Raw genomic sequence first — 69,656 nt, forward strand, 5'->3', positions numbered from 1 at the left:
CGTTCCTCCCCGCGCATCAGGACATTCTTGCTTCCCCGCCCTACTTCCTTGCTCTTCTTTTCCATTGTTACGGTTCTTGATGGTCTCTGGTTCTCCCTTTCAAAGCAGTCACTACGTTTCCAACCGGAGTCGGGAAGGCTGAGCACCCAGGCAGGGTCTAGCCTACCTGTGCTTCAAGCCCGGACCGTGGTGATGCTCATGGCGACCACTAGATGGCGGCCGACTCACAGCTACCGGTGCCCATTAAACAAAGCTTGAGGCCAAAGCGGCCTCTGATGAGTCACAGGTGTTCTCTTCCCTCACTCTGACACCTTTGTGGCTCCCTCGGACCCAGGATGTCTGTTTCCCAGGAGATGGACGCAGACTGGTGCCCTGGAGGGAAGCCATCAAACAATCAAAAACAATGATGAAAACTAAGCCCCTTTCCCTCGGATTCCAGGCCTCCCTGTCCTCAGGGGCAAAGTCTCTAACAAAAGTCCGACTTTGCCAGAGTTCCTTTAACCAAGAGCAGGGAGGCGCAGGCAGAGACTTGAGGACAGGACACTTTAGAAACCCGCTGCCTCTGAGAAAGCGTCAGATAGATTTCCAAAGTGGCTGTACTAGTTTGCATTCCCACCAGCAATGAAGGAGTGTTCCTCTCTCTCCACATCCTCGCCAGCATGTGGTGTCACTTGAATTTTTGATCTTAGCCATTCTGGTGGATGTAAGATGGAATCTCAGAGTCATTTTGATTTGCATTTCTCTGATGACTAGAGACGTTGAGCATTTCTTTAAGTGTTTCTCAGCCATTCGATATTCCTCTGTTGAGAATTCTCTGTTTAGTTCTGAGCCCTCACCTGGGTTATTTGGTTTGGTCGGAATAGGGCTACCTCAAGACCCAGCTATTCCACTCCTTGGACTATACCCAGAAAATGCTCCACCACACAACAGGGACATATGCTCAACCATATTCATAGCAGCCTTATTCATAATAGCCAGAACCTGGAAATAGCCTAAATGTCCCTCAGTAGAAGAACCTGTGGTACATCTACACCATGGAATACTACTCAGCTATAAAAAACAAGGAAATCTCAAAATTTGTGGACAAATGGATGGAACTAGAAATGATCATACTCAGTGACTTAACCCAGAAGCAGAAAGACTCACATGATATATACTCACTTATAATTGGGCCCAAAAGAGCATGTCCCATGAAAGTCTTCACTTACCAGGAGACTGGGATAGATGTGAGGACATACTACTGGGACTCTAGGTAAGAGAAATATAGGAGATGGGGAAATAGAGGGATCCAGAGGATCTTAGAAACCTACAAGTAATGGGTGGACCAGGGCCCAGGGGTGTCTGCTCAAACTATTGCACTAACCAATGACAATACAAGCAGTAAACAACTAACCCCTAATGTGATCTAGCCAATGGACAGGACATTCTCCACAGCTATGTGGAGAGCAGGGACTGACTCTGACATGAACTCTGGTGTCCCATATTTGATGATCTCCCCTTGGTGGAGAGCCCTGGTGGCACTCAAAGAAAGAATAAGCAGGCTACCAAGATGAGACTTGATAGCCTCTAACCATAAAGTGGGGGAGGAGGTCCCCCTGGGTCATGGACCTAGGGGAGGGGAATAGGGAAGGAGTGGGAGGGAGGGTGAAACGGGAGGATACAAGTGATGGGATAACAATTGAGTTGTAATCTGAATAAATTAATTAAATTTTAAAAAAGAAGAAGGAAAAATCCCGCTGCCTCGGCTCCCTGGCTCTGCTGTTGTCTTTTCAGACAATCTTAAGCTTTCCAGGAAGGCAGCACCCAGGGCCTGGCCGCTAGCACTAGCGTGGGCCGCTTGGCTTCCCTGAGCAGCCACGTGTTCTTCAGAGGTCCCATAGCTGGGAAGTGCAGCACGCATGGGGGTGGGGAGGACCTGACTCCAGCTGCCTGGGGGCCTGTTCCTGCCCTTCAGCACCATCCTTTCAGGTGTTCTGCTCTGGCAGTCAGGGAAGACTGTTTACATCTGCACAGGTGCTCTACGCTCCTCCCCACTGCTGAGGGATTGTAATCCAGCAACAAGGCAACTCTGGCTGAAATACAGACACATCCCTGACACATACCTTTAATACCAAACAATGAAGGTTAAGTTAGTTTGTCAAAGAAAGCACCCATGTTTGAAAGTGACATCTAATTGAGATAAAGTAATAGATCAGAGAAAGACTTGACAGAATGGCAGAATGAGTCAGGATACGCCCAACTCTCACCAGAAGAGACAGAAAAAGAGGGCTTAGAGTAGACAGACAGACAGACAGACACAGAAAGGAGGAGGGAGAAAAAGGGAAAGAGTAGAGGAGGGGAGGGGAGGGCAGGGGAGGGGAGAGGAAGGGGAGAGCTGGGGAGGGCAGGCAGGGGAGGGGAGAGGAAGGGAGAGCTGGGGAGGGCAGGCAGGGGAGGGGAGAGGAAGGGAAGGGAGGGGAGAGGAAGGGAGAGCAGGGGAGGGGAGAGGAAGGGAAGAGGAGGGGAGAGGAAGGGAGAGGAGGGGAGAGGAAGGGAGACCAGGGGAGGGCAGGGGAGGGGAGAGGAAGGGAGGGCAGGGGAGGGGAGAGGAAGGGAGGGGAGGTGGTAGTTTTACCAGAATAGTTGTACAGTCGCAGGTTGCAGAGAGAGAGAACACACTAGACTCAGGTGAAGAGAAAGGGGCAAGAGAATGAGGCCCCAGAAGATCAGAACAGATTGCTAGAGTTAGTTTGAGGCCAAGCAGAGCAATTCAGTCAGAAGTGAGAGAAGCCAGATTCAATCGGTCAGCTTGGAGAAGAGTTTGAGCCACCGAGCCAGAATTCAGAAAGAACAAGAAAGGGTGAGCTTATTAAGCAGTAGGTCTCGGAAGCTGAAAACATCTAGGCTTAGATTAGAGTGTACAGAGGCTAGAAGCTTCCAGGACTAGGCCTAGGTTAGCAGACAGAGGCAGTGAACCTCCCAGACAGCAGCTGCATCAGGAGAATAAAAGTTGCTTTCACATCCCACCTAAGTAGCATCGAGGAGCACCCAGAAGGTGCAGGGGACAGTCCACTGGGCACCTCTGGTTGCCTGTGAGTCCTGCCTGGCTGCCCTGACATATCTCAAACACATACAGTCAAACTGATGCAGATTCAGGCTGGGCTGTAGCTCAGTGGCAGAGTATGCTTGCCTAGCACACATGAGGTCCTAGGTTTCAAACTCCTGCACCAGCAAGGTGGGGGGGGGGGGGGGGGGGGTAAGGACAGACATGGGCCCATTCTCTCACTGTTCTATGGCTCAAAGGACAAGCCAGCCTCACTGAGCTAAAGCTGGGGTGTCACAAGGGCCAAGAATCTTCTTTAAGAATAGACAATGTAAAAAAAAAAAAAAAAAAAAAAAGAATAGACTATGTCCTCAGAGATCAGAGAAGCCAGTACACCCGATGTTGAACCAACTCAGCGGAAGACAGCATTACCGCCAGCGCCACAGCGAGGGGAGGGGCACAGGTGGACAGCGGGCATGAGCCTCTGTGGGCAGCTGCAGTGTGGAGGGTCCCTGGTGTGGAGCTCACACACACTCCCTCAAAAGCGGAGGTCTGGCCTCTTCATGCTTAGGCGGGGATGGGTGCCCAGAAAGGGCGCCAAGACCAGACCAACGCTCCAAACCTGCCCTGTTGCCTGTTTTTTCAGCCTAAATCCTGTCTGCACATGTGTCTTTTAACCATGCTTCGAATACACCCTGCACGCATATCGTTATTTCCCAAATTCTTTCAGCCCAGGGGGCCCTATTCTTTATCCCGGCACTTTGCGATTCTTTCCCCAAGAACTTGTCTAAGGAGACAGTTCTATCACAATCCTCCGGTTTCCCAGGGCCACGGTCGGCATTCAGAAGTCAGAAGGGACCTGGAACTGCCCTGGCACCCTCCATGGCTGTGGGCAGAGGCCGCCATGAGCATCCGCAGGCCCAGGCGTGAGGAAGGCGGACCTGAGCTCCAGTGTGGTGCTCCATCCTGGCATTTCCCAGCACAGTCCGGTTCCTATGGAGACGCCCAGAGTGGCTTCCCTGCCATGCGCCAGCCTCTCGCCTGAGACTAAATTAAGTCGTCCGAGTGGGGGAGGTGGAAAGAGAGGATCTAAAACGGGCTGGGGTGAATCAGCACTGGGGGCCCCAGGGGGACGCAGCCAGCCCACCAAGGTCTCCTTCAGTGAGGAGGGGCCACGTAGCAGCTCCATCTGAGAGCCATTTATTAATAGACACCAGGCTTTCTGAAACTTGGAGAGGTGGCCATCTCACTCCACGCCAGGAGCTCCCCTGGTCCAGAGAGACCAACACACAACAGGGTCCCGGGCAGAGTTGGCCTAAGTGCAGAAGAGGCAGCTGTGGAGACCACAGACTGGGGCGCCCCATCTGCCCTCACCTCCCTTCCCCAGCCAGTGGTGGATGCCTCTCAGAGGCCTGCTGGTCCAGGCTGGCTGGTGAAGGACCTGTGGGGGACTAGCTGGCAGATCCTGCCACCATCTGGTCTGGGTGGGCTGTCTCACATTGGCTTAGGTTCAGGAAAACTCATGGCTCACCCAGATTAAAACTCACTTCTTACAGGGCTGAGCTGCTGGGAGCAAGCCCAGCTGCTGGTAACAGGCAGAAGAGAGATCTTCAGGGTCCTCTGCTAGGGCACAGGACCAGTTAACCCTTCAGAGTTACCAGTGAGTTCTAGCTCCTCACTACCCCAGCCCCGGGCCCATCTAAGCCATCCCCCTGCCCTAAAAGGATGATGACTCCCCAGGAAAGAGAGAGCCACAGCTGAGGAGGTGCCGCCACCAGCTAGGGCCTGGAGGCAAATCTCAGGGAGCATTCTCTGGAGTGAAGATTGGTGTCCAGCTCGCTGGTGGAAGTGCCAACCTGGATGCTGGTCCCCAGCTTGCAGCTCTGGGTTCCTGCTCTCACTTCCCTTGACAGTGCAGGGAACCTGTAGGCTAGTGAGAGGAGGATGGTGGGAAGTGGGGAGGAGGAGGATGGAGCACGGTGAGAGGACAAGAGAGTGCTGGCAGAACTAGGGAAGGGATTGGAAGGTGGTGAGAAGACAACGGTGGGGGGACATGGGGGGTGATGCAAGGATCGTAGGAGATGATGGAAGGAGGAGGAAGGATGCTGGGGGGAGGAGGATGGAAGGTGTGGAGGGAGGATGGTGGGAGGTGGTGGTGGGAGGACGGTGGAAGGGGAAGGGAGGAGGATGGAGGGAGGATGATGGAAGGTGGGGGATGGTGGGGGGAGGATGATGGAAGGTGGGGGGATAGTGGGAGGATGATGGAAGGTGGGGGATGGTGGGAGGATGATGGAAGGTGGGGGGATGGTGGGAGGATGATGGAAAGTGGGGGGATGGTGGGAGGATGATGGAAGGTGGGGGGATGGTGGGAGGATGATGGAAGGTGGGGGGATGGTGGGAGGATGATGGAAGGTGGGGGGATGGTGAGAGGATGATGGAAGGTGGGGGGATGGTGGGAGGATGATGGAAGGTGGGGGGATGGTGGGAGGTGGGGTAAGGATGGTAGGAGGTGGGGGGATGGAAGGAAAGATGGGAAGATAGTGGGAGAATGAGGGTAAGATTATGGGTTGGATTTTGAAGTGTGTGACAGGATAAGTTACCTGACACCTTCCACCTGTTGCTACATTAGTTTACTGTTGCTGAGATGAAATAGCCTAACACGGGTATGGAGAGATGGCTGCTCTCCCAGAGGTCATAGGTCACATTCCCAGCACCTGCACTGTAGTTCACAGTCGCCTATAACTCCAGTTCCTGAAAATCCATTGCCCTCTGTTGGCACTACAGATACATGGTACATAGACACATATGGAAGCAAAAATACCCATACACACGAAATAGAAAGTGAAGAAAATATTGAAATGCCCTAACACAAACAAATAAAAGCAGAAAGGGTTTGTTTTTAACTCATGTTTCATGAAGTACAATCCATCACTGTGACAGGAGCACAAAGTAGCTGTTCTCACTGTGTGGCTGGTCTTTGCTACTTTGTTAGTTCTTTTCCCGCCCTTTACTCTCCCTACCACTAGATAGGGGAAAAAGAAGGACAGAGGGGCCAGTGAGAGATCCTTGAATATAATTTCTTCTTGCTCCTTCTTTGAGCATGACTGCTAACAAACTGCAGCCAACACTCCTGACCAACACCACCCACCCTCCTCTCGGGCGGGGGCGGGGGGGGGGGCCCTAGCATGGATAGACCCTCTGAAAAGTTCCCAGAATTCCAAATATCACACAATGGCAGCTGCTAAGCCACGCCCCTGCTACAGCAGGAGGCAAATCAGAGTCAGCTGCTGGGGACAGTCCAGAGCAGCCTCGGCTCCCCGCACCTGGGATCAAAATGAAAACACATTCTTATAATATTCCTTTGGGCTTTTGTTGTTTTGTTTTGTTTTCTAAGAAACCAAAATTCCAGAACTGTCACCACAACATGATATCCAGTCAGGAATCAGAGTGGTGAATGCTGGTGGATGCTGCCACGCAGTTCACTAGTTCCCTTCACACTCCACTCCCACCCTCTCCCAAAGGGTCTCACTATGTAGCCCAGGCTGTCCTGGATTCACTCTGTAGACCAGGCTGTCCTCGAACTCACAGAGACCCGCCTGCCTCTGCCTCCCGAGGGCTGAGATTAAAGGCTGCGCCATCACTACCCAGCTCTCATTCTCTCTCCCTTTTACTCAGGCCAGGATCCCAGCCCAGGCAAGGCGGCTCTTCCTACCTCTGCTAGGCTCATCCAGAGAACTCCCCACACACATGCTAGAAGAACCTATTCCTCTTGGCGCTGTGACGCCTAAGCTTAGCACTTTTGAGTTCTAACCTATCTTACTTCCTGGTTCCCTGAGACCCAAGGTCCCCATTTTTTTTTTTTTTTTTTTTTTTTTTTTTTTTTAGGTTTTCTGAAACAGGGTTTCTCTGTGCAGCCTTGGCTGTTTTAGACTTGCTGTGTAGACCAGGCTGGCCTTGAACTCAGAGATCCGCCAGCCTCTCTGTCCCTCAGAATGCTGGGATTAGTACTGCTGGCGGACCTGGACCCAGGAGGCCCCAGCACAAACTGCTGCAGCAACCAAGGACAAAAACGCATGCAGTAAGCCTAGACCCCATGTTCAGATCTAGCCAATGGACGGCACATTCTCCATGGTTGTAGGGGAGCGGGGGACTGCCTCTGACATGAACCAGAGTGCCCCCTATTTGACCACAGGCCTGGTGGTACGCAGAGGAAGAGGAAGCAGGCTATCCAGATGAGACCTGATAGGCTGTGGTCATATGATGGAGGAGGAGGTCCCCTTCTGTCACAGGCATAGGAGAGGGGAATAGGGTGAAAAAGGGATGGAGGGGGAAACAGGAAGGTACAAGTGAGGGAATAACAGTTGGTATGTAATCTGAATAAATTATTTAAATTTTTTAAAAAAAGAAAGAAAGTCCAAGATAAAGCCAGACATGGTGGTGCAGGCCTGTAATCCCAGCACCTAAAGGCAGAGGCAGGGGGATCTCGGTAAGTTTGAGGCCAGCCTGGTCTTCAAAGTGAATTTACAGCAGCCAGGGCTACACAGAGAAACTAAAAATAAAAAATAAAAAATAAAAAACAAAAAAGTCCAAGATATCCCTAACTGTAAGTGCCTATGAAATCAAACACCACTGCATGCTGCAGGCAGAAAACATTTGCATTCTGTTGGGATCTCGCAGCCCCTACAGTCAGAATGGGGCACTGGTCCCACAGCCTAGCCTGTTGGCAAAATTGGCCTATGGATGTCACTGCTCACACACAGGCTTGTTCCCTGTGCTAAGCCACTGGAGGTTCAAGCAGCACAAGAGCTTTAGACACTTCCAGCCTTCAACCTCCTTGACCTGGTGGGGTACAGATGGCTCTTAAATTCAGCAGCCTCGCCAAATAGGGTAATGCAACAGGTCTGTTTTAACTTTTATTTTATGTTTAAAGATTTCTTTACAGTGTGTAGTCCAGAAGAGGGCATCAGATCACATTATGGATGGTTGTGAGCCACCATGTGGTTGCTGGGAATTGAACTCAGGACCTCTGGAAGAGCAGTCAGTGCTCTTAACCTCTGAGCCACCTCTCCAGCCCCTACAGGTCTGTTTTAAACTCATACTCAGGTTGCATAGTCTCATAGCCAGCTTCTATCATGGGCGACTTCAGGCACCTTCCCAGCCCTCTTCATGTGCAAGAGACCAAACTTTAACGGTCAGTTTCACCTATTGCTTAAAGCTTCCAAGAAGGTGTTTTGTTTGGTTGGTTGGTTGGTTTGGTTTTTCAAGACAGGGTTTCTCTGTGTAGCCTTGGCTGTCCTGGACTCACTTTGTAGACCAGGCTGGCCTCGAACTCACAGCGATCCACCTGCCTCTGCCTCCCGAGTGCTGGGATTAAAGGCGTGTGCCACCACGCCCGGCCCAGGAAGGTGTTTTAAGAGGGTGTTTTAAGTTGGTAAATGTGAGCTATGAAGGTCAACGTGTCTAAAGGATGCTTTCTTTCTTCCTGTCGCTGTGCTATCGCTGTATTCACTGTTCAGAGTGTTAAGACTGATCAATGGAGCTCTGATTTATTAATCTAATTATGGTAAATCATCCCACTATACGATCCTACCATAGTTCCAAGATTTTAAATTTCCTTTTGTTACTGATCCACAGAGGCCAAAAAGGGCTTCTGGCTTTCTAAACTCCCCTCAGAGTATCTATGCTTTTAACACAAAGTTTTTTTCCCCCCCCAACCTTCACTAGGCTGCATGTCTACTGTCTTTTCCTACAGTGTGTACATGTCTGGCAATGTGCGTTTCACTGCAGATTACAAACAGTGATGATGCTAAACTTTTCTCCCTTTATGAACTTAGAAAGGATTCTTGTAAGCTACAGAAACTCCATCTCTCAGAGTCAAATAGAGCCCAGATAAGTACTGACAATCCACAGCCGAAGTTTCTCACCGGTCGCCTGTCTCTAAGGGTGGGATTTCCTTTCTCTTTTCACTGGTTTTGGGACTCCCCTCTGCCTAACTACCTGATTGCCACCTTTCTGCACCCAACACCAGCTAGATCCCCACTTCCTAGTCACTTAAACACTTCCCTTTGTCCAAGAGACTGCTGGCACCTCTCTGATTCACTGGGGTGGAGGTACCCAACCTCTTTGCTCTTGGATCTCCAACTAGGCTCAACCCCATCAGGTGAGTTTTCTGATGCAGCTTTTTCTGCTGCCGCCTGAAACACATACACTCTTTCTCTTGGGCTCACTCCACTCCTGCCTACAGCTCTCCCACACCGGGGTACTATGGTCCTGGCATCATTCCTAGTGAGGCATAGAGCTCACTTGCACACAGAGATTCCAGCCTTGTCGCAATAGCTCTCTGGAACCATGAGATAAGCCTCCATAACCGCTCAATCCTGCATGTTTCACACCTGGGGAAACTGGCATCTCGCTGGTGATGCTGGCACCTCTGGCATGTGCTGGGTTGTAGCCATGTTGTGGACGTTTTGGTTTGTGATGTGTAAACATGTTTTAATTCCAAGTGTGGGATAGGAGGGCTGCTCCAGTTTGTCCACAGCTGATAACTGCCTCATGAGAGGGCACGTGATCTTCGTCAGCTGGGAACTGCCTCGTGGGGGGGGGGGCCCGGGGGCGGGTCTTGGCCAGTGGGAATAAACTCCAGACCCAGATAGAGAGACTGGGGGCTCTGAGGAAGAAGATGCCTGCGGTGCTCCTCCCTGCTGCCCTGCTGCTCCTGGCTGCTGTTGATACAATGTAACAAAAAGAAGAAGAAGTCTGAGAGATCCTGAAATGAAGGTTGGACTTGCTCCCAAGGAAAGAAAACCCTCAACAGCAGGAAGTAGACTACACCACTTCTCCCCACCAGCCTTTCTCTCCTAACTGTTTTGGGGTATTGGAAGTGATTGGGGAGGAGTAGGGAGAAAGAGATTTTTAAAAACCAAAATAAAAATACATTTTAAAAAATATGCCAACAGGGCTGGAGAGATGGCTCAGTGGTTAAGAGCACTAACTGCTGTTCCAGAGGTCCTGAGTTCAATTCCCAGCAACCACATGGTGACTCACAAACATCTATAATGTGATCTAATGCCCTGTTCTGGCCTGCAGGGGTATAAGCAGACAGAATACTGTATACATAATAAATAAATAAATCTTTTTAAAAATGCAAACATAGCAGCCTCCATGTGTCTTAGTGGCTGAATCTGATCGGGGGAGGGGCTTCACTGAGCACGTATTGTCCAGTTGGGTCCTCCAGCCGCACCTTGGTTCAGGCTGCCTGCTTTCAGAGACATTTGCATGTATGTAAGTGGGAGTCTCTGGTAGGGTCTTGTCCTGAGGGCACACTGCCTACTATCCCCGTGCAGCAGGAGGCTTTCTCTTTTTCAGCATGTACCTAATGCCCTCAGAGTCCAGAAGAGGGTATCAGATCCCTAGGAAGTGGAGTTACAGATGGTTCTAAGACACCATGTGAGTGCTGGGAATTGAACCTAGGTCCTCTTCAAGAGCAGCCAGTGCTCTTAACTACTGAGCCATCTCTCCAGCCCTGAGTTTATGAACTTTAAATCCAACCTCACTCAAGTTCTCAAGACAAGGCAGAATTTGGCCAGAACAACACATGAGTAACTCTTAGCCCGTGTCACCCTCTATAACAGAGGTTCTCAACCTGCGGCTCTCAACCCTTTCGAACACCACATATCAGATATCCTGATTATCAGATATTTACATTAAAATTCATAACAGTAAGAAAATTATAGCGAGCCAGGCGGTGGTGGCGCACGCCTGTAATCCCAGCACTCGGGAGGCAGAGGCAAGCGGATCGCTGTGAGTTCAAAGCCAGCCTGGTCTACAAAGGGAGTCCAGGACAGCCAAGGCTACACAGAGAGACCCTGTCTCAAAAAACAAAAACAAAAACAAAAAAAGAAAAAGAAAATTATAGCGATGAAGCAGCAACAGAGTAGTTTTATGGTTGGGGGGTCACCACAATATGAAGAAAGTATAATTGGGAGTTTGAGAAACACTGATCTAACACTCTGCATGGCAGGCCTCTACCATCCACATTCTCCCCAGCCTTGTGCTCTTTCAAGCACCCATCCAAACAGCCCTCTGGGCTCTGCTCACACATAAGGGCTTTCCAGGCTCAGCTTCCACTCCTCCATGCTCCTCCCACAAACTGTTCTGGAAGATCCAAGAAGCACACAGTCAAGTCCACCGAAGCAACGACACCACTGACTGTCCAGACTCTGACTGTCCCTGCTGCTGTGACTAGATGTCCTAACAAGGGTAGCTTAAGGGGAAAAGGCTTGTTCTGTCTCCCAGTGTGAGGGTGCAGGAGCCTGAGGTGACTGTCATATCACAGCCATAGACAGCTAAGTGCCAGTGGAGGCTCATGGTCTTCTTTTTTATTCAGTTCAGGGCCCCGAAAGCATGAAACAATGCGTGCTTTGCACACAACCCACTGTGCTGGCTAGTTTTATGTCAACCTGACACAAGCTAGGGTTATCAGAAAAGAGGGAGCTTCAATTGAGAAAATGCCTCCATAAGATAGGGGTGTAGGCAGGACTATAAGGCATTTTTCTTAATTAGTGATTGACGGGGGAGAGCCCAGCTCATGTGGTAGCCCTGGGCTGGGGGGCAGGAGTTCTATAAGAAAGCAGGCTGAAGCCTGGCACGGTGGCTCATACCTTTGATCCTAGCACTCAGGAGGCAGAGGCAGACGGAGCTCTGTGAGTTCTAGGCCAGCCTTGTCTACAGAGTCCAGGACAGCCAGAGCTCTGTGTAACAGAGAAACCCTGTCTTGAAAAACCAAAAAAAGAAAAAAGAAAAAAAAAGAAAGAAAAGAAAAGAAAAAGAAAGAAAGAGGGCTGGAGAGATGGCTCAGAGGTTAAGAGCACTGCCTGTTCTTCCAAAGGTCCTGAGTTCAACTCCCAACAACCACATGGTGGCTCACAACCATCTATAATGAGATCTGGTGCCCTCTTCTGGCCCGTATGTGTACATGCAGGCAGAATACTGTATACATAATAAATATCTTTTTAAAAAAAGAAAAAACAAGAAAGAAAGCATGCAGGCTGAAGTTGGGTGTCACTGTTGTTGTGCCCATCTTTAATCCTGGCACTCAGGAAGCAGAGGAGACAGGTGGATCTCTGTTCAAAACCAGCCTACTGTTGGTCTGCTGAAATCCTGCTGACTATGCCAGGAGAATCATTCATCGGAACTGATATCCTTAAGGTTTCATTATAGAGTTCTTTAATATTCTTTTCCAATTGTTTGGGTTAGTCTGGTTGTTAGGGAGGTAGGTTCATTTAATAAGTTCATAATAAAATAGAATTGATAAGAAAATTGAGCCTACAGCCTGGTCTGCAGAGCAAGTCCAGGACAAACAAGGCTACACAGAGAAACCCTGTCTCAAAAAACAAACAAGCAAAAAAAGCAGGCTGAGCAAGCCATGAGGACCAAGCCAGTAAGTACCATTCTTGCATGGCCTCTGCATCAGCTCCTGCCTCCAGGTTCCTGGCCTGTTCGAGTTCCTGTCCCTAACGTCCTTCGGTGCTGGACTGTGATGTGGACGTGGAAGCTGAACAAACCCTATCCTCACTGAGTTGCTTTGCTCATGGTGTTTCAGCACTGCAACCGTCACCTGACTAAGACAACCACAGTTAAGGCAGGTCTTCCCACCCCAGCGGGTTGGCCTCAAGGCGACTCTAATTCCCGTCACGATCGACAGGTACCACGGTAGGTGTGTGCTGAGTAGATGCCACATACTTTTTTGTTTGTTTGTTTGTTTTGGTTTTTTCGAGACAGGGTTTCTCTGTGTAGCCTTGGCTGTCCTGGACTCACTTTGTAGACCAGGCTGGCCTCGAACTCACAGCGATCCGCCTGCCTCTGCCTCCCGAGGGCTGGGATTAAAGGCGTGCGCCACCACAGCCGGCTGCCACACACTCTTTGTTCATCTCTCTTTAACTAATAGACAACCAATAGTACAGACTCAATGAACTTCTCTGTAGTTGCTGTTAAGATTCAGATAACATCGAATTAATTATATTATAAACCTTAGTTCTATGTCCTCAAAACACTCATAGTGTCATGCAACTGTAGCCCTTGCTCTATTCTGTCATCCCAAGAAGTAATCCTGGGCCCACAGCCAAACATGGGATAGAGCACAGGGAGTCTTGGGAAGGCGGGGGGGCAGGATGGAGGACTCAGAGAAAACAGGAGCACCATGGGAGGACCAACAGAGCCAACCAACCAGGGCCCAGGGGGCCTGTGGAGACTGGGGCTCCAGCCAGGGACCATGTATGGACTGGGCCCCCCTGCACAGATGTCGCTGATGGCAGCTCAATCATCATGTGGGTCCCCTAGTGAGGAAGGTGGGGGCTGGCTCTGACATGGACTCTGCTGCCTGCTTTTTTGTCGCTTTCCCCTGGCGGGGCTGCCCCGATGGGCCACAGGGGAAGGGGATGCCCTGTGTCCTGATGCGACTTGATATGGGGTGAGGGGTTCTCCTTCTCTGGGGAGGGGGAAGGGGGAAACAGGGAGAGACGGTGGGGCAGGGGTATGTGAACAAGGCAAGTATGAATGAGATTTGTGGGGTGGGCCTTTTGTGCACACCTACAAGCACTCTGTAGACCAGGCTGGCCCGGAACTCAACAGGGATCCACCTGCCTCTGCCTCCCAAGTGTGGGGACTAAAGGCGTGCACCACCACCACTGAGCTATCTGACCAGTTCTTGTTTGTTTTTTAAAAATATATTTTATTAATTTATTCATATTACATCTCAATTGTTATCCCATCCCTTGTATCCTCCCATTCCTCCCTGCCTTCCATTTTCCCCTTACTCCTCTCCCCTATGACTGTGACTGAAGGGGACCTCCTCCCCCTGTATATGCTCATAAGGTATCAAGTCTCTTCTTGGTAGCCTGCTATCCTTCCTCTGAGTGCCCAGCAAAACTATCAATAACCATTGACGGAGAAAACAAAATATTCCACGACAAAAACGAATTCAAACAGTACCTATCCACAAATCCAGCTTTACAGAAGGTACTAGAAGGAAAACTCCACCCCAAAGGGACAAGCTACAACCAAAACTATACAGGAAATAGATAATAACACCATTTGCAAAAACACAACCACACAAACGCTCTACTGGAACCAACATCAAAATTAAGACTCTTAGCAGTCACTGGTCATTAATATCTCTCAACATCAATGGTCTCAACTCTCCAATAAAAAGACACAGACTAACTGAATGGATGCATAAACTGTTCTTGTTAATTTGTCACACACTATGGATTCGGGGCACTCGGCCCTTTGGAGTTCAGAGATCACATGTACCTTGCCTTGGTGGCCACCACCTATGGATAAGAACACTGATGTCACTCTGCTAGATCGCAGCCACTATGGACAGGAGCTACGTGCAGCCCATCAAGCTGGCTAGGGTAACCAAAGCGCTGGGCAGGACCCGTTTGCAGGGACAATGCATACAGATGCATGTGCAATTTATGGATGATGCCAGCTACTCTATCATCTGGAAGGTCAAAGGTCCCGTTCAAGAGCGTGATGTGTTCACCCTATTGGAGTCAGAAAGAGAGGCTGGGAGGTTGTCCTGACCCTGCTGCTGAGTCTTGGATATCCACCATTCAACCTATCGGGACGACCTGCAACTGTTAAATGAAGCATTTGTATTATTAAAAAACAAAAAGCACTGGTGTCCCAAGAGGCCTCTGTCTCCTCTGTGGCCACCCTAGGACGTGCCTGCTCCATACTTCATGTTGTATGACACCAAAAAACAGGAACAATATATCTTACAAATTAATGGGAAACCAAGGCAGAAAAATTATGCCTTGCAGGTTTAGGGTTCTGTTGGCAGTTACTCAGAATAAGCTCCTAGCCTGGAATAGTGGCGCACGCACTAAATCCCAGCACTGAAGGAGGCAGAGGCAGGAGGATCTCTGTAAGTTCCAAGCTAGCCTGGTCTACAAATGGAGTTCAGGATAGCCAGGACTACACAGAGAAACCGTGTCTTTAAAAATAAAATAAATAAAGAAATAAATAAAAATAAAAATAAATAAATAAATAAATAAAAAGTCTGTCCTAAGTTAAGTCTTTGCCAATTAAGGTTTCTATTTGTAATTAATTGTTTGTCCTCTGTAGGTTAAGGTTTTTGTTTGTAGTTAAAGATTAAGTCCCTGTTTGCCCTGTGTTAAGTCCTTGCAAGTTAACATTTCCTATTTATAATTAAGAATACGTTCCTGTTTTTCAGATCTGATGTAAACTGCTTGCAACCCCCTTTCTCACGATGGAACTCTTGCTCCTTCTCTTTTTTTTTTTTAATCTTTTGACAATGGATAACCAACAACTTTGTGGCCCCTGTGAACACCATCTCTCTCAAATCTTGACTTAGGGTGAGACAGCTGGCTGGCCAGTCCAGGGTGCACCCCAAAATACAGGCTGCTTTAATTGGACACAGACTTGGTCTTTTCTCAGTCTCTCAAACATGCACTGCAAACTCTGCACTCCCCTCATCAGACAGTGTCAGACCTTCCATATGTCTGTCCTGCCCCCACAGACCTCTGGCAATAGGGGGGGAGTGGGGGGGGACTTCTTTTTTTTAATTTATTTATTTTTATTTTATGTGCATTTGTGTTTTGCCTGCATGTATATCTCTGTGAGGGTGTCAGATCTTGGAGTTACAGACAGTTGTGAGCTGTCATGTGGATGCTGGGACTTGAACCTGGGTTCTTTGGAAGAGCAGTTCGTGCTCTTAACCATTGGGCCATCTCTCCAGCCCCGGGGGGGGGGGGGGCGACTTCTAAAACATCACCAAAACCCGTTACCTTGGCTGGAAAGATGGGTAAAGGCACTTGCAGCCAGGCCTACCAGCCTATGTTTGATCTCACATAGCAGAAGGAGAGAAACAATGCCCATGGGTTGCCCTCTGACCTACACACACACACACACACACACACACACACACACACACACACACCATACATACATACATACATACATACATTTTTTGAGGTTTTGAGGCAAGGTTTCATTAGGTATCCCTGGCTGGCCTAAAACTTGCTGTGTAGACCTGGTTGGCCTCAAACTCATAGAGATCCACCTGTGTTTGCCTCCTGAGTAAAATAATAATAGTGATATAATAATAGTAATTAATTAAACTTAAAATAAAGCTGCTACCCAGAACAAGTGCAGGAGGCCGCGGCCTGTCCCAGTTCAGACACCACCCTTCACACACCCCATGCTACTCACACCTCCCACTCTAGGAAGCCCCCAGCCTCATCCTCGCTAGTAACACAACCATGTCCCGGCTGGATCACTCGATTGAGCAGTTCAGGCACACAGGGACATTGTCCCTGTCCCACTGAGGCTGGCTGCTCGGCTGCCTGGCCTACCCTCAGCGAGGCAGCAGGATCCCAGTAAGTGGAGAGTGAGGACAGGACCCCCCCCCCCCAGGGGTTGAGGAGAAGGTTTTTATTGTAAATAAGAGGGAGAAAAAGAGTAGTGGATTTAACACAGCCAGCAGAATAGACCAGGCCAGTAAGGGGAGGGGGTGGGGTGGGGAGGAGGGGGGAGGGGGTTAGCAAGAGAGGAGGAGAAGACAGAGGGGCAAGAGAGGGGACCAGGAGGCAGGAAATGGAAGATTTTTATGGGAGTCAGAATCTGGGAGGGAAATGGAGCTGCCGGGCTGGAGAAGTTTAAGAGAGGGGACAGGGAGGGGGAGGGGGTGGGGAGGAGGTTAGGGGAAGAGGGAGGGGGGAGGGGATGGGTTGGAGGGGAGGGGATGGTGGTGGGGAAGAGTTGGGGAGGAGGGGAGGGAAGGAGGGGATGGTGGGAGGGAGGGGAGGGGAGGAGGGGACGGGGCAGGGGGAGGGCGAGGGGGTGGGGAGGGGGTTGAGAAGAGCAGGGTGCACAGGCACCACACGCACTTTGGCATGCTAACTGGCACCAGGGTTGGCCATTTGTCCTGGGTTTCTTTGGGACCTGATAGAGAGCAGAAGGGAGTAACTAAATGCATACAGCAGTCACCGGGTCTTGGGGATCACACCACATCTGCTGCTCTAAGCTGCCCACGTTGAGGGCTGGGGATGTCATCTGGAACACCATCCCAGGGACATGAGTTACCATGGACTGCCACCTTCTTCTAGAGACTCAATATCCAGGTTTGGATACCAACTACTGAACACTGAGCGCCTTCTGTAGGCACGGACGACATCGTTTGCTGTGCGCAGCCAGCATGCACTGAGCACCGGCTGCATGCAGCTAGTGCACTGAGTGCTGGCTGTGTCATGTGGCGTCCAACTGCTCACATGTCTTCTCAGGCTAAGAAAAATCCAGAGCCTTCTTGATTTAGCCCTAGATCAAGGCTCTCCTGTGGTGTGGCGTGCGAGTTCCGAGGCAGGGCAGCCCAGGCTGATCACCCTGAGATCTGAAATCGTCTGCATTTCAACCAAGACACCCAGGAGACTTGACAGACCCCCCCTCCGCCCACCCCACCCCCGCCCCCGCACCAGGCAGGAGTCAGGCCCAGCCCTGCCCTCTCTCCTGGCAATGGGAGAGACTGACTCCCACCTCAGCACTCCAGTCAACAGAACACAAGTACTTCCTGTCAGTCTCTGCCCCCTCCCACAGCACCATCAGGGTAGAATGCAGGGTGCTGAAGAGGAAAACTGAGTCACAGAGAAGGGCCAACCTGCCAGGATGCAAACCAAGACTTCGTGAGGAGCAGTCCTGAACCGGAGGCCTACCATCAGTGGCCCTGGGGCAAGAGCGTACACCAACCAAAGTGGGCAAGCAGGTGGCCCGCTCACAAACCGCACCTTAAGCACCTCATTATTTATAGCGGTGTTTACTCAACTGCCTGGCCCATTCCTTCCTCTTCCTCCTCCCCTTCCTCCTCTGCAACTCCAGCAGCTTGAACCCCAAAGTCAGCTGACCTGGCTAAGGCCTCTCCCACCTAGAGCATGGAGGGAGAAGGGACCACCATCCCTGGAGGCCCTGCCTCAGACAACCTGCAATTACCACCTAATACAACTGTGCTAATTACAATTGCAGAGTCTGTGTGAGGACTGAGGCCTTTACACTCACACACACACACACACACACACACACACACACACACACACACACAGGGACGGGGCAGCTTTCCAACCCGATCGTGTGCTCAGTTGGAACCCCACACGGTCAAGTGGAAAAGAGAGGAAGAGAGGCTTGCGCTGGGGCACTCTCTGCCAGCGAGTGGACTTAGGGAGGGCAGGTAGGGCAGAGATCGAGGAAGGCTTGGGGGCAGGGCCAGCAAGGGCATCCATACTGCAGGAGGCCCTCCCTCTGCCCCCTTCCTTGTCCCCACCCCCACCCAGGCCCTCCCTCTGCCCCCTTCCTTGTCCCAGTGCCGGCTGCACATCTCAGGCAGGAGGCGCATGCCCCCTTCATTTCCTCCCCTGCTCTGCAAGTTTCCACAGCCCAGGCTTCTGGAACTGTGTCCCTTTCTGCTTTGTTTTGGGGAGCCCCAGGACAGGGACCTCACCCCTCAGTCATGAGGCTAACTGCCCCAGTATTTTTGCTGGAAGTCACCGCGCTGGAACACAGAGGAATCTTCATCACCTTTCCCAGCCATGGACAGTCAGGCACAGCTGGGCCCAGGAAACCAACACGGATGGAACTGTCACCCTCAGCTCTGCGTTCCCTTGGGTGAGTTCCCTCTGAGGAAGGCGCTCTGAGTGGAATCCACTGAGAGGCTTCTGCCTATGAGGACCTGGCTGCACACTGCATCTTCGAGGCAGGTTGGGCACCGTGCTGGCAGGGCGCACGGCGCTGACACACACACCTGCCTGAGTGCCTTGGCTGTTGTGAGGCAGAGAGAAGTTCTCCTGGGGTTCATGTCAACGGGCAATGCTGGATACTGTCCGTGCTCCCTCGGGTGTCCTCCCAGGCAGCATGAGACAGGCTGAGGACCAGGCTCAAAGGGGCTCTCAGCTCCAGGCAGAGATGGTATTGGGAATAGCCAGCCAGGCAGGGCCTGTGCTTTGGCCCAAGGAAGCCAGGGGCGCACCCAGCTTATGTATGGACACAGGTAAATACACAAGTATACTAAACCAAGACCAGGAAGTGTTCAGAGTCATACAGGGTGTCAGGGTGACACACACAACACTTGTTTCCAGGAGATGAATCAGCTCTGGAAGGGTTCACAGGTGGCCTAGGAGAAGCCCAGTTGCCCTGGCAACACATCCAAAGGCCTCGGCCTCAGTGGCGTTGCTCATCTGAGCACTGGCAGGAGGGGCCAGCAGGGGGACCCCAGTGGCAGCATAAGGACTGGGGCAGTAAACCAAACTGATGAGTCCTGGGCAGATAGAGACACGGGGTCCTGTCCTGGGATCGGAGGGACATGGGGCCCTTGCTGGGGATCAGAGAGGCTACAGGGCCTTGGGTGGACAGCAGGAGCTGTGCCCCATCCTGGAAATCTAGGAGGCCTGTCGGTGCACAGCTCTGAAGCTTCAGCCAGTGGGGCACCCAGCCTCGGTTCTGCTTGGCTCTCTCCCGTAACCATGGACACACGCAGCCCAGCCTTCCCCCCTACCTCCACCCCAGTCAGGGATTTCCCAGTTGCCTTCTTCCATTGCTGTTACTCATGTCCAGGCTGACAGAAGGCCGCAGGTGCGGCCCCTCTTCCCCTTAGCAGAGGTTCCTCCTACCCATAGGACAGAGGTTAGGAGCCTGCATTAACCAGAGGGGCAGTGGGACTTTCTGCCTCAGGTCTGCTGCCCATCTGAGGGACCCTCACCCAGCACCCTGGGTGCCCTGTGCATGTGTGCGTGGGGAATGGTGACTCCCAGGGATTAGATGATCCTGTCCCAACTCAGGTGTCAGGTGCATCCCCACACAGTGACTCACTGCAGGAAAAAAACAAACAAACAAACAAACAAAACCCAAACAAACAAAAAACCACCCTGTTCCAGCTGAGGGGCCCCAGAGAGCTTCCTGTAGGAAGTGCTTACTGCCCAGGCAACAGCCTCCCAGACCTGTCTTGGGGTCTCATTAGGCCAGACAGGACCAGGCCAGTTCCTAGTTTAAGCAACTGACAGTACCTAAAGAGTCCCCAACTTGGCAAGATCAAAAATGGCAAAAGGGGCAGCATTCTGGGGACTGCACAGCTGGACTCTGCTCCCAACCTCAACCAGACAGTCTCCAGCACCTCCCGGGATATCTGCAATGTCCACTCCGTGGGCTGAGCAGACTTAGATGCAGGCTGAGGCCAGAGCCCAGCATTAGGACCTGTGAGTCCTAGTCACAACAGGCCAGGGTATCCCCCCCCCCCTTCTGTCCAGTCCCAAGCAGCAGAGTAGGAGTGTGAGAAAGCTCTTCCTCATCCCAGGCTCCCCCACCCCGCCAGCCATCCTGTTGTTATTAAACACAATGCAAGCAGACCTGCACCCCCGCACTCCCCAAACACCTTTACTGCACTAAAAACAGCATTATAAACAAACACATTTGGGGGAGGTGGCATCTTAAAGATTCGCATACAGTCAACTGCAAACACAAAGATTTCAAACAGTGCAGGGTGTAGAAATCGGGACCCACAGAGCATAGGGGGTGAGAGGCAGAAAACAGCAGGAGACCCATGTGACCCTCTGCCTACCTCCCCGACTGACCAGCCCAGGTCCCTGGTATGCCCCAGTTCTGGAGATGGTGGGGACCAGACACAGAAACCAGTCAACCAGAAGGAGCTGCTCAGCCACGCCTCAAGGGTTCAAGCAATTGATGCCCTTTTCTAAAGGGACGTGGGCTTTTGAAGTTTGGGAGACAGCAAAAGAGGAAGAGATTCAGGTGTCTCCTTGGTCCACCAGTGCCCAACAAGGCAGTTCATTCTGTTCTGAGTGTACAAAACACAGCAGCCACTCAAGGAGCCACGTATCCCAAGCCACACGGGGTTTCCTGTGCAGGAAAGCCACGTACCCACAGCCCAGAGCCCCCCTACCCACTGCAGCCACAGCCTGTTTACACTCTGGAGCAGAGAGCAGCTGGCCAAGGGCACCCTGGGAAGGTGGTTTGTAGCTTGCAGGCTGGGGAGGGAGCCACACAGGCTTGAGGCAGAAGCTCTTGGGTTACAGGTGGCTCTGGTTGGTCAGCAGGTGTGGCGGGAAACCTGTGCCGAGCGGAGAGCCGTCAGCCAAGAGAAGCCACCTCCCTCAGCTCCAGTGCACTCTGGCCTGCTGGTCTCCCCAGCTCCAGCCTGAAGGCCAAGCCCTCCTGTGGCTCTGGATGGAACCACAGCCAGAACTTGGGAGTCTGGGCCTAACCGGTGCCAGCCTAGGCAGCCTAGGATGACCTCCCACAGACTGGGGGATATCACAAAGAGGGCAACCGGACTGTGGAGGAAAACACCCCAGTGCAGCGAAGGAAAAACACCAAGTTTCCCACTCAGTGAACTCAGCTCTGAGTCCCAGCTGCCTTACGTGAGGGGAACCTGGGACCCCCTAGGAACCCCACAACTCTACGTAGATGGGCCAAGCAGTATCACAGGGTGGAGGGGGAAGGCGTGCCGATCCGTACAACAGCCCATCTTCTTCTAAGAAAAGAGCAATCCACTAAGAGAGCCGGGGAACTGTAGGCCACAAGCTCCGCCCACTCCCACCCCCTCCGCTGAGAGCTGTATGAAGAGGAGGGCCTCACAGAAAGGGCAGCAGGGAGGTTAGTGGCAATTCCTCCTCCCCCAGGAGTGTGTCCCGCTTGAGGCTGCTCCCCTTATTAACCACCTTGATCCTGAGGGCCAGCTTGCGCACACTGGCTGGCCCCAGGCCGTCAAAGAAGAAGTCCTCATTGAAGATGGGGTGGCGGCTGTTTTTGATGATGGTGCTCCGCTGCTTCTGCAGCTTCCCCGGCACCAGGCACAGCCCCACGCAGCAGTTGATGCTCCGGGCATCACAGGGCCGGTCATACAGACCCTCAGCCGCCAGCAGGCGCACACGCAGGCGGGCCTGAGCCGCCTCGTACTCTGCCAGCAGCCTTACGCTGCCCCTGGTGCCCATGCGAACGGTGTGCTCTCCACGTGGCGCCTGGCCAGACTCAGGGCCTGGCTCCGGGGTTGCCCTGCGGGTCAAGCGGCGACGGACACCTGGGCTGGTGTCTGGTGTGCTGTCATCGGCAGACAGGGAGCCATGGCGCCCCACAGACTGTTTCAGCTGGCTCACTTTGGCCTGGCTGTCCTGGGCAAAACCCTTGAGCAGCGACACAGAGCGAGAGAGCAGAGGGGACCCGAAGGGGGAGGACTCAGCAGAGGACCCCGTGTCACTTTCCCCGCCACTAAAGTAGCGGCTAGGGCTCATCAGGGCCCCCCCAACCTCCCGGGATCCCCCATCACCCCCATTGGACTTGGCCCCTGCTCGGCGGCGCCCAGCACCAGGGGATCCCACCTGGGCCAGGGCCCCGTGCTCACTGTGGAAAAGGGACTCCTTGCGTCTGGTGTGGGGGCTCTCTGCCAGTGTGGCAAAGCCATAGGATGTCTGCGCCTTGGGCACAGAGGGCAATGACATGGCCCCCTGTGCCTGGGGGTCGGCATTAGTGGCCTCCTCGGCTGCCCAGTCCTCCGCACTCTCTATTTGAATCACATGTCGTGTGGCTGCCTTCAACAGGCTCCTGCTCTCTGAGGCCAACTTGACGGGCAGCCGGGGGCTGCGAGGTGCTCGGCGGGGCCCAGGTGAGGCCAGGTTCTGCTCTGAGGTGGATGGGCCCAGGTCCGCCTGCCCCTCAGCCTCTGTGGGGCCTGAGGGCAGCTTGGGCGGGATGAAGAAATCCGGGATCTTGTCCGGAGTCAGCACGTTGCTATAAAGAGGGCCCTTGGAGGCCTTGTCCCCAGCCTCGCCACCCACACCGCGGCTGGCTCCATTCTCCCCAGACCCCCGAAGTCGTTCCAAGAACCACATGTTGGTTTTTCTCATGAGGACAACGGGCAAGAGACCAGGACGTCTGGGAAGAGAAATAGTGGTCAAGGGTGACACTTGTGCTCAAAAGTCACCTGTCACGGCTGTCAGAGGGTGGACCTGTGTTAAGGGTTAACCTGTTAGGGTTATCAAGAGGTTGGCATTTGTGCCCAGGTGTCAACTGACTGTCAAGAGATGTCACTTGTACACAGGGGTCATCTGCCAGGGTCTCATGGGGTTGACACCTGGTTCAGGGGTCACCACCACCTGTCAGGGTCGAGGCCAGCATAGGTCACGTTGAGCGCTTGGGGCACCCTAAGCAGGTTCAGTCTCCCATAAGAGCTGGGCCTGGCCTGTATCTTGCGCACATACCCACTCACCCACCTGAAGGGTTCAGGGTCCCCTAGGAACCTCAGGCCTGAGCTATCCCGGCCCCGCCCCCAGCTGCCACCCACCTGTGGCTTCACTCAGCTGCTGCGCCTTGCGTTGGGGGAGGCGGTGGCAGCCTTGGGCCCGGCGCAGCGAGCTGACCGCGCCCCCGACGCCCTGTGCGCGGGGTCTGGGCACCGCGGAGCGCGCTGGGCTCACCTGCCGCGCGGGCTGCGGCAACTCTGGAACGCGGGGCTCGGCTACGGCTCGGCGCAGCTGCGAGCGAGGCGGCAGCGCAGTGGCCAGCTCTGCGCTCGGCGCGGGAAACCGCCCACTAAGCCGTATTCCTCCGAATGCGGCCGCGCGCCCGCGTCCCCGCAGTCCGCGAGGGGCGGGGCCTCCCGGAACTGGCCAAGGGTGGGGTGTCGGGGGCGGGGTTCCTAATATAGGGCGGGGTCTGCATGCGGGGCGAGGCCTAGGAGATAGCGTCTGGTCCAGGATAGGGGGTGGGCGGGGCTCCTGGTAAATAGGGTGGAGCCTAAAGAAGGGGCGGAGCTCGCAGGAGTGCCAGGACTTTGTTGTTCCGGGGCCCCGGGTGGGAGGGGGATGGGTTGGTAGCACTGGACACCTGCCTGGTACAGGGTGGGTGAGACCTGACCTCCTGGTACAGGGAGAGCATTCTATAAGGGTTAGGGGAACCTACTGGTACAAGCCAGGGGTGAATCCATCTGCTTGAGGCAAGTCTTGGGCTCTGGACAGGGTCTCCTGATACCAGCTTGTATAGGTTGTGGTCCTGGGCAGGACCCACAGTACTGATCTAGGCCTCCGGGTACTACACTGAGCCGAATACAGTCTGCATGGGGAGGCTGAGGGGCAGGGGGCTGGTGACACTGCATAAGGCTGAATCAGGCTATACCATGTCTGGTCCCAGCCTCAGCCTTCAGCTCTGGGGAACACAACAGACTCCTTCACTACCCAGCTGCTCTTCAACCAATAATAGCAATTATAATGATTGGAATTAAAAACTGAGTCCCAATCAGCTTCTTTTTTTTTTTTAAGATTTATTTATTTTATTTATTGCATATGAGTGCTTTATCTGCAGAAGAGGGTATCAGATTACATTAGATGGTTATGAGCCACCATATGGTTGCTGGGAATTGAACTCAGGACCTCTGGAAGAGCAGGCATCACTCTTAACCACTGAGCCATCTCTCCAGCCCCGCCCCCCAATCAGCTTCTAAATGACCGGCTCCATCTCGGGTTCCCAGAGCCGCCCAGCAGGGGGTCACGAGGTGCCGGTTTCTCTCTGGAAGAAACCGCCCAGAGGGAGGCCTGGTGACTGCGGAACTGGGTTTCCAACAGCTCAGCATCAGGTCCTTAGGGGATGCACCTTCTATAGCCAAATGACCCAGATGCTGGGGGCAGTCTGATGGACATGCTGGTGCCCAGTGAGACAAGTAGCACGGAGCAACACACAGGCAAGTGGCAGTGTAGGTGTGTGGCTCTCTATGACAAACTATAGCAAACCCGGAGTGGTGGCACACACCTTTAATTCCAGCATTAGGGGAGCAGAGACAGGCAGATCTCTGTGAGTGAGGCTAACCTGGTCTACATAGTAAGTGCCAGGTCAGCCAAGGCTACATAGTAAGGCTTTGTCTCAAACAAACAAAACAACAACAAAACTGTTACAGGAAATCTAGAAGGGAACGGAAGAAGCTGACATTGGCTATGGCAGATGAGAGGCCCAGCAGGGTCAGGCCAGGCCTCAAACCAAGGGTAGCTACAGGATTACAGACCACAGGAGCCAGGCTGCCTTGGGCTTGCACGGCTGGACTCACATCCTGTGGCCATATACCCTTGATGCCAGGCAAGCCTCGCAACCTCTCCCAGCCTCTGTAGATGAGCAAGTATCTTAGCCAAGGGTCCTGATCCAAGCAGCAAAAGACCCCAGAGGCTGGCTCCCACAGCTGAGCCCAGCCACTGCCTCCTGTACCCTGTTATACGGCGGCCCATGGGGAAAGGTGCTAGGCTTGGTGGCGCACGCCTTTAATCCCAGCACTTGGGAGGCAGAGGCAGGCGGATCGCTGTGAGTTCGAGGCCAGCCTGGTCTACAAAGCAAGTCCAGGACAGGCAAGGCTACACAGAGAAACCCTGTCTCAAAAAAAAACAAGAAAGAAAGAAAGAAAGAAAGAAAGAAAGAGAAAGAAAGACGGTGGCCCATGGGGAAAGGCATCTGGAGCGCATGCCCACCCTGTTGGCCCCTGTGGACCCACCCTGCAGAGATGATGGAGCCCGGCCCTTCTAGCTGGCAGATGGCAAACAGGAGCCTCTTGGTCAACAAAGCCGTCTGCTGCCACGGCTGCTTTCAGAGCTGGGCAGAGGCACACAGACGTGGCCAATCCCTCCTCTCCAGGACTCAGGCTCAGTTCACGATGCAGACAGCTCCAGGATTAGGTGGTATTGATCCTGCATCCTGAGTCGTGCCACCTCCTGCTGTGTGACCTTAGCACCCAGGCCAATGGGAGGGGCATTTCTCAGAGGGCTGTGCGGCATTCTGCTCCTATCCGAGGCTCAAATAATGACTCAGCGCTGAAGAGAAGGCACTCTCATAGGGGACCCAGGTTCCAGTACCCACATGGTGTGCAGACATACACACAGGCAAAACACTCACACACATAAAATACAGTACGATAGAACTCAAGACTCAGGCAGGGTTGAAGACGCATCTCCAATCCTCGTGGCCACACAGCTGTAGCCGGGACATTCTCTTCTCTAAACTGCGTGCTGCGGTCATAGGGGTCTGACTGCTCCAAAGCCTGTTCACTTCTAGCCAGCCGTGTGCAGCGCCCGGCTGGCCCACAGGGAGCTGGGCCTCCTGTCTCTGTGTAAGGGGCTTGGACACATCAGAGGAAGGCAAACCTAGAATTGGACTTTGGAACTCTCCTCCGCTCACCCCAAGATCCCTCGGGGCAAACGTTTAACTGAGTAGTTGATTGTATGAAAAGTAGGGCTGACTTCCCATGGAATCTACCACCAGCAGCAGCCGAGCATGTAGGCTTCTTGGTCCCTGCTGATATGGGTACCCTAGACTCTCCTGGTCCAGAAACCAGGGAGATGATGAGCCTGGCAGCTCTGCCATCCTTGCCACCCCTCACCATGGATAAGAAGCTAGTCACCCACTCTCCCAGTGTGCGTCTCCTGTACAGTGATCTGGAGTCCCTAGCCTCAGACACGCCCAGAGGGGCACCAGACACCGCTTCCGAGAGGATGGGCGCGGAGCCTTGGGAAAGGCCAGCTTATGGATGGCTTCATGAATGAATGCTCGCTCACTGAGACCCCCTCCTTCACGCAGGTTCCAGAATCTAACTACATTGCCTCTTCCTGGTCCTTGGACGTACCTGTCCTGTCAACAGTCACTTCCTGCCAGGGCAGTTCTTCTCACTAGAAACCAAGTTTATGGCCTCACACAGCTCTCTGTGGTACCCAGCCACTCACCAGGCCCGTGTCCTCCACTAGTCCCTGGGCAAGGCAGCTAACATACAAGGGGTGTCTATGCACGCTCTCACTCTGCCCAGAACTCCAGCCCCCTCCACCTGGGGATCACTGACAATCCCACAAGGAAGCCCTCCAGATTTCCTGGGCTCCCCAAGCTCCAGAACTCTTCTTTCTCCCAGATGTTATCTAGAAAATATACAGTGGTGACTTGCTGATCAGTGTCTGGGGTAGTCCTGCATCCCTGCTGCCACCCAAAGTCCTGGTAGATGACATGCTCAAAGGCCCACAGTGGGAAGAGTGGATGAGCTGGTGTGTGGGTAGATGAAGAAGTAGGAAGAAGGGGTGGGTACGGTGTGTAGATGAACAGATGGGTGGGTGGATGGGTGGATGGATGGATGGATGATGGGCAAATGGATGGGTGGACTGATGGATGGGTAGATGGATGGATGGATGGATGGATGGATGGATGGATGGGCAAATGGATGGATGGATTGATGGATGGATGGATAGATGGGTGGGTGGGTGGATAGATTGATGGATGGATGGATGGGTGGGTGGATGGATAAACTGGTGTTGAATACGTGGGTAGGGTGGGGTAAATGGATGGACTGATGAGCAGGTGGGTTGATAGGATGGATAGATGGGTGGATGGGTGGGTGGATGAATGGATGGACGGACGGATGGGCATATGATGGGTGGGTAGATAGACAAGTATGTGGATAGATAAGAGGTGGATGGGTCGGGGGGGGGGCGGTAGAAAGATGGGTGGTGGGGATGGGGCTCTGAGCCTCTCTGTGTTTGGAAGAAGAGGGTATCAAAGTGACTTGTAACTGCTTTTAATGGTGTCCCATGTTTGAGGCCGATGGAAGCTTTTACTCCCATGCCCTGCCTGGCAAGTACTCTGGAACCACAGAGAGGAGCCCAGTCCTCCCCAGGGGTCCTGTGTGCAGGAGCCGTTCATTCAGGTGGGGCCTCTAGGAGGTAAGCCAGTGTTCCCAAGAGGGGCCGGGGAAACATGGAACAGAGAGAGGCCTGCTTTATCTTGGAGTCAAACCAGAGCCTTGTTCAGAGTTGGGGCACAGGGGGTGGGGTGCTGTGCGGAGCTCAGACCCTACAGGCCTGCCTAGCCCACTGTCTGCCCCACCTCTGGGGTTCCTTCCAGTTTCCCCCTCAGACTCAGGTGTCCGCCTGGGGAACCCCTGGCAGGTCTGCACAGGCACAGCAGGCTCACGCTCAATGCCGAGTTTAATTACAGTAGATGGTCCAGGCAGGTGACAGCTGGGAGTTGCTGAGTGGATGCCACACCTCAGCATGGTTCCTCTGCCTCTTCTCACCCAGATGCTGTGCCGTTCCAGGTGAGTCCCAAGGCTGCTCCCCCATCAGGGATCTGAGACCCAAAAGCACCTTAATCCTCCCGCCCCCACCCCCCTCACAAAAGCAACAGTGCATCTGGGTCCTCAGAGCCCAGCCAAGGCAGAAAGTGACCCTGCCCACAACAGAGCTGTCCATTTCACTCTATGGACGCAGCCTGGTGTCCGGAGGCGTGGGGCCTGGTCTTTGTTGAAGGCGACTCGGTCTGTCTTTGGTTTATACAGCCTCATTTAAGTTCAGGGTCGGGGCTCGGGGCGGGACCAGGGGCTTGGACCCTGACTCTGGTCTCACCGGCCCAGCCGAGCCAGTGAGCGAGCACGCAGCCAGGAAAAGGCGGCTTCCTGAGGCTCATGCGGAAGGAGAGATGGTAGTCATTCTGGTTCTGGTGGCTTCAGGTTCTGAGAGAAAGGCTGAGTGAGCCCTCGAGGCCACGGCCAGGGCAGCTGGGGGTAGGAGATGAGCTGAGGACTATCGCCTGCGGGCAGAAAGAGGTGATGTTAGGGTGACCATGGCAACAGGCACCTCGGTGCCTACTGAACAGAAAGGGCCTTAGTGGCATGGGCACTCAGCCACCTGGGCCTTGGGGTTCCCCAAGCTGCAGGGTTGTGCCCCAGGGCAACACTTTAACCTCACAGTGCAGCAAAGATGCCAGCCTCAGTGCCTGCCTCAGAACCCTACGGTCTATGAGAGGCACACTGAACCACGGCAAACCCGAATGTTCACTTCAAGGTTCACAAACTCCTCTGAGGCTAGCATGCGCTGGCCCAGCAGGGTACAGATGTGTGAGAGGTTCACAGGGCCACAATCTCCATTAAAAACCAGAGCAGTTCTGCCTGCAGCTCTGGCCCCCAAGCAGGAGGAGGAGGCCAGAAGGGGACAGGAAGGAGACGTTGTCATGGGGACAAAGAACAGCCTGACCCGGCTAGCAGCATTGGGAAAATTCCATAGCACCCCCTACTTTCCCCCTCAACCCAGCCCCCACATCCAGCTGCTGCCTCCTGCCACCCCTCCCTCAACCAAGCCACCTCCCTCCTCCTGCTCTGCCCAGAGACCCTGAGGTCACCAGACCTCCTTTCCCTCCCTGTCACTCAGCCCTCCATCCCCTTAACACCAACAAACAGCCCAAGGCTAAGCCAAGCCCACCCTCCACCAGACAAGAAGCTTGACCACAAAGCAGTCAGTGGGGTCAGGCAACTTCAACCACCAACCCTTAAAGGACGGGGTGACCCCTTCTAGAGGCTAGGCTTGCTTTGGGATGATAAAATGTTCTGCAATCAGCTGTTGCGGTGGCCTCACAAGACAGTGAGTGAAGTTAATGTCTGTGGATCAATCTTTAAACACAGAAACTCCGGACTGGCAGATGTGGCCAGTTACTACGCACCTGGCTCATGGCTCCCGGGAAACCACTCCCCGCAGGTGCAGCTCACTCTCCGCAGCCACAATGGGCAGCCCGTTCTTCAGGTGATAGTCTATGAGGTGGCTGATGCTCTCAAACAACACATCTTTCGTCCGCACCTGTAGGCAGAGACCTCAGCACCCATAACCCATCCCCCATCCCCGAACGCATCCCACAGGCCACATCCTACCTGCTGGACTCCACCCCAGAACCAGCCCCAAGACTACAGAACCATAGGCTGGATATGGTAAGGCGCACCCACAATCCCAGGGCTGAGGGGAGGGTTGGGAAGGGGGGCTGGGGCTGAGACAGGAGGATTTCAAACTTAAGGACAGCCTCTTAGAATCTGTCTCAAAACAACAATAAAAAAACCAGAAATGCTGAGCTTGGAAAAAGTTGCAGGAAAGTGCCCGCTGTGGGAGCATGGGGACCTGAGTTTGGACCCCCAACTCCCACGTGAAAGCTGCGTGCATCTGTAACCCCGACACTGAAAGGGAGGAGACAGATGGATCCCTTGGAGCTTGCTCACCAGCCTGTCTAGCTAAAGCTGAGCTCCAGAGAGAGAGCATGCCGCAAAAGATAAAATGGAGGTGTGTGTCCTTAACCCCAGCATTCAGGAGGCAGAGGCTAACCTGGTCTACAAGTTCCAGGACAACCACTGCTACATAATAGACCCTGTCTCAAAAAAAAAAAAAAAAGAAAGAAAGAAAAAGAAAAAGAAAAAAAGAAAGGTAGAAGCTACAGTGGTACCCTGGCTTCCACGCAAATGCACACACGACAAGGAAGAAGTCAACCACAGGAGAAAGGGCCATGAACACAAAGACAGAGATGGTTCTGATGTGTCCACAGCCAAAGACAGCAAGAATCACCCAGACTCCAGAAAAGGCCTAGGACGGAGGTATCCTCCTCAGGACAAGTCCTGCCCTCTCTTTAGCTGTATCATTGGTGATCATGTGCTTCAGAGCCCCAGGAAACCAAGACACCCCTGAAATCACACGAGGAACCAGCTAGATAGTAAAATAACTGTGGCTTCTGTGGCTGAGAAGGCTCCAAGGCCCAATCCTTTCTCATCAGGACCCTCGAAAAAGCCTCTCAGTTCCCATGAAGCGGAAGGGCTTTCTGATGCCTCGAGTGTTTCGGAAGCAGGCATTTGAGGGTTCTCATGGCACGACAAACGCCTGTGCCAGAGGAACAGGAAGGAGGAAACCCAAGTTGAGCCACGCTGCTGTTTCAGAGGCATGTGGCAGTTTAGAAAAACAGATAAATAAGTAAGCCGGGGCTGGGACGGTGGCTCAGCAGCTCAGAGCAGAGGAGTTAAGAGGACAGGGCTTCCATTCCCAACACCCACAGGGGCCTTCAAAACCATCTGTAACTCCAGTCCTCTGGGACCCTCTTCTGGCCTCTGTGGGTACCACACACAGACAGAGCACACCCAAACGCATAAAATAGCAATAGAAATCCGCTTAAAAGGAGGAAAATAAAAAGAGGCAGGTGTGCTGGCACATACCCTCAACCCCAGCACTCAGAAGGCAGAGGCAGGCAGATCTCTCAGTCTGATGGTCTAGAGGCAGTTCCAGGGCAGCCAGGGCTACACAGTGAGACTTTGAAAAAAGGGGAGGAGGCAGGAGAGCAACTGATTCTGGGAAGGCTCTGGCCTGATAACTTACTTAGAGACCCAGAAAAGCACATCCCAACTACCACACTGCATTGTGGGGAGCAGGCACCCCACCCTGGGTGGGAGCTCTGAGAGGCTGGGAGCTGGAAGTGGTTCTGTGAACCCCAAAATGCCTTACAAAGTAGAAATTCCTTTAAAATGTTTTATTATCGTTTTGAGACAATGTTCTCACCCTGAAGTTCCAGGCTGGCCTGAAACTTAACAGCAATCCTCCTGCCTCAGCCTTCTAAGTGCTGGGATGCCAGGCGTGAGTCATCACACTTGGATTCAACATTTTTTTAAAGATTTAGTATTTGTTTATTTTTCTGTAGGAGTGCCCTATCTGCATGTCAGAAGAGGGCATCAGATTCCATTATAGATGGCTGTGAGCCACCATGTAGGTGTTTGGAATTGAACTCAGGACCTCTGGAAGAACAGACAGTGCTGCTAACCGCTGAGCCATCTCTCCAGCCCTCCACGTTCCTTACTAAGGGGAAAGTATTTTGTGGTTTTCTGAAGCAACTGACAACGAGCCACCTCTTCCATAGTAAGGGGTCCATTACCTTTTTTTAAAAAAATGGCCCCAACCCTGATGCCCAGGGTCCTGCCCTCCCTTCTTCCCCACGTGCCAGCTTACCACACCCTCAGGGTCCACCAGCAGCAGGTGCTTGGGCTGCCCCGCGTGCATGCCTGTGAGGACATACTGCCCAGGGTTGGTGACGCTATCTCTCACAAGGAAGTCCCCATCGGCACGAAGCATCTTCTCCGCAGCTCGACGGCTCATGCGTCCATGATACCAGGGCTCCTGCCTCAGTTGCTCCTCTGTGGGTGCAATGGGGGCCCTGCGGGTAGGGGGGCTGGGCCACTGGTCCTCCAAAGGCAGTGGGGCTGCAGTGATGCCTGCTGCCACTGAACACTCGTGCAACTTCAGGGCATCCTCGAAGGGTCCTGTGGGTCATTTTTTTTCCCCTATTGCTGGGACAGTACCCAGGCCCTCAGGCTTGCCAGATAGGCACACTCCAGATCTACTACCCCAGCCCCTCACTGGGCGATTCTAGGCAGGGCTCCACCCTGACCATGCCCCCAGCCCCCCACCCTGACCATGCCCCCAGTCCCTCACTGGGGGATTCTAGGTGGGGCTCTGCCCTGACCACACCCCCAGACCCTCACTGGGGGATTCTAGGCGGGGCTCCGCCCTGACCATGCCCCCAGCCCCTCACTGGGGGATTCTAGGCGGGGCACCCCCTGACCATGCCCCCAGCCCCGCCACTGGGGGATTCTAGGTGGGGCTCCACCTTGACAACGCCCCTAGGTCTTCACTGGGGGATTACAGGCAAGAGCTCTACCCCTGAGCCACACCCCCAGCCCTTGTTTTACTTTTCAACAAGACTTCACAAAGTTGCCAAGGATAGCCTAGAATTCTGTCTTCCTGCCTTCCCACTATTAGAAACCAAGAGGCCATGCTCTTCCGGCCACCGCCCACAGCACACAGCAGGCACTCAGCGGGTGCTGCCTCAAGCCCCCGGTTGCAATTTATAAGATGGGATGCAATGGCAGAGGTCTGGGGAAACGGCTCAGTAAAGTCCCTGTAGCGCAAGCAAGCAGGCCCAAAGTTTGGTTCCCGGCACCCATGTAGAAAGTTAGCACAGCGCTGTGTCCTGATAACTCCAACTCTGAGGAAGTGGGGACAGGAGATCCCTGGGCAGTCAGCCTATCCTAATTGAGATCCCAGGCCACTGAAAGAGCCTGACTCCAAACCACAAAGTGCTTAGCACTGAGCAACAACAGCCAAGGCTGCCGTCTGGCCTCCACATGCTCACACACACACACACACACCAAAGAAACAATGGCGAGGAGAGATGACTCTGCAAAGATCTGGAGGAAGAAAGTTCTAGCCATCTGGGAGGTCCCGGGAGAGTCAGCACCCCACAGTGCCCAGGGAAGGTGGAGGGACTGACATGAGAATACGGGGAGTGTTACAAAGCCTTCTGGGAGGACAGATTAGCCTGGGCGAGTCATCCTGGGGGGAGGCTCCATGTTCACAGCAGTTCTCCTTCATCAGGATGAGGTTCTTTAGTGAGTGACCCGCCCTCCAGGCTGGGGTTCCCAGAAGGAAAAGCTGGACTCGCTCTCCCACATCCACATGAGACCTGAGCATAGATTAAGACAACCCAAGATCTCCCAGGCAACTAGGTGGGGACTGACAGGCCTCGCTGACGGAAGTTCAGGCTTCTCTCTCTCCCCTGGGGCAGAGACCAGGCTGCTCAGAGAAGGCGCCTCAGGCTCACCCATCAGAGTAGCTTCAGTACAAGAAGCTTTTCCTAGCCAAGGTTCACAGTCTGGGACCCTCTACACTTTGGATTCCCAGGGACCTCCCCCAAGCAAACCCAGGGCAGACAGGAACAGGGGACACGCACGCATGTCAAACAGGTCCTTCTTGGGGCTGTCCTCAAGCGGTAGAGGTGCCTCAGGGGTGTCCTCAGCCTCCACAGCATCCAGGCCCTGCGTGTTGACATACAGATGTTCCTCGTAGTCATGTGGCCCTCGAGCGTCTGCCTGCATGTAGATGTCCTCTGGTGGTGCTGGAAAGGGTGAGGGCGGAAGGTCAGGCAGAAACCCAGAGGACTTGGGGAGGGAAGCGAGGGGGACAGTGAGACCCAGAGGGAGGTAGGCATGGGCAGGGATGTTGCCGCCCGTGTCACTCCACGGGGGCCAACCCGAGGCTTCTCCCAGGAGCAAAAAGCCACACAGTGCTGCAGCTGGGAACAGAGGCTGGCCACATGTGCAAGTTTAAGCCAGGGCCCAGGTATGCTGCAGAGGGCAGCTCTCTGGCCAGGGGTGGAGTAGGCTCCAGGGTCCAACGAGAGGCATTCCTTTCAAATACTAGCTGCCATGGCTCTGATAATTCTGCCATTTATATACTATGCTGCCGCATGGCTGGGCTGTTACCACTCTCTGCTCTTATTTTAAAAACTGGTGGCCTTCTCTGAGGGGTGGTGGCGCACGCCTTTAATCCCAGCACCTGGGAGGCAGAGGCAGGCAGATCACTGTGAGTTCGAGGCCAACCTGGTCTACAGAGCGAGTTCCAGGATATCCAGAGCTACTCAGAGAAAGCCTGTCTCAAACAAAACAAAACACAAAACTGGTAGCCTCCTCCTCGTGTGTGCGCGCGAGTGTGAGTGTGTGTGTGTCCTTGTGCGTACATGCAAGTGGAGGTTGGCAGTCCGTGTGGGGTGTCTTCCTCAACCACTCTCCATTTTCTTCTTTTGAGACAAGGTCCCTGACTGAACCAGAAGCTCTGATTAAGCTAGAATGACTGGACAGCGAGGGGACCTTCTGTCTCTGTCTCTCCAGTGTTGAGACTCCGGACATGAAGCGCCTCTCTCAGCTTTTAGTTTGGTGACAGGAATCGAACTCAGACCTTTGTGCTCTCTTCTTCTGGGCACTTATGTCCGAAATGGCTCTTGGCTTCCCGAAGGCTGTGCACACCCTACCAGGTCCTACACAACGTCTCCACCCCACCCAAGGGTAGCAGGACACTCTGTCCCCACAGCCCCACCCCTCGGCGTCACTGGGGATTATGCTGACCTTATGAACACTCTGACTTTTATCTTTCATTTCTCCCATCTGCGCTCAGCTGAGCAGATTTTTCAGAGCCCAGGGATGATCCAGGTGCCTCTCAGAACCCCCAGGCAGGAATGAGGGTCAGAGGTCCTAAGCCCTCCTGGGGGTGGGGGTGTGAGCCTGCCTAGTCCTCAGCTACAGTAACACAGCAGACAGCACGGCTCTGCCCTCCAAGAGCCCAGACATCTCACTTAGCCTCGGTAAAAGAAGAACAGTAAAAGCTTAATCATAGGGCTAGAGAGATGGCTCAGAGGCTAAGAGCATTGTCTGCTCTTCCAGAGGTCCTGAGTTCAATTCCGAGCAACCACATGGTGGCTCACAACCATCTACAATGTGATGTAATGCCCTCTTCTGTCATGCAGGCAGAGCACTGTATACATAATGAATACATCTTTTTTTTTTTTTTAAGTGGGTACTGAGGGAGAAGTAAGACAAAGCCACAGGCTGAGGCAGGAAGCTTCGTAAGGCACCAGGGTTCTCTGTCAAGTTCCCAGGGGCCCCATCTACCTGAAGGCGAGTGCACAGTCCTCATACCAGAGAGAAGTCACATTGTTTTGTTTTTATATGGTGGAGTACTATACAGTCATGAAAAACTCGAGGTCTGCATTATACGGGTATGGGAAGACTCCACAAAGGGTTGTCACTAGGACAAAAGTCAAGGGTGTCAACTATGTGTACACTCCACCTTGAGACACAATGGAAGTAGTTCATATGCAGAGTGTGCACAGAGAATTCTGGAAAGCTCCAGAGTCATTAGCCACTAATATGCCTGTTCAGTCAGGGTGCAGGGCGGCAGACACGGTCTTGCATGAGGGCAACGCCTGCTGGAGTTTAGATACATAAGAAGCTGAAGGTGCCCCCCCAACTGCAATGACCTCATTGTGTGAGGTAATGAAGGTGGCACGGGCAGGGTAGGGCTAGAAGCACACGCCCGCAGGGGACAATCGCATGCAGAAAGGTTCCTTGGGAACAGGACATGCGGGAGAGCCGGGCTCTCGGAGACCAGCACAACCTACCTGCTCCAGGGGGACCCATGTCCCAAGGCAAGCCGCGGGCCTCTCTCTGTGCAGGTGACATCCCCTGCAAGACAGCTGTGATGACCCTGGTACGCTCCAGGCCCACTCCCCACCCCATGACAGTGCCACACCCATTCCGGCCACACAGGATAGTGGAGGCTGACCTGCCCGAGGCCCCCGAGTGTTGCCAGCGCACAGGGCTGTGTGACAGCCAGTCTGGAGTCCACCAGCCCGCCCAGGGGTGGTTCCTTCCCTGGAATGCTGTTGTAGTAATTGTGGTCCGCAGCATCGTCATCACCCCAGGCCGACTCCTCCAGCCCAGTCACCCTGGGGACACAGAGCAAGGGAATCTAGGTGAGGGCGCTTGGCCGTCCCTTCCCAACCTCAGGTGACACTGGTGTCAGTAACCTGCCTATGAGATGGGAGGGAGTGCCCTGGCCAGAAGACTGGCACAAACCCTCACAGCTGTACTAGACCCAATGTAAGAAAGCAGCAGGCAGCACTCCAGATGTGAGACATCCCACCCTCATCCGCGGTCAGAGCGGGGGCTCATCCTACAAGAGCACAAGGGGGCTGCCACCTGCCAGCCCTCGGTCTAGATGAGATAGACAGAGATGGAGCCACACAAGGGACTCCGGGTAAAAGACAGCAGAGGCAGCCTGCCTCTAAGGGCAGTCAAGCTAGCAGCCTGGCCCAGGGAACCTACGGTCTCTTTACCTTTCGGGGGGCACTGCAGCCTTGGGGGGGCTGTGCAGGTATTGTTTGAAGCGCAGCTCGAAGGCTTGGCCTACAGTGCTGATGACATTCTGGGCAAGACCTTCACAGCATTCCAAGATGTGGCAGGCTAGGGAGATGACAGTGTCGGTGTGTCTGAGACCCTCCAACACAGCCCTGCTCCAGGCCCAGGGCCCGGAGCTCCCACTCAGCTCACCTCTCTGGTTGATGGGGTCCTTGGCCACATAGGCCACATAGTCAGTCATGTCCTGGGGAGACGGGTGGAAGAAGTTAATAGGGTTCAGCTGCCCAGAGGGGCAGAGGGCCCAGCCGGTCAAGTCCGGGAAGGCTGCAGGGACACAGGGCACAGAAGTTCACCCATCCCCATCTTACCGTGTCACCACCTGAAGCGAAGGAAATAGACTGCATATGATGGTTGGCAATGATCTGTGAGGACAGGAGGCAGGCGTGGTCACGTGTGGTCACTGATAGCTCTGGCAGGTGAACCACAGCTCCAGGAAAGGTGGCCGTGGCAGGGACATGGGGAGGGAGTTGTAGCCCTCTCTCTCTCTCTCTCTGACTGTTGTCTGTCTAACATAGCTAATGTCTGAGAGCCCCTCCTGGATATTGAGGCCCCATGAGGACTGGACAAGGCCTAAGAAAAGGACAGGAAGGCCAGGTGTTGGGGTCACCCACCTAAGGGTAGACATGGCAACACACCACACACACACACATTTCTTTGGCACCAGCCACTTCTGATGTGCATTTAGTCTTGTCTCATGTCTGATGTGAGACGCCATGTGTAGCTCTACTCACGCCCCTGAGCCCGCCACAACATGTGCCCACGTCAGCACCCCCAGGAGGGTCAGAGACGCGTGGGTAGAAGGACCCCTTACTGTGGGACTACGGTTGGGGCCACCGCTTACAGCCACAGCTTGCACCCACCTTGCCAGCTGATGCAATTCCAGCTTAGACTTCCCTGAATCCCAGGTCAGTCAGGGCCACGTGAGGATTTGTGCCCACAGTTGAAAGACCAGGCCTGCCCCAGGTTAGGCTTAGAGTTAAGGTTAGGAGTTCAGGTTAAGGTTAGAGTTAAGGTTAACTGAAAGTGGGGTTAGTGTTAGAAACGGGGTTAAAGCCAACCGTGATGATTCACACCTTTAATCCCAGCAGAGGCAAGTGGATCTCTCTAAGTTCCAGGCCAGACAGGGCTGCGTGGTGAGACTTTGCCTCCAAAGAAGTGGGGTTGAGGTGGAGGTTGGAGTTAAGAGTTAGGGTAACCAGAATTAAGAGTTGGACTTGGGGTTTGGGTGCGTAGAGTTGGGGTAAGGGCTGTGGTTGGGGTCAAGGTCTTCCTGAGGCAGATGAGCTGTCTGCTCCCCTCAGCAGGGCCTGCCCACTCTGCCTCTCAGATCTGTTCTTATTGCAGTCCCTTCCCCGTGAGACCTGGCCATGGCCCCTCTTGCCAGCAGAGACTACAACACCACTGTCACTACTCTAGGGACAGACCCCAAACTCGCCCCCTTCCCCGTCCCATGCTTCCCTTTCCCAGAGATGTTCCCCTTGGGCAGCCAGTGCAGCGTGCTGAGAACAGCCGCTGACTGCCACCCACTCCGGCCCAGGTATCCCTCAGAACCGCCCTCGTGGTGGCAATGCCCTGCGTAAAGGCAGCAAATATGCCACTCAGATCCTGGCTACTGGAGACTCCATGCCAACAATAACCCCCACGTCCTGGCTCCACCTCAGTGGGCAGCAGCTATTTCTGGACATTGTAATGGTTCTGCAGATTAGAGAAGAGGCCGGCAGAGTGGGTGTGGCTGAGGGCTTTGAGGTTGGGGGTGAAGGGTTTGTGGATAGGTGCAGCTAAACGCAAGGCCCAGGGGATGGTTCCCTAGTGGGTGGGGCTGAGAGTCCGTCCAGGCCGCAATGTTGAGGGCGGAGCTGTGGATGGAGCTGGACAGAGGGACCAAAGCATAGGACTGGGCCGGGCAGTGGTGGCGCATGCCTTTAATCCCAGCAGAGGCAGACAGATCTCTTAAATTTGAGCCCAGCCTGTCCTATAGAGTTGAGTTCCAGGACAGCTAGGGCTACACAGAGAAACCCTGTCTCCTTAGTATTCAACTAAGGATGTTGCTGTGCTACGGGTGAGACTGGGTGGGGCAGTGGGTGGAGCCAGCAGGGTGTGGGCAGGGTGGAGGGCAGGGGCTCCCACCTGGCGAGTGGCAGGAACAGATAGGTTGAGGCCATCCACGGAAATGTTGACTGAGATGTTCATGCCGGCAAAGCGCAGGTTGCTTTTCCCCAAGATGGAGGCCAGAGCTTTGTTGGGGGCCTGGGAGGGTACAGTGAGCCGCCTGCGTCAGATGCCTGGGACCAGAAGGGCTCCGGGTGGCCACAGTGCTCCCTTCAGCCTCCCAAGGCACACACCAGCTCTGCAAGGCCACGGGCCGCACCCACCTTCCTCTTCCAGGAACCGCGGACACCTGGCACGGCCTCATGGAGCCGGTTGATGGCTTCCCTGTGGGAGAATGACACCCTACTTAGGAACAGCAGGGTGAGGGCTCAGAGGAAAGCTGTGGGATGCTAGGCTTGATTATCCCTTTGCTCAGGAGGCAGAGACAGGAAGGTCATGAGTTCAAAGCTAGCCTGAGATACACAGCAAGTTAGAGGCCAGCCTAGGCTTCAGGAGGTCCGGGGTGATGCAAAGGGCTGGGGCAGAGATAGGACACAGGCCTGAGGGGAAGGAAGTAGAGTCCTGAACACCCGGGGTCCAGCATGGGTGAGTGGACATACAACAGAGTCCATCCACCCACTGGGAATTTACTCTGCGCTGACTAGGAGCAAGGGTCTGGCATACACCACAGCATTAACAGGCTGTGAGGACACTGTTCTCAGTGAGACACTGTGGCCAGTGTTAATTGTCAACTTGACAAAATCTAGTTGATGTGTTGAGGTAGGGAGGTCTGTCCACTGTGGGTGGCACCATCCCCTAGGCAAGGGATCCTGGCCTGTGTAAGACTGGACAAAGCGGCCAGGTGTGGTGATGCACGCCTTTAATCCCAGCACTTGGGAGGCAGAGGTAGGCAGATCTCTGTGAGTTTGAGACCAGCCTGGTCTACAAAGCGAGTCCAGGATAGCCAGGGCTACGCAGAGAAACTCTGTCTTGAAAAAAAAAAAAAGTGAGGCTGGAGAGATGGCTCAGAGATTAAGAGTACTGACTGTTCTTCCAGAGGTCCTGAGTTCAATTCCCAGCACCACATGGTGGCTCATAACTATCTTTAGAGATATAGTGCCCTCTTCTGGTGGACAGGCACACATGCAGGCTGAACATTGTATACATAATAAATAAAGAAATCTTTTAAAAATATTTTTTAAAAAGTGGACAAAGCAAACCCAGCACACACACACGTGCATTCATTAACTCACTTCTCTCTCTCTCTGTTCATTATTATGAATGCGATCCCTCAAGCAGATTTAACATTATTTATTATTTATTATGCCCTTATCATGAGCAGATTCCTCGAGCTTCTGCCGTTGTGACTTCCCTATGACACACCGAATGAGCTGAATAAAGCCTGTCTCCTGGAATTGCTTCTGTCAGGGTTTATCACAGCGGCACAAAGAGTGAGTAAGACAGAGACAAAAGTCCACAGTGTGGGACTCCATGCCTAGAAACACCCAGAGACAGGATGTGGATTTGTAGGTGCTGGGTGGGCTGGAGGTTGGATAACTGCTCGTGAGAATGGGGCTTCCTTTTAGGGTGTTGGAATGTTCTAGAAGTAGACAGGTCGGATGGCTATGAAACACTATGCAGAAATATGTTAAAGCAAAGAACTGCAGGGCACAGGAGCAGTCTCGTTGTTTAGCCTAGGCTAGCCTGGTCATGGTAAACCTCCTGCCTCTGTCTTCCAAGTGCTGGGATTCCAGGCATGAGCCAACACATCTGGCTTTGTGTCCTGGTTTCTAGTCCACAGCAAATAGGACAAATGAAGCCTTTCCCATCACCTTCCTGAAATCACATCGCCCTGTAGGACAGGCTGAAGGGAAACCGAGTCTGGGGAGGGTCCGTCACAGCCCTGCTCAATAAATCAGCGAGAGCTGAGACACAGACTTGAAGTAGGGCCCATGCTGAGCCCAGGCCACCCACCGCGGCCCCAACCCACCATGCCACCCTCAAGAGGACCCACGCCGGACAGCCCAACTGAGACCTGGCCTCGCAGCACCATCCCCAGGCCTCACCTCGTCACCTGCGTCCGGGTGTTGAAATCCAGGGAACGCATGGATCGGAGCACCTCGATGCAGCCCATGTACTGGGAAGAGAGTGTGGTCCATCAGCAGGCACAGTCCAGCCCAAGAGCTGGCTCCCTGCACACAATCTACTCCCTCTCCAGGTAGCCAGGGCTCTTCTCCCTCTGACAGCTACAGCCACTGCCCCAGGACCTTTGGGCCTGAGGTCCTGGATGTGTCCTCCCCTACCCAGCATGGAGCCCCACCCAGCCCCAATCCCGAGACTCAATTTCAATGCCCAGGCTCTGATGCTGGCTGGTGGCATGCATGTTCAGAGTCCAGCCACCACCCACATGGTTGGCAGACAGTGCAGACGGGGACCATCTGGCTGGCAAAGACGCAAACATCAGCCATCCGCCTTCCACAGAAACCTCACAGGACAGAGTTAGCTCAGTTAGCAGAACACTCGCCTGACATGTGTCAGGCCCTAGGCTGCATCCCATAAATTCAGCGTGGCCATCTGAGCACTGGGATGGAGGAAGCGGGGGAGAATCAAGAAACAAAGGTCATTTTTGACTATATACAGAGCCTGAGGCCAACTAGGGGTACAGAGACCCTGGTAGACTAGACGAACATCTCCAGAGAAAGGGACACACAGTCAGAGGCATACAGAGGGAAGAGCAGAGTGGAACCCTCAGGACTCCCACCACCTAGCTTCCAAGCTGGAAGGGAAGCTGGCATGGGGGGTGCATACCAGGCATCCTAGCACTCAGGACAGCAGGGAGGAGTCTAGCTAGAAGAGGAAGCAACCAGACACGACTGTCCATCTCCTTCCAACCCCACCACGGCAGCGGGAGCGCAGCCATCCACAGGCTGCATGTGTGGGTACGCGCACAGGAGGTTTCCGGGCACCAGACACCCTGGAGCTAGAGTTACAGGAAGTTGGGAGGCTGTGGCAGCTGTGGGTGCTGAGAACCAAGTGCAAATAGGTTCCCTCCGCAAGAGCGGGAAGGGCTTCTAACTGTCGGCCAAGGCCTCTCCCCAGCCTGTCGCTGCTTTGTGTTCCTCTCATTAATTTACTCTGGCATCCTGCGTGTTGCAGAGGCTTGACCCCAGACTTCCTGGGCTTGAGAGATGCTGCCGCTTCCCCATCCCCCACTGCGGGGACAATGTATACTGTGTACGTTTATGTCGTTTATAGACTTAGGTTGTTTGGCAGACAGGGAGTGGCAGACAGGGAGGCCCTGGCTGGTCTCTCGCGCACTCTACAGCCAGGCATGGCATTCTACTCTTCTTGATCGTCTGGCCTCTACCTTCAAAGTGCCACCGTGACCAGCTCTCAATTAAAACAAAATAAAAATTTAAAAAAATCAACGTGTATATGTTTTCACCCCATGACCCCATTTCTAGAATTTTACTCCACAGCCCATCAGCCCCAGGAGGTATCCCACAGGCGGGAAGAGGCACCCTGCTGAGGCGCCCCCTCCCAGCACAGTGCCCAGCACAGCACTCTGCCTTCCTCCCTCAGCCACTGTCTCAGTTTCTCCTAAGGAGTAGCGGCCCTGTGGTGCCGGAACAGGATCCTCTACTCCCGGCAAGCATGAGCTGACTCGGGGACAGGGTACTCGGTGACAGCTGAATTCACTAAAAGCAAATAAATAGTTTTGCAGCCCAAGTAGATGCCCATGTGTGGGACACGTGGACACTAAGATCTGCCGGTGCTCTCTCTGGACGGTTACATCTCGACAACTGCTGACCAAACATGGCACGTGGGAGAGAGTGGCCCGCAGCTGTAAAGGGACGAGTTATTTTTATGAATTTATATGAAATGATCCAAATGCTGCTGGGTGACATATGGGAGCGTTGGTCGGACTCGACGTGCAGGAGGACCACGTGGGGCATGCTCACACACGGCTGGCACTGGCAGGAACGTGGGCTCAGCAGTCAGGGGGTGCCTCCAGGCAGAGGGCCAGGACGCCGCTGACAACACACCACCCCTCGCAGACCACGTGATGACTTTGCCGAGATGGTATCAGCAAAGGGGACAGGGTCTTGGGAGCGCACAGGGACTTTGGATGCCTCCCTGCCAGTTAACTAAGGTGATGTGAGTGTTCAGGGTGCAAGGCCAGGAGCTGAGTGGAGCAGCGGTGGCACGGCAGAAGGGGGAGCAGAGAGTAACTCGAAGAAACAAGAGGATGAAGGCTGGAGGGGGGGCGAAAGCAGCAGGACTCTGCCGTCATGGTGGCAGGGGTTTCATTCACCGTGGATGGAACAGGTATGGGGCGGTACAGACACAAGTGAGCTGAGTGTCCCACCTATGGGATGGATGGCTGACTAGGCGGGTGGGTGGGTGATGCTGAGAGAGAGCTTGTCACTTCATGGATAGAGAAGGTAACAGCTGAACAGACCAGTGTGGGCTCTGTCACGTCTCACACATGGCTCATTATTAAGCACCAGACAGGTTCCCGGCTTTGACAGAACTCAGTAGCACCCTGGCGGTGGTGGCTCACACCTGTAATCCCAGCACTCGGGAGGCAGAGGCAGGCGGATCTCTGTGAGTTCGAGGCCAGCCTGGTCTACAGAACGAGTTCCAGGACAGCCAGGGGTACACAGAGTAAACCACGTCTTGAAATACCAAAAACCGGGGGCGGGGGCCCTGGCTGCTGCCACATCCCTCGTTCCTAGCCCCTGCCTCTGTCAGTGACACTGTCCCGGGTGGACAGAGTGAGACCTGCTGTGGAGGGCTACAGGCCACAACTCTGCTCACCAGAGTTTGAAAGGAGTCTCTCCACCGTGAACGGCAGAAGACAGGTGAGGAGCCTCTGACAAAGAGGGGCGGCAGAGGGCTGGGAAGTCTTCCCGAGGAACTGAGTACCCAGTGCCTGACACCGCAGCTGCAGCTTGACGATGTCCCACGATCCCCTAACAGGGCCTAGGGACCTGATGGCTCAGAAGGTAAAGTCGTTGCCATGCAAGCACAAGGACCTGAGTTCGATACCCCAGCACTCACATAAAAAAATGGGGCCCACTGATAACCCCACTGTTGGAGTTGCAGAGACAGGAGCATTCCTTGGACTTGCTGGCTGGCCTTGCCCAATTGATGCGCTACCAGCCCCAGTAAGTACACATGTGCACATACATGCATGTACACAACACGCACACTGAGGGGAGAGGAGGGCTGTGCTACAGGGGACAGAGCAAACAACCACGCGGCACAGTCACCATCAGCTGCCATGCCTCAGGACACACATGCGCGCACACACGCACACTGAGGGGAGGAGGGCTGTGCTACAGGGGACAGAGCAAGCAACCACGTCACACAGTCACCATCAGCTGCCATGCCTCAGGACACAAATGTGCAAGGGCCCCAGTAGGTGTGGTTCCGGGGCCACATGGCCCTGCTCTGCCTGGTCAGTGAGGGAAAGCACCACGAACATGGCCCGCGGGAAGTGAGGCTTCTTTCCAGAACCACAGCCACCGTGGCAGATGCGCTAGCCGAGGACAGCTGAGACCCGGAGGACAAAGAGTAGGTCTCCAGAGACAGTATGACAATTCCCACAGGGAAGGATTTAGAACACCAGACATACTTCCAGCCACATTCTAGAGGCCAGAGACCAGGACCCAGGCCTGCTGGGGTCTGAGCCACCTCAGGAAGGCCCGCAGAGGGCCCTCCTACCTCTCCCAGGCATTTTCCACGGCTACACTGCTCACTCTGCCTGAACTGCCACGGCCTCCTGACCAGTGTCTTCCTGTGGTATTTCTTTTCTTTTCTTTCTTCCCCCCCCTTCCCCCCCCCCGAGACAGGGTTTCTCTGTGTTAGCCTTGGCTGTCCTGGACTCGCTTTGTAGACCAGGCTGGCCTTGAACTTCTAGAGATCTGCCTGCCTCTGCCCCCCGAGTGCTGGGATTACAGGCGTGTGCCACCATTGCCCGGCTATTCCTGTGGTATTTCTAAGGACAGCAGTCACCAAACTTGGGGCGTAGCCTTCCAAGCCCGTCTCCACTGACCTCAACTGCTGAGACACTGGGCCCAAGTGTGGCTGCATTCTGGAGTGCCAGGTGGGAGTGAATGTGGAGGGACACTGGTCACCCCAGTACAAACACCCGCAACGCAGGTGCGTGACAAAGCTGTTGAGTAGCCAGGTCAAGCCACCCACTGAGGGTCTCTGTCTTCTGACACGCTCCACCAGGTTTGAATGACTGAGCCAGGCTGGCAGTGACATACGATGGCATCGCACTTCTGGGAAAGCCTCGGATGATCTTCTGTTTTACTGGGCTTCTGCGCTCAAAAAAACCTCCCGGTGTGGTGGCACTAGCCAAACACCCACCCACCCACCCCCGGATAAACCTAAGTCGCAAGGGCTCAGCCTGAGCTCATCTGCAGGGTCCCTCTGCCCCGGGCTTGTGGACAAATGGACCCAATGTGCGCTTCATCGGTGTGATGGGCACCGGCTCCTGCAGGCAGAGCCTCTGCTCCAGGGCTCGCCAACACTGACAAAGCAACCTCAGTCCCGAGCCTGTGTGCCTCAGTTTCCCCATCTGTAAGTAAGGATGGTGCATCCTCTCTCAGGAGAGAAAGGCCAGCTCACACTGACCCTTGCAGTCACCGCCCATGTCGTTCGCTCCTTGTTTGGACCTTCCCTATGGTCAGGCAGGAGGCCAGCCCGGCTCCCCACATGGGAGGATGTCATTAAAGCTCAGGCTTGGGAGCAGGCAGGTGGCTTAGCTGCTCCATCCATTTCTAGCACGGATAACATTCTGATAACCGCCTGTCACCCAGGCCCAAGACACTGTCAGCTCTCCTCGCACATCCCAGGGCCCCCTTGAGCCCCATGATGCTGCCCCAACAATGCCCCTGAAAAGATCCTTCGGAAACCCCAAGCTCCATTGTATCCAGCGTAGGCCTTCCATTCTAGGCCTTCCGCTATTACCGGAAAATTCCAGATCTGCTCTCCCGCCACAGGGCCTTTGCACTGGCTATGTCCAGCCAGAAATGTCTCCTATGCTCTTTTCTTCCAGGGGCTTCCACAATTCCGAGTCTCACCACTTGAGAGACATCTTGCAAGGCGCTGTGATTGGAGCAGCTCCAGCTCCCACCGATGCCCCACTGTTTCGCCAGCCCTGCTTCGTCAGGGCTCCATCATTCCCACTGCAACCAAAGCCTCGGCAGGCGGGAACCAGAGCCTTCCCACGTCCTCCACAAGGTCAGCGCTCCACAGTGGGGGGCCCAGGCACCACACTGCTCACACCCCAACATCTGGAGCCACAACAATGACAGGATCTGAAATCTCAACGTGTATCCACCAAACAGGACGGGGATCGATCCAGAGGGACTGGGTGTGCTTACTGCAGCACCAGTGGGGTGCTCTCCCACACAGGGTGACACCAGAGCCCAGTTTAATATCAAACCGTCAGGACACAGGAGAAAGGACATGTAAGCCAGACCCAGAACGAGAGCGCCGTCCACAGGGGGAGACACGCAGATCCTGCATGTGCACAGGGCTGAGAAGCTGGGGGAAGCTGCTAACAGGGCACTGCAGGGACCAGGGGCAACAACCCAGACAAGTCCCCCGAAGGACTCAGTGTCAAGCTGCAGTGCAGGAGGCGGGGTTATCAGTTATCCTGGCTGCTTCTGCAACAAAGTACCACAGACAGACAGAGCCCAACAGGAGCTCCTTATCATCCCTCCTGAGGCACGATCTGTGCAGACAGCACTCTCCCACAGAGGGTCCCCTCTCTCTTCCAGCATCTGGGGGCTCTCCCGTGGCCCTTGGCTTGTGGCTTTTTTTCCAGTCTCTACCTCTTTCCCTTAGCTGTTCTCATTTGTCTTGTAGCGGGGTCTCACATAGCCCAGGCTAGCCTCAAGCTCACATTTAGCCAAGGATAACCTTGAATTCCTTCTCCTCCTGTCTCCACCTCCTGAGTGCTAGGATGACAATTGTGTGCCACCACACCTGGCCCCACTTGTCATTTTGACTTGGCTTTCATGTCTCAGTCATCACAGGAGGGCCCACCCTGCTCCAGTACAATGTCACCTAAAGTCATTACACCTACAAAAAACCTACTTTATTTTTTGTTGTTGTTTATTTTTGTCTTTTTTGTGCGTTCGGTTGTTTATATGCAGGTGTGGAACTTGCTATGTAGCCCAGGCTGGCCTAAACTCTTGACGATCCTCCCTGCTCCAGTCTCCTGAATGCTGGGACTACAGGTATGACCCAGTGACCTCACTTTGAAATGAGGTCCCATTTATAGATTCCCTAAGGCAAAGCACACTGGAGGACTCGTGCCAGCCGAGGGAAGGGGAAGTGACGTGGTGAACCATGGTGGAGCAAACAAGGGCACACTGAAAGATGCAAACACCCTCTCAACATCCTGGTCCCAGGACATCCAACAAGCAGCACTCCGGGATCGCTTATCATCTCATAAACTGTGGCGAGCACGACCAGACTAAGGGTGCCTAAGCTGAGCATTGCACACCAGCTTGTGTGATCAAGTGACTGATCAAACTGCGCGTGCGCAGGGGTAGATGGTTGGGGGTGAGAAGACAAAATGTCCCCGGTGACAGGTAGACACGTGGGAGACCATCCCCCACGTCTCACCCCTTGGAATAAAACCCTGGGTGGGAGCTGGGGCTGGCGCTCAGTGGATACAGACCTCCTCCACCGCCGCCGGTGTTACATATAGAGGCAGGGTGTGGGGATGCTTGACTGTCACCCCAGCACTTGCCAAGTGGAGGCAGTGGGATCGGGAATTCAAGGTCATCCCCTGGGCTACCTAGTGACTTCGAGGCCAGCCCGAGCTACAAAAGACCCTGTTTCGAAAACAAAACAGAGACTAAAGGGCCAGGAGTGGCACACATGTAACGTCCCAATATTTGAGGAGGCTGATGAAACTGGACGACGGCCCCGCAGCCAGAGATCGAAATCCTCCCGCCAAATCCCCATCCCCTTCAAGCCCTGCCAAAGTAAAAGAAATAAACATAGCCAGGCCCCTTCCGTTTAATCGTCTCTGCTTTGGACTCTGGAACTCTGAGCTTGGGTTCCCCGCCTCATCCAAGGCCTTTTACGGGTCCCCACTATAGCGCTGCAAAGTTGTTTTCTCGGAGGCTCCGAGGACGGAGGGGGGGGGGGTCCTCGGCTTCCTAGTCCTCACCTTGTGGACTCTCCCACCCAACAGCAAGCCGGGATGGGGGCGGGGGGGAAATGACTAGCCTGCGCATGCGTATGTCCCCTCTCCACCTGCGCCCTCCCTGCCCCTCCCCACGTGACGCCGTGGGAACCCGGACCCCAGCGCCTGCGGGTGGGGGCGGCCGCTAAGCGCGCGCGCACTGAAAACGGGGTTCCTGGGTGGTGGGTGGGACAGCTCACTTGGCTCTCTGGGTCCTGGAAACCAACCTGAGGGTGTCCCCGACCCCGGCGCGCCGGGAAGGAGGCTGGGCGCACTCACCCGTACAATGTAGGAGACCCCGGGCCCCAGGACCCTGGCGTCTGGGTGCAGCCAGCCGTGCGCCGGCTTGTGGATGAAGCCGCCCTTGCGCGCCCACTCGTCGGCGACGTCTGGAGTCCCCCGCGCGCCCCGCGTCCCGGAGCCCCGGCAGCGGCCGAGCGCCGGCAGCGGACAGGGCGCGGCGCAGCGCGGTTCGCAGGCTCCCAGCACGGCGGCCAGCGCGGGGACCCCCGACTCGGGCTGCGCCTCTGGGGCACCGGCCGCGCGCGCCGCCGCGGGACCGCGGCCCAGGAAGCCACCGGGCGCCGCGAACTTCCACTGCGGCATGCGCGGCAACAGCGCGCAGAAGGTGGTGGGCGCCTCGGGCTCGGGGGCCGCGCGGCCACCCGGACCCTGCGTCATGGCCGCGGCCACCGAGGAGCCCCGGCTGAGCCTGGCGCCGAGCCCCGCGCTCCTCCCCGCCGGGTGATGTCACCGTGCGCGCAGCGCGCAGCCGCGGGGGGCTGCGCTCCAGGGACCCCGGCCCTCCGCTGGCGGCGCCGCAGCCTCCAGGGCTCCCGGAGGGCCTGTCCTGTCAGACTCTGACATGTGGGGAAACTGAGGCCAAGGGTCGCAGACGAGGGGCGGGGAACGGTCCTCCAACCCCGAAGTTCCCCTTCACCACTGCTCCAGCAACATCCTGATCTTATTTACATCTAAATTGGGAAACTGAGTTCTGGCTTTTTAGAGGCATGACGAGACAGCGTCCTCCAGCCTCTAAGTCCACCCGCACCCCCAAGCCACTGTTCCATCTGGACAGTGTTTGCTTTACTGAATACAGAAACTGAGTTGAGGCAGGAGCAGGGCAGTGGGGAAACTGAGGCCTATGGTAGGGATAAGGCACTATAGGGGAATTGAGATCTGAGGTGGTAGAGGCGCCTCAACACTGTGGCACTCATATCCTGCCCAACTTTACTTCTCAATAAGGTCTAAAATAGGGCCTGGGGCAGGGCAGAGGCCGGCATCCAGGACTAGAGAACCTCACATTCAGAGGGCTCCCCGAACCCCTCTCCACCTACATACGCAAACGCCCCCTGCCCGGTTTAGTAGAGAAACTGAGGCCTGGAAGTCAAGCAAGTGCCTAGGACATCGCGGGTGGGGCTGCGTCTGGAGGGATCTGAGAATGAAGGTAGGGGGCTTCGGCTGGCTCCTGGCTTGTTTGCTAGGCTGTTAAGCCAAGGACACCCATCGGTTCTTGGGGTTCTTATTGGAACCCGAGGATCAGAACTCTCAAGCCTGCCACCAGTCTCATCCCAGGCTCAAGGGACCTCTGAGATGCCTTAATCAGACCCCAAGAGGATTTCTTCTATGAGGGACCGGGCTTGTCATCATCCTCTGTTCCCCGCCCTACCCAGGACAGTCCTGCCGGGAAACAAAGAGAAGAGGGCTGGGCGGGGCAGGGTGCGGAGGAGGGACAAGGCCAGCAAGATCGATGATGAAACTAGATCACTGCCTGCGGAGGGGGGCGGGGGCGCGCGCGCACTGGGAACGCGCAGAATCATAAACACAGGCACGCTAAGGAACCGAACCAGGTTGCCTTTGATGTTGTCTGTTGGAGGAGGGGTGTGGGATCTAGCTAAGTGCGAAACGCGGCAATCTGGGTTCTCGTCTGAGCGGGGAGGTTGCAGGGCTGGCTCGACTCTTTACTCTCCAGTAGAAAACGACAGTAAATAATACTGTAATACTTTAAACGACTACACATCCTCCAAACCCCAGCTTCACAGTGCCTCTTCCCAAGGACCTAACGGACCCCACAATCCAAACCCAGGCTCTATCTCTGGCCTTCTGCATCCAGGGTCCCGCCCTCCTCTGCCCTCCCCCTCCCACCTCCACTCACATTGCCCTATCTGAACTGAACGAGGTTTGCAACGTTGTTCTTTGTGGGGGGACTGGAAGTGCTAAATAAACCAATGTGCACGATGCCTACAGCAGATGGCTGAAGAATGGTTTATTGGCAAGTAACTCTACAGGGTGGGGTGAGAGGGGCAGAAACATCAGGGCCACCTCCAGGAGACTTCTCCCGTCTCATCCGGAGAAACCTAAGTGACCTGGACACTGAATTCTAGGACACACAGCTCCCTGTCCAGCCAGGGAAAGGGACACTTCTCCCTGGCCTGACCTGGGAAAAGAAACTAGGGCCCTGGACGGAGGCTCACCCTAACCCTGTATGGGGCCTTGAGTCCTAGGCCTCAAAGACCTCTGACTGCCGAAGGGAAGGGAGGCACCTCTTCTGCCCAACTCTGAGGAAACTAGACCCAGGAGAGGCCCCAGCTGCCCGTGCCCTGCAGCCATCAGCGTTTGGCACTCCCCGCCATGGTGGACGCCCGCTTTGAGTGACGGATGCCCATGGTGTATGCTGGGGCGCGGACCCGGTTCACGGTGACCTGTTCTGGGTTGTGGGTACCAGGACCAGGTGTCTCCTCCAGGGGCCGTGGGGCTCGGGGTCTCCCCAGTATGCTGAAGGCTGGAGTACGCTGCCGGTAAGCGTTGGGGTCAGGACTCTCATACTGCCCAGGGCCTGGAGTCTCCGAGGGATCCTGAGGGGGGCGTGCCGGGGCCGTGCGGCCCGCTGCTGTGTAGCTGGGGCTGCTAGGTTTAATAAAGACCTGTGATCCCCAGAGGGGTGGCATACTGTAGGCATTGGGAGCAGGAGCAGAGGTGTCCGGGGGCTTCTGTCGAAGGCGGAAGCCCAGGGTGAAAGCTGGGGCGTTCCGATGGTGTACTGGGGGCACCTTCTCTGGGCTGTAGGCCCCAGGGCCTGGTGTCACCTCCAGACCTGGAGAGTGAGTGAGCATAGGTACAGGATAGAGAGACCTCATCTGACCGAAGACCTGCACCAGAGGTCACACAGACCCAGAGGCTCGCCCCAGCCACGCCCCTCCTGTTTTCCACACTCACTTCAGGCAGTGTCTTCTACCCCTCCAGGGCCCCACAACCACCTGAATCATCCTCTCTGAAGGCCTGGGCACCCTGAGATGAACCCCTAGCTAGGCCTGAATCCACCAGGAAGTTCAGGAAGGTGAAGATGTCTAAGCTGCTTCTTCCCTGAATTTGATTCAGCATTAGTGTGACTAAAGAGCTGGGGTGGGGCTGAGAATAGCTGAGCAGAGGTATGGAGCACAGGGAGACCGACAGATGGGTGGATGGATGGATGGGTGGGTGGATGGATGGTTGGATGGATGGATGGGTGGATGGATGGATGGGTGGGTGGATGGATGGGTGGATGGATGGATGGAGTGAGGGGATGGGTGGGTGGATGGATGGGTGGGTGGATGGATGGATAGGTGGGTGGATGGATGGGTGGGTGGATGGATGGGTGGGTGGATGAGTGGATGGATGGATGGGTGGATGGATGGATGGATGGGTGGATGGATGGGTGGATGGGTGGATGGGTGGATGGATGGATGGGTGGGTGGATGGATGGGTGGATGGATGGATGGGTGGATGGATGGATGGGTGGGTGGATGGATGGGTGGATGGATGGGTGGGGTGGGTGAATGGATGGGTGGGTGGATGGATGGATGGATGGGTGGATGGATGGGTGGGTGAATGGATGGGTGGGTGGATGGGTGGATGGGTGGATGGGTGGGTGGGTGGGTGGATGGATGGGTAGATGTTTGGAAGGATGGTTAGACTGATGTAGAATGGGTGGATGAATTGGAACATGGACTCATGGGTGGATGAATGGGTGGGTGGATTGGTAACATGAGCAGAGAATAAAGTCAAGCGTCTGAGCAATCCTCTGGGACCATGAAGGGGGTAACAAAAGGGGCCTGAGTTAGACATCTTCCTGCCCCTCGGCAGTGAGGTCACTGTGCACTGCCACCTCAGCTCAAGGCCTGTGGGACCCTTCATCTGAAATTCAGAGTCTATCATTGCAAAAGCTCTCGGACCTCCAATGGTTCAGGAAGAGGAAGATTCCCCAAGATCACAAGAGGCCATGTCCCACCACACATTCCATACTCACCTCGAGTCTTGCCCCGGCCCTGAATGGAGTAGGCAGGGGAACAGCTCCGGCCAAAGCGTGTAACTTTCGGGTCCAAGAAGTAGATAGGTCCTGGGCTGGAGTCCTGAAGAGGTGCTGGGGAAAGGAACCAGAGTCCCAAAGGTGCCCTGAGGTAAGGCCTCCCCACAGCCTGCCCTGTGGCTCAACCTGGGAGCCTCAGCCTGGAAAGTGCTGAGGCTCCTGAAAGGGATGAAGCAGAGGGACCTTGGGGGCATGCCAACCCCAGCAAGGGCTTGGCTCAAAGGAGTCGCCTTGAGTCACCCTTGAGATGGCTTACCCTGCCTGACCCACATTTTTACACCAACAAAGAAGGAAGAGGTCACTGGTGCCACAGCTGGTCACCATTGTTAAAGTTACATGTGTGGAAACGGAACCCAGGCCCTCACAAACAGTAGTCTTGAGCTATCCCTCAGGGGGATTCTAGGCGGGGCTCCATCCTGACCACGCCCCCAGCCCCTCACTGGGGGACCCTAGGGGGGGCTCCACCTTGGCCACGCCCCCAGCCCCTCACTGGGGGATTCTAGGCTGGGCTCCACCCTCTTTTCCTTAAATTTATCATCCTTCTGCCTCAGCTTTTGAGTGACCAGACTGACAGGTCTGTACCACCATGCCTTTATCACTGATTGTTGAACTTTAGGCAACTAACATATGCAAGGTGAGCATCTGAGTTCCGTGGGCAGCGCAGGGGCCTGCAGGTGAGCGATACACCTCACCAGGTCTTTCTCAACGTCTCAGTGAGTCCCCAGATGTGCATGGGTACCACCTAAGTGTGGGCTTCTGTGCGTTGCCACATAGTCAGGGCTCGAACGCAGGGTGGGCTCCCTGCCATCTCTAAGGTGGTCACTAATGCTAAACAATGGCCCTCAGAAACACCCCAAGCCCTTGTCTGACTGACAGGAAATTGTTTTCAGCCCTCCCCTAGCTCAGAGTTAAGCAAAATGACTTCTAGGAATAGAAGGGGGTGGGACTGCAGTCACCAGTATGTGCTGAGCCACACAAAAGAAGATGCCTGTCCCTCCACACCTCAGCCTGCGGTGAGGCCAGCAGGATCCGCAGCACTAAGCCTACATACGCAAACGCCCCCTGCCCGGTTTCTTACACAGGCACATGATAAGGACACCCAGCTTGGCCATCAGGGCATGTCCCACCCAACCTGCAGGCCACACCTTCTTCACCAAACTTTCCTTTTCTTTCTTTCTTTCTTTCTTTTTCTTTTGTTGTTGTTGTTTTGTTTTGTTTTGTTTTGTTTTGTTTTTTGAAACAAGGTCTCTCTGTGTAGCCTTGGCTGCTCTGGACTCGCTTTGTACACCAGGCTGGTCTCAAACTCATAGAGATCTGCCTGCTTCTGCCTCCATGAGTGCTGGGATTACAGGCGTGCACCCCCTCACCTGGATAAGCATTTTTAATGTGTGTGTGTGTGTTGTTGTTGTTGTTGTTGTTGTTGTTGTTGCTTATGTTGCTGTTCTTTGTTTAGAAGGATGGCCAGGGTTTCTCTATTATGTAGCTCTAGACCAGGCTGGCCTTGAACTCAAGAGATTCACCTGCCTCTGCTTCCCATGTGCTCTCATTAGAAGTCTGTGCCACCACACCTCATTAAAGGCCTTGTTTTTGTTTGTTTTGTTTTTTTCCAAGACAGGGTTCCTCTGCATAGCCCTGTCTGTCCTGGAACTCACTCTATAAAGCAGGCTGGCCATGAACTCAGAGATCTGACTGCTTCTGCCTCCTAAAAGCTGGGGCTAAAGGTGTGCCCCACCAGCCAGCAAAGACTTTATTTTTTATTTTAAATTATATGGACTTGTAGGGGAGGATTTATGTGCTGTGGTGCAGGGCCTGCAGAAGACGGCATCAGATTCCCCTGGAGACAGAGTTACAGGAAGCTGTGAGCCACACTGTGCAACAGCAGCAAGAACTCCTGAGAGCTGAGCCATCTCTCCAGGTCCATCCCAGCAAAATCTTACTTACCTTACAGAGCCTGGATCCCACTGCCCACTCTGGGCCCTCACCTGTCCCAGCTTGATTAGAGGCTCAGCGGATCCTCCAGCCTTCTGTCTCATGGACTCTAAATATTTACCGAAGTTCCTGACCCAGATGGCCTCCATCCAGCCCACTGGGGCCTCAGAACAGCTTTAGGACCAAGTGCTGAGACTGAAGGCTGGTGTGTTCAGCCAGCATCACTGAGAACTCAAAGCTTGCCGCAGGGCTTAGATGCTGCATGCTAGAGAACGTCAAGGGAGAAAGGGAGGCCCCAGAGTCTGCTCAGCTGCACCTCTGCCTGCCACTAAAGACCACCCTATGCTCAGGACAACAGGTGCATGTGTGACTTCTGAGCGTTTTTTGGACACCAAGCAGGACTATGGCCCTCTTCCTCCTCCCCCTCCTCCCTTCCCCCCTCCTCCTCCTTCCCCTCCTCTCTCCTCCTCCTCCCCCTCCCCCCCTCCTCCCCCTCCCCCTCCTCCCCTCCATCCTCCCCTCCCCCTCTCCTCTCCTCCTCCCCCTCCTTCCCTCCTCCCCCTCCCCTCTCCCCCTCCTCCTCCCCTCTCCTCCTCCCTCCTTCCCTTCCTCCCCCTCCTCTCTCTTCCCCCTCTCCCTCCTACTCCTCCTCCCCTTCCTCACCCTCCTCCTCTCTCCTCCTCTTCCCCCTCCTCCTCTTCTCTCCTCCCCCTCCCCCTCCTACTCTTCTCTCCTCTTCTTCCTCTTCCTCCTCCCCCTCTTCCTCCTCTATCCTTCTCCTCTCCCTCCTCCCGCCTCCTTCTCCTCCTCTCCTTCTCTCCTCCTTCTCTTCCTCCTCCTCCTCCTCCTTTTTCCAAATGAAGCCCCAGGCCTCACACATTGTAGGCAAGCACTCCACTCACTGAGATCCATCCTGCACCCTTACCACCCAATGCTTGTTGACCCATCAAAATCTTGGTATCTGGCCAGGTGTGGTGATATACATCTGTGATCCCAGAATTTGAGGGGTGGAGGCAGGAGGATCAGGAGTTTAAAGTCAGCCTGAACTACATGAGAAGGTAACACCTTGCCAGATGTGGCCCGGCAAGTGGTAGGGGACCTGCCTGCTCACCCTGTGACTGACTTCAGAGAGATTCTCACAGCTCAGGGAGGCACCCTGTACCCCTCAGCCAGCCTTACCTTCACTGGGCCTCTGAGCGAGTGAGTAGGCGGGACTTGCTGCCTTGGTGCAATCATGATTGACATAGCCAACAGTGGATGGAAGAACGTATAAGCCAGGTCCAGAGCCTGAGACCCAAAGACCAGATCAGGGCTGGTGTTTGGAACCCTGAGAGGATGGGTAAAGGGCCCCACCCTGGAGCCCAGCCACCTCCATGGCAGAGGAGAGAAGGGGGTTCTGGAGGACTTGGTGACACCTGCATTGTGAGCTAATCAAGAGTCACAGGGGCTGTAGAGACTTGCAGAACAGTGACCAAGGAAGACAGACACAGGAAGGAGGCAGAGCAGGAGCAAAGACCTCACTGGTGCTGACACTGGGGCGGCTGCAAACACAGCAATTTTCTCCTGGGGGTTACTAAAGCTAAAGGCTGTCACTGTCACAGGCTAGGAGCAGAGAGGCCAGAGCAGAGAGACCATTGCAGGAGAAGAAACTGGGGCCAGGGCATAAAGACCACCACAAGCAGGGAAACTGAGGCTGGGGACAGCAAAACAATGGAGGGAGGGAAACAAAACCAGGAGAGAGAGATCATCACAGGGTTTGTGGGTAAATGGGGAAAACAGAGCCCAAGACAGAGAAATAGTTCTGGAGGGGAAACTGAGGCCAGTCATAGAGAAACATCACCTCAGAGATGGGGAGATGGAAGCTAGTGTAGATCTGACCCCACTGTCCATCATAGGATGGAAAACTGAGGCACAGGCTGCAGGCTGAATCATATACAAATGTCCATTCTGCTTAGCACCCAGCTCAGGCCACTTCACACACTCCATAGATAGCTCTGCAGTCCCCCACTTGGACCCTCCTCCAACTTCCTCCCTCAGCTTCTGCCATACTGTGCTCAACCTGACCCCTGCAAGGCAAGTGTGCAGGGCCAGCAGATCCCACAAGAGACACACAGACCTGCCAGCACATCCTGCCTCTACTGAACTCTAGACCATCCCAGTAGGGGGACAAGAGGAACCCTCCCCCGCCAGGCCAGCACAAACCATTCTCCAGGGTGGCCATTCCACAGGACTTCCTCAGCCCGGTATCAGGAATGTGGCCCTCAGCCACGCGCCGGGCCAGGGGCATGGTGGCCAGCCTAGCCGCTGGGTCACAGCTGAGGGTCCCCATGATCAACAGGGCCTGGTGTGGGCTCCTGCACCCTGCTACACTGGTGCCACAAACCAGGCACTGTCCCCAATCCTCACGGCTCAGCTGGTATTGGCAGAAGCCTGGCCTCACCACACCCTCCCCACCGCACAGACAGCCCCTTGTCCCCAAGCAAGGATCTAAGGGCCTGGCCAGAGCCAGGATGTTCGGCCGGACGCTGGCCTGGAAGTGGAGCTGAGATCAAGTGTCAGCCAGGTGGCTGGATGGTCCAGGAAAGACTCCAGTGTCAGCCGAACAGGTCCCCGGGGAGTCGGCTGAGCTGGGCCACAGGGCCAGAGCAGGCCCCAGGGAGCCAGGACTGCAAACAGGACACTCGCAGCAGCATGGATGAAGGGCATTGCGCCCCATTTCCACAGAGCCCAGGATTATGTACAGCGTGTCCCCGACCCAGCCAGGTGCACATGGGTGCCTGCATTCATCAGCAAGCACGTCCTGGACACCTGGTGTATCCCAGAGTCTGTTTAGATTGTTAATGAGCAAAACAGGAGTAGACTGGTAAAGGGTGGGTATTCTTGGGGTGGGGAGACCCGTGTCAGGGTCCTGCAACTGACTTGAGGACAAAGCAAGCCAGGATAATCCTGTTTTCCCTTTTGCTGAAGGCTACCACTGTGTCCCCACCAGAGAGTTCTGGGAAGGTTAGCGGAACAGCACTCAGATTATTTTTTTCTGTTTGCTTCTCCGCTGTTGGGTGTTTTTTAAATGTAGCGCCATAGGGGTCTTGTCTTGTATTGTTCTTGTCTTATTTGTGATAAGGATTTACTATGTAGTTGAGGTTGGTCTTGGACCCTTGATCCTCCTGCCTCAGCTTCCCCTAGCATGCAGCAGTCCTGAGCTCTGGACTCTCCAACAACTCTCACATCAGCCATTTTGGATCCTAGGCCCAGCTTGATTCTTGGGGTTCTGTGGGTTCCAGGAGTCTTGGGAGGCCCACAAGCCCAACACGCACATCCTTGTCCTCTTGGCCGACTCTACTCAGCTCTGCTCCAGTGACACAGGATTAGATGCCTGGTCCTGGAGCCCCCAGGATGCTTTGACCCCAGGTCCTCCCACAGGAAGCACTCCTCAGTCAACCATCCGGTGGTAGTGGCTCACAACTCACTCCTGCCAGCTCCCATCATGAAATGCTGAACTCCAGACCACAGCAGTCAAGGCAGCAAGGAGCAAGGACCTGCCTGTCCTGAGCTCACTATGCCGGAAACCTAGACAAATACATGGATGTCTTTCTGCAATGTCAAAAACACATACCAGGCATGACACCACAGTGTCCGTCACTTTCTGAGATCCTTAAGGGATCCAGGTAAAGGACCTACACTTTTCCTTGGCCTGGTGTAAATACATTGTCCCATTTTGCCTGGCGTGGTGTGATATGTCCATGTGTCCTCCACAGTCTTGATTCACCTCAACAAGCACAGAGTGGCTTGAAGGAGAGATAAACCTGTTTTTTAGGATCCCAGGTGCGGGATTGGAACGGTCTTGTGAAAGAACAGGTAAAGTAAATCCACTAGAAGACAAACCATCTCGTGCAGAAGCTTGATTGTTGCCAGCTGAAAAGATCCCGTGAACGGACTCTACGAAGAGATATATAAATGAGCCCAGGACTGGAGGCGGGGCCTTTGGAGACTTTGGATAGTTTTGGCTGTTTATCGCTGCACTTCGAGACGCTCCTAGGGAGAACCGCTCGAGGGAAGGCTTCGGGGCTCCGGCTCCTGCTGAGGTTCTGGGTTCTGGTTACTCCAGGTTCCAGCAGAAGAAATCCTGCTGATTGTGCCAGAAGAATCACATCTTGGAACTGATATCCTTATGGTTTTGTTATTGTGTCCATTAATCCTCATTTCCTATTGTTTTGGCTAGTCGGATTATAAGGGATGTTGTCTCGGTCACTAAGTTGTTAATAAAATATATTGGTTTAAAAAATTGAGCAAAGAGAAACCCTGTCTCGAAAAACCAAAAAAAAAAAAAAAAAAAAAAAATTGAGCATACAGTGACTCCATTTCTCCTGCCAGAAATATGTCACGCCAACCATGCATCACTCACATAGATGGCCCAGCTTTCGGGCCCACCCAGGGGCTTTCTTCTCCCTCAGAACAAAGTCAAAGGCTGCTGGTAAACCAGGTGATGGTAGAGTCACCTAGAGCAGTGAACAATCTGGGAGAAAGACTACTGCCTTATACAAGATGGAGTAACTTAGGGTAAGGCCCAGCATGGGCAGAGCCCCTTTCTGCACCCCTAAGACCAGAGCCCCCCAGTGGCCAAAGTCAGTCAGAAAGGCTGGAAGACACAAGCCCTGACATCAGCCATAGGCCCAGAGCAAGGCAGAGAGAGAGCACCAGGCCTGAGAAGTTCTCCGAACCTCATCCAAGGCCATTTCCTGGGCCTGGGCCTGGGCCTGGGCCTGGGCCACGAGACAGCCCTGGAGGGCAGGAATCCAGGGCCCAACCCTGGGTGTCTGTTTCTCCATGGTGGCCAGGGAAGGTTTGAGGTGAGGACATTGAGATGGGGAACTTAGAAGTCCATAACCTGGTGCAGGGGCATGGAGGGAGAGAAGGGAAAGAGACAGACAGGGTGGAAAGTGAGGCAGAAAGAGAGCGGGACAGATGTGGAAGGCCTGCTCTGGGCAGGAAGGACCATGCCTGGACACAGGGCTGAGGAAGGCTTGAGAGCTGGTGGAATCTGGGGCTCATGGCACGGGGAACTCACAAGCACCCTCTGGTGGACGGAAGGAGAACAAGCCTTAGCTTGTCTGCAGGGCCTTGGAGGGATGCTGGGAAGGAAAGACGCCAACACGAGGTGAAGACAGATAAAAGCAGATAAGGGATGGATAAGTAGAGGATGATGGGAGATGGTGGGAGATGATGGGAGATGGTGGGAGATGGCGGGAGATGGCGGGAGACGGTGGGAGACAGTGGGAGATGATGGGAGATGGTGGGAGATAATGGGATGATGGCGGGAGGGCAATGGTGTTAGTGGATAGTAGGGTATGGAGGATGTGGAGGATGTGAGCATGATGGAGGACTGTGATGGATGGTAGAAGATGAGGAGGATGTGGAGGGTGGTGGAAGGGATGGGAAGATGGTAGTAACTGACAGCACTGTTGATGGACTCTCACACTATGTATAATGACATCTTCTTAGCTTCCCTTTCTCTGTGGCTCTTTGTAGATTTTGTCCATCTTTGGTCCCTTATGCATGTCTCTCCTCAGTGGCCTTTCCTTCAGCTATGTTTCTGCCATAATAGCAGCTGTGACAAGGCATTTGATGACTTCAAACGCAGCTTGCTTTCTCTGCCTCCCTGTGCCGGCTGGAGCAGACTGGGTCATCTTTGATACTGTGTAAATGGTCCGTGTCTCATCTACACACCTCTCACCCCTGAGCCCAAGGCGCCATCGTCTCTCCTCAGAGCCAGAATCTGTCTGACTTATCTTCCTTCCGCAAGACAGTACCGGGGTCTCAGTTCAGTCAGGAAGAGAACTTTCCAAAAACTTCAATGAAGTGGGAACCACTCTGGTTCTTTGGGTCCTGACAGGGAGTGGTGTACAGTGCAGGACAGCACAGGTGCACGGGCCCTGAGATACTGTGTCAGGGTTTCTACCGCTGTGATAAACCCCACGACTGCCAGCAACTTGGGGAGTGTGTTGGTCTGAAGGAGAATGGTTCCCGTAGGCTCATACATCTCAATGCTTTGTCCCTAGTTGATGAACTGTTAAGGAAGGATTAAGTAATGTGGCCTGAGGGCTGGAGAGATGGCTCGGTGGTTAAGAGCACCATCTGCTCTTCCATAGGACCTGGGTTCAATTCCCAGCTCCCACATAGCAGCGCCCAACTGTCTAATTCCAGTTCTAAGTGACCTGACACCCTCCCACCAATGCACATAAAATAAAAATTGATAAATTATACATATTTTAAAAAGAAATGTGGCCATATTACAGGAAGTGTGGCTTTCTTGGAGGAGTGTGTCACTGGGAATGGACATGGAGATTTCTTTCTTTTCTTTTTTTGTTTGTTTGTTTTTGTTTTTTGAGACGGGGTTTCTCTGTCAAGCCTTGGCTGTCCTGGACTCACTTTCTAGACCAGGCTGCCTGCGACTGCCTCACCGAGTGCTAGGATTACAGGCGTGTGCCTCCTTGCCTGGCTAGACTTAGAGGTTTCAAACGGCCACACCAGACCCAGTCTCTCTGTTTCCAACTTGTGAGTCAGTCATAAGTCTTGGCTACTGCTCCAGCACCGTAGAGCTCCCTGCCAGACACTCACCCTCTGACACTAAAATCAAGCCCCCAGCTAAACGCCTTCTTTCTTAAGTTGCCTTGGTCCTGGAGTCACTTCACAGCAATAGAACAGTAGCTAAGACAGAAGTGGGTACCAGGGAGGGGCATGCTGCCGTGACAGGCCTGACCATGCTGCTGGTTAGTGGGATGTGAACTTCTGGACACTGGGTAGTGTCCAGTTGAATGCTGGGACTAGGAGCTTGGAAGATTGTAGTGCTAAGAGCGGTGTTGACAATGGAGGCCCAGGTCAAGAGGTTCCAGAAGGGGGCAATATCAGTGGCTGGATTAGAGACCTTTCTTGTGATGTTTTGGCAAAGAACCTGTCTGCTTTCTGGCCTTGTCCTAAAAATCTACCTGAGGCTAAATTGAAGAAATTTAGGTCAATGTTGTTGGCAGAGGAGGTTTCAAGACAGCCTCATATTGACTGGGACAGGTGGCTTGTAGCAATCACTCTTATGCAGGTCTAATGTGAGAACCAGCAAGCAAGGCCAAGATAAATGCAAAGTGTGCAGTTTGAGGAGAATAAGTACACAAGGGAAAGAAACATGAAGCCAAGCCTTGAGCTTACAGAGACAAGAGGTTTAAAGAAAAGCCTAGAATAAAGGGAGTGATGTCCCCAGGACAAGACCCCACCCAGCTAATCCTGCAATTTCTGAAAGGAAAGGTTTTGCAACTGTAATTCAAGGAGGGGGCAGGTTCTAGCCCCAGCAGACAGGAGAATTGGGCAGCATCAGCCATGGGACTCTGGCTTTGTCAGGAAGGACACAGGAGTAAAGGAGGCTGTGGAGTCTTCTCTGAGGTTAAGGAATGCTGCTGAGGCCGGGCGTGTGCCTGGAGGCCTAGAGGCGCCATAGTGTGCTGCTGTACAGATGAAACTCAGATTGCCTTGGAGACCCCAGGGTGTTGGAGACACCAGAGCCATAGGAGAGCTGCAGAAAGGCCATAGGAAAACTCCTAAAAGAAAACGTGCTGCAGTCAGCAAAACTGGAAAGAAAGGGAGACATGAGAAGTCACCTAAAAAGCCCTTTGAAAACATCCGAGGCAGGCGCAGTGGCGGAGGCCTGTAATCCCAGCATTCAGGGAGGCAGACGCAGGTGGATCTCCGTGAGTTCGAAGCCAGCCTGGTCTACAGAATGAGTTCCAGGACACCAAAGGCTACACGAAGAAAAGAAAAAGAAAACATCAGGCACAAAGATCAGAATTTGAAGCTTGCCCTGCTAGGTTCCGGTCTCGCTTTGGTCCTGTATTCTTTCATTGTGTCCCCTTTCTTCCTTTAGAACAGTAATGTATGCTCTATGCCACTGTATGTTGGAAGTGCAATTTGCTTTTTTATTTTACAATTAAGAGATTGCCTTGAGGGGCTGGGGAGATGGCTCAGCAGATAAAAGCATTGTCTGCTTTTCCAGGGGTCTTCAGTTCAATCCCCAGCAACCACATGGTGGCTCACAAGCATCTGGCACACAGGTGTATATGCATACATAAAATAAATAAAATCTTTTTTTTTTTTTTTTTTAAAGAGAGAGCTTGCCTGAAGTCTCAGAAGACTTTGGACTTTGAGACAGTGTTGAAATTTGAGGACTATGGAGACATTTGACGTTAGACTAATCGGTTGCATTTGCATTATTACATGGCCAGGAGTGGGGGGGGGGGCAGGGAGTAGAATATGAATGGCCCACAGACGCTCATCCCTGCAGCTTTCAGAGCATTTTTCAGAGTCTCAAAACCGTCAGCCTGGGGGCTGGAGAGACGGGTGGCTCAGAGGTTAAGGGCACTGACTGCTCTTTTCAAAGGTCCTGAGTTCAATTCCCAGCAACCACATAGTGGCTCACAGCCATCTATAATGTGATCTGATGCCCTCTTCTGGCTTACAGGTGTATGCGCAGGCGGAGCGCTGTATACATAATAATAAATAAATAAATCTTAAAAAGAAGAAAGAAAGGTCAGCCTGGCAGCTGGTTTAAGAGCTCTGGCGACCACCCTAGTGATTTTTTCTGATCTCTGCATAACAGATTTTTTTTCTTTTCTTTCTTTCTTTCTTTTCTTTTTTTTTTTTTTTTTCCCCCAACAACAACAACAAAGGGAGGTTTTTGCCGACAGCCAGAGGTTTGAGGACCGTCTACCAATGCCAAGGAGTCCCCTGGGCAGAAGGTTTCAGTTGTCCTTTCAAACTGCCTGAACCCAATGAGATGATGTAAACCGAAAAGAAAGCAAGACAAGACAGACTGACAGCCCCCGGCATGGGGTAGCTTAGGGCCTTTGTGATGGTGGTAACAGCCAGGGGCGCTCGCCTCTTCCTGTCGAACCGGAGGGCCTGTCTTATTAACGTTGGGTGAAAACTGCCGCCCACAGTCTGCGTTTCCCCTTGGGGTATCCTGGTACCGTGGCACACTGGGCTCGACTAGGGGGTGGGTTAGGCAGGTCAGCATTGAATGCGAGAGAAACAGCCTTCTCTGGAGACAGTTTTCAGTGAAACATCTCTCCCCACCGCCATCCCCACCCCCACCCCCACCAGGGTTTCTCTGTGTAGCCCTGGCTGTCCTAGACTCACTTTGTAGACCAGGCTGGCCTCGAACTCTCAGCGATCCCCCTGCCTCTGCCTCCTGAGTGCTGGGATTATAGGTGTGTGCCGCCTCACCTGGTTGAAACAGCTCTTTTTATTGAGGGGCGGGGAAGGGTTATATATACCTTGGGGAGTGGGTAGGGGTATTGGGGTGAGTGTACGTTATTGGCTGGGCTGAGGTGTTGAGAACGCTTCGTGTGCATAACGAGGAATCCCAGGTGCTTTCTGGACACGTCCTTATAGGGAGAGGGGACGTTTAACATGAAACCTGGCCACCAGGCCGTGTGGGCACCTCAAGGGGGGCAGCGATAGCGGGTCAGAGGATGCCATGTGCTGGGACATACAGGCCCACGTTGGGTCGCGCCCCCTAGCGGCGTTTTCCCTCCACCTGCGCTCCTCGGAGCTCCTGGGAAGCTGGCTCGGGGAAGGCTTGCCCCATGACCCAGTCACACAGAGGGCTGAAAATCAATCCCGGATAAATGTGGGCCGAGGGGAGCCAGGTTCCCACCGCCCTCATCTTCTGCTTCCTCAGCCTCTCTGCTTCTGCGTCGCTCTGAACCAAGTCTCCGTCTCTTCCAGTGGGGTAAGGATAAGACAGCGGAGAAACAGAGCTAGGTTTTAACTCACGGACTAAGTCTCATACATTTGGCCTAGAGGCGAGAGTTTGAGCTAAGCTGACAAAAGGATAAAGAGACGCCTAAGAAAACCGAGGAAAGGCCAGAAGGTTTGGGGCCAAGAAGACAGAGAAAAGGGACAAAAAAGGTCTCCCGACTAGGGGACCCCGGGGTTAAGGCCCTGGGTTGTACGTTGCGGGAGGTGTACCCAGAATCTCCCGGTGCCTCTTGGTAATTCAGAGGTTCCCTTGAAGTGTCCAAATGGACCCAGAACAGTCACACCTTTTTGCCAAATGGGATTTTATGGTTTCTTTCTGGAGACAGGAGGGAGTGCTTCCTCTTACCTGTGTGCAGCTCACACTGGCTTCTCTGGAGAGGAGCCTCTGCCCAGAAAAGTCCCACAGGCCCAGGCCAGGGAGAAAGCGGTCCGGCTCCTGCTGGTCCCAGGACAAGAGTTTTGGGATTTGGACACGTCTCAACCTCACTCTTGCTTCAGGCAGGCTTACTAGCCCCACACTCATATATTTGAATATTGGTCCCCAGTTGGTGGGACTGATTATGAAGGATAGGAGGTGTGGCCTTGCTGTAGGAGGTGTGTCGCTGGGAGTGGGCTCTGAGGTTTCACAAGCCCACACGACGCCCAGTCTCTCTCTCTCTCTCTCTCTCTCCCTTGTGAGATGAAGGCTTTCGGCCCCTGCTCCAGCGCCATGCCTGTCTGCCCTGTGAGATGGGGGTTTTCAGCTCCTGCTCCAGCACCATGCCTGTCTGCCCTGGGAGTGAGATGGAGGCTTTCGGCCCCTGCTCCAGCGCCGTGCCTGTCTGCCCTGGGAGTGTGATGGCGGCTTTCAGCCTCTGCTCCAGCGCCGTGCCTGTCTGCCTTGTGAGATGGAGGCTTTCAGCTCCTGCTCCAGCGCCATGCCTGTTTGCCCTGGGAGTGAGATGGAGTCTTTCAGCTCCTGCTCCAGCGCGGTGTCTGTCTGCCCTGTGAATGAGATAGAGGCTTTTGACCTCTGCTCCAGCGCCATGCCTGTCTGCCCTGTGAGTGAGATGGAGGCTTTCGGCCCCTGCTCCATCGCCGTGCCTGTCTGCCCTGTGGGTGAGATGGAGGCTTTTGGCTCCTGCTGCAGCACCATGCCTGTCTGCCCTGTGAGTGCGATGGAGGCTTTCGGCCCCTGCTCCAGCGCCATGCCTGTCTGTCTTGCTGCTGTGCTCCCTGTCGTGGTGGCCATGGCCTCACTCTCTGACACTGTAAACAAGCCCCCTAACTAAATGCTTGCTTTTATAACTTGCCTTGGCCATGGTGTTCGTCATAGCATTAGAACAGTAACTAAGACAAGCAAGAACGGTTCTATTTCAGCTCACATGTCCTAATCACAGCCCTTCTTGACTCAGGCACGCAAGAACCCAGAAGCAGGAACTGAAACAGAGGCCAAGGTTCTTGTGGGTTGGGCCTTCTCCTCATCCCTCCTGCCCATGGCGGCTCCCTGTGGGTTGGACCCGCTCCTCATCCGCCCTGCCATGGCAACTCCCCCTGATCCATCTTCTGTCCCTCCAGCTCCCTCTCTCCTTCTCCTCCTGCCTCGTGGTCTCCCGACTCCAAGCCCGGGGCCCTCAGCCACACCTCCCTCTCTTTTGCCCAGTCCTAGGATTCGGCGTCTTTATTAGCCAATCAGGGATAAGTGGAGAACATTCTTTACATCACATGGGAGCAGGATACAGTTCAACATTCATAGCAATGCCTGTGGCAGGGTAGGAGCCAGATCTCGGGGCACTGCAAACAGCATATGAAAACACGGTGCATGATGCCCTCCTCCAACACTACAGAAAAAGCCAGATATAGTGACACATACTTACAATCCCAGCACTATGAAATGGAGACAGTTGATGAGTTCCAGGCCAGTGTGAGACACTGTAGGAGGCAGCACGGTGCCTCATCTGCCAAGTATGAGACCCTGAACTCAAACAGTAGGACTAAACAAAGACAGCAGAGGGAGAACACCAGCTCTCACAAGCGCTCTCCTGCCTCCACACACTTGCTTACCTACATACTCAGATAAAAATAAATAAATAAATAGCATAGAGATGGATAAATGGCTCAGTGGTTAAATGCATTTCCTGCTCTTGTAGGGGACCTAGGCTCAGTTCTCCTGTGCCCATGGCAGCTTGCAACCTTCTGATGCGGGGTGTAATGCCCTCTTCTGGCCTGTGCTGGCTCTGTACTCAGGTGGTACACATACAGCAGGCAAAACACTCATACATATAAAATCAAAATAATTCTAAAAATAAATAAATTAAGTCAGGTATGGTGGCGCATGCCTATAATCCCAGCACTCAGGAGGCAGAAGCGAGTGGAGGATTTTTGTGAGTTTGAGGCCAGCCTGGTCTACAGACTGAGGTCCAGGACAGCCAGGGCTACACCGAAAACTCTGTCTCAAAAAGTTCCCAAAATAAAAACTACCGTATTTTTCAGGCCATAAGATGCACTTTCCCCCCAAAAGTAAGGAGGAAATTAGGGTGTGCCTTATGGTCCAATTGCTGATTTTACTGGGTTGTTTTTTTTTGTTTGTTTTGGTTTGTTTTTTGGTCTGTTTGTTTGTTGTTGTTTGTTTTTCCACTCTAAAAACTGGGTGCGCCTTATGGTCAGGTGTGTCTTATAGTCTGAATAATAATAATATTATTATTATTTATTTTTTTAAAAACAAGGTGGATAACTCTTGAGGAATGACCCCAGGTCTGAGGGGCAGCTCAGGGAGTTAAACACTTGCTAAGCAGGCATGAAGACCTGTATTCAAAGCCGCAGAGCCCACGTAAATCTCTGTGGTAGAGGTCATCTGCAATCCCAGTGCACGGAAGGCAGGGCGGGTGGAATCAGGAGGAGTCCCACCAGGAACAATGGTGGTGGCTGTCCTCTGCCCTCCACATCTACACACACTCACACACACCCACGTGCACTCACGCGTAAGCATGCATGTACGCAAAGAAGATGGACAGCCTGAGTTCAGGCGGATGCAGTGGGAAGTGTAGCCGAGCCCCGGGGACCAGGCTGGAGTGACTGTGGGTGGTCAGTGGATTCCACATCTACTTTGAAACCAAAACAGTTATGTTATCCCAATTCAGTGGACAGGAGACGGAGGGTAAAAGTAGTGCAAGCCCATCGCCCACACTCTGGAGAGACTGAGGCAAGGGCGTGGTGCGGGCGGAGTGAGCATCTCCAGTGGCGGGGCCAACTGCCTTGGATTCTGTGGCAGCTCAGAAGGCTGCCCTTACAACCCACCCTCTTGGACGCCTTGATCTCTCTCTTCCTAGCACTGCTCATCTTGTCCTCTGTCCCCAAACCAGGCCTGCTGACTGACTGGGACTCATACAGCTTGGCAGTCCCGTGGGGACTGTGACAAAGGAGACCTGTGCTTGCCCTGGCTGGGCGCCTGTCCCTTCCCGCCCGTGCAGGTCAGAACTGGCTCACGTGCTCCGCTGGGCGTTCCAGCCTCAAGTTCGTTCAGAACACCCTGTTTCTACAGCTCATGTGCTAAGGACAGGTGAGGTCTATAGAGGGGTCCCAGCTGACTCGGTTGTACCCACAAAGTCTTTCCTCTCCTCTTGGCGGCCCCTTCAGTTTCCTGTTCTTTCAGAGTACCAGCAATCCAGCCAGCACACTTGGTCCTAACTGTGCCCTCTGCCTGGGGTGCCTCTCCTGCCCTCCCCCAAGCCTTTACTTCTCTGTCCCCATATGAATGATCTTCCTGACTTCAGTCTGACAGTTCACCCCACACTGATTCATCCAGGCTGTAGCTCTAGCTACTAACCTCGCACTTGCCAGTTTACAATTCCTGTGTTCCAGACTGGAAGCCAGCTGTGTCCTGGAGTGCCCCCCAAAAACCTCTAAGTCCCAGCATTGGAAGGTGGTGGACACTTTAAGGAGTGAGGCCTAGGAACAGGGCCTAAGGGCACTGATGTTGTGCCCTCAGAGGGCTTGTGGGACACCTGTCTCTTCCTGTGGTGCCTTTCCTCCCCTCCCCCAAGGACCAGGTGTGCTGGCAAGCACACCCACAGGACAGCGAGGATGAAGGTGTGCTGGCTGGATTTCTGGTATGTTCTATAAGAGCAAGAAACTGGAGGGGCCGCCAGAGATGGGAGGAAAGCTTTTGTGGGTACAAGTGAGTCTTGTTTTGTCTTTGAGACAGGGTCTTGTGATTTTCGTTTGTTTGTAGGCTCAATTTTCTTAACAATTATACTTTATTATGTACTCACTAACAGAGTGTACCTCACTTACAACCGGACTGACCCAAACAGTAGGAAAAGGAGATTAAAGAAAACAATAATGAAACCTTAAAGATATCAGTTCCGAGGAACGATCCTCCTGGTGTAGCCAGCAGGACCTCAGCAAACCTGCAACTCAACCAAGGTGGCTGCTGGAACCTGGAACAGCAGCCAGAGCCCAGAGCCTCAGCCGGAGCCCAATGCCCTGAAGCCTTCCCTGTAGCAGGTCTCTCCAGGAGCGTCTCTCTTGATGTGTTGATATACGGCCAAAACAATCCCAAGTCCTCTCTCTCTCAAGCTTCCTGTTCTGGAGATACATATATATATATTCTCTCTGAATCTCTGCTAGGATGTTTTCAGCTGGCAACATCAAAGCTCCCCCACAAAGAAGTGATTCGACTTCTAAGAAACATCCTGCTTTCTCACTAGTGTGATCCCACTTGGGATCAACACAAAAACATGTTTATCTCTCCTACATCTCCCCCTTTCTATTAAATATAAAAAACTATATATAATAAGAGTAATTATAAGAATTATTCCATAAAAGTCACATCTAAGGACCAGCCCATTTGTATAGGACAGTCTTGGAGAAATTATTTCACTATCTATCCTATCCTACTGAGTCTTATTCTAGTGTCCAGAGTTTTTCAAAAATAGTAATTCTGTGGCTATCTAGTCTTCAACCCCATCAGAGACCCCAGAAGGAAAAACTATCTAATATGAAGGAAGTGCAGGCAAGCAACTTCCAAAAGTATAAACAGAACAGAGAGAGCTGACTGTCTGGACAGTCACAGGTTCCTCTCCATCGTCTGGGCATCCAGTCTTCAGCTCGTGGGCTCAAAGCATCTCACAGACTGCTCTGCAGCAGGAATCCTGAAGGACTGGCCCACCTGCTCTCTGCAAGACTGGACAGCCAGTTTCTCAGTGTCAGGCTTGGTCATAGTGGACAGTCATTCTCTCATTAGCAGTAGAGATAAACACAATTCTTCAGTCCAGTGCCTATCTGTCACTATCGTTTCTTGATGCCCTCATAATTAGACTGAAGATGCTGCCAGGAACAGGTGTCTCTCTGTCTTAAAAGTCCTTTATTAGGGCCCAGGGGTCCCGCTCAAACTATGGCACCAGCCAAGGTCAATACAGGTTGTAAACTTCAAACCCCTACCCAGATCTAGCCAATGGACAGGACATTCTCCACAGTTGAGTGGACAGTAGGGTATGACTTTCACATGTACTCTGGTGCCTCATATTTGACCACGTCCCCTGGATGGGGAGGTCTGGTGGCACTCAGAGGAAGGATAGCAGGCTACCAAGAAGATACTTGATACCCTATGAGCATATACAGGGGGAGGAGGTCCCCCTCAATCACA

At 53.9% G+C, this 69,656-nt stretch overlaps 3 protein-coding genes across 4 annotated transcripts; all 3 read right to left on the reverse strand.

The window, feature by feature from the left end:
- Positions 1-21,619: 21,619 nt before the first annotated feature.
- C2cd4c (C2 calcium dependent domain containing 4C) lies at positions 21,620-23,616 on the reverse strand. Of its 2 annotated transcripts, none has more exons than XM_051172918.1 (2): positions 23,512-23,616; positions 21,620-22,969 (listed from the first exon to the last, which is right to left on the reverse strand). In XM_051172918.1, exon 2 carries the CDS (start codon positions 22,939-22,941, stop codon positions 21,673-21,675), a length of 1,269 nt encoding a protein of 422 aa, XP_051028875.1. In that variant the 5' UTR covers positions 22,942-22,969; positions 23,512-23,616; the 3' UTR covers positions 21,620-21,672. The 2 variants fall into 2 exon arrangements, with proteins under 2 accessions (XP_051028875.1, XP_051028874.1); XM_051172917.1 differs by lacking the exon at positions 23,512-23,616 and adding an exon at positions 23,379-23,511.
- A 4,712-nt stretch (positions 23,617-28,328) lies between these two features.
- Positions 28,329-48,636, reverse strand: Shc2 (SHC adaptor protein 2). The gene is made up of 13 exons (XM_051139858.1): positions 48,235-48,636; positions 40,802-40,872; positions 39,020-39,080; positions 38,775-38,894; positions 36,956-37,009; positions 36,780-36,831; positions 36,566-36,692; positions 36,013-36,175; positions 35,849-35,912; positions 33,626-33,790; positions 31,846-32,156; positions 29,540-29,673; positions 28,329-28,633 (listed from the first exon to the last, which is right to left on the reverse strand). Exons 1-12 carry the CDS (start codon positions 48,634-48,636, stop codon positions 29,545-29,547), a joined length of 1,719 nt encoding a protein of 572 aa, XP_050995815.1. The 3' UTR covers positions 28,329-28,633; positions 29,540-29,544.
- A 1,928-nt stretch (positions 48,637-50,564) lies between these two features.
- Positions 50,565-56,558, reverse strand: Odf3l2 (outer dense fiber of sperm tails 3 like 2). Its single transcript, XM_051172712.1, has 4 exons — positions 56,432-56,558; positions 55,409-55,516; positions 52,241-52,354; positions 50,565-51,049 (listed from the first exon to the last, which is right to left on the reverse strand). Exons 1-4 carry the CDS (start codon positions 56,556-56,558, stop codon positions 50,565-50,567), a joined length of 834 nt encoding a protein of 277 aa, XP_051028669.1.
- Between the last annotated feature and the right edge of the window lie 13,098 nt (positions 56,559-69,656).

The sequence above is a fragment of the Acomys russatus genome, chromosome 31 (assembly GCF_903995435.1).
Source record: "Acomys russatus chromosome 31, mAcoRus1.1, whole genome shotgun sequence".
Taxonomy (NCBI): Eukaryota; Metazoa; Chordata; class Mammalia; order Rodentia; family Muridae; genus Acomys; species Acomys russatus.

Coding starts and splice junctions, on each gene's coding strand:
- Shc2 (XM_051139858.1), bottom strand. CDS start 48,636: ATGACGCAGGGTCCGGGTGGCCGCGCGGCCCCCGAGCCCGAGGCGCCC. Junction 39,081..40,801: donor ACCCGGACGCAGGTGACGAG/GTGAGGCCTGGG, acceptor ATTCTCCCACAG/GGAAGCCATCAACCGGCTCC. Junction 36,176..36,565: donor GCTGCAGTGCCCCCCGAAAG/GTAAAGAGACCG, acceptor CTGTGTCCCCAG/GGTGACTGGGCTGGAGGAGT.
- Odf3l2 (XM_051172712.1), bottom strand. CDS start 56,558: ATGGGGACCCTCAGCTGTGACCCAGCGGCTAGGCTGGCCACCATGCCC. Junction 55,517..56,431: donor AATGGCCACCCTGGAGAATG/GTTTGTGCTGGC, acceptor TTTGGGTCTCAG/GCTCTGGACCTGGCTTATAC. Junction 51,050..52,240: donor GGGCCGGGGCAAGACTCGAG/GTGAGTATGGAA, acceptor CTCACTCTCCAG/GTCTGGAGGTGACACCAGGC.
- C2cd4c (XM_051172918.1), bottom strand. CDS start 22,941: ATGAGAAAAACCAACATGTGGTTCTTGGAACGACTTCGGGGGTCTGGG.